At 35.8% G+C, this 72,089-nt stretch overlaps 3 protein-coding genes across 4 annotated transcripts; 1 reads left to right on the top strand and 2 right to left on the bottom strand.

Moving 5' to 3' along the window:
• Positions 1–21,303: 21,303 nt before the first annotated feature.
• On the bottom strand, positions 21,304–23,586 carry LOC136201557 (uncharacterized). Its single transcript, XM_065992246.1, has 5 exons — positions 23,131–23,586; positions 22,902–23,030; positions 22,647–22,811; positions 21,792–22,097; positions 21,304–21,650 (listed from the first exon to the last, which is right to left on the bottom strand). The coding sequence occupies exons 1-5, from the start codon at positions 23,398–23,400 to the stop codon at positions 21,510–21,512; spliced, it is 1,011 nt and encodes a 336-aa protein (XP_065848318.1). The 5' UTR covers positions 23,401–23,586; the 3' UTR covers positions 21,304–21,509.
• A 3,276-nt stretch (positions 23,587–26,862) lies between these two features.
• LOC136200780 (uncharacterized) lies at positions 26,863–31,323 on the bottom strand. Its single transcript, XM_065991221.1, has 7 exons — positions 30,704–31,323; positions 29,383–29,440; positions 28,963–29,043; positions 28,845–28,880; positions 28,435–28,674; positions 28,212–28,353; positions 26,863–27,630 (listed from the first exon to the last, which is right to left on the bottom strand). Exons 1-7 carry the CDS (start codon positions 30,874–30,876, stop codon positions 27,128–27,130), a joined length of 1,233 nt encoding a protein of 410 aa, XP_065847293.1. The 5' UTR covers positions 30,877–31,323; the 3' UTR covers positions 26,863–27,127.
• Positions 31,324–37,690: 6,367 nt separating this feature from the next.
• Positions 37,691–40,034, top strand: LOC136235021 (mitotic-spindle organizing protein 1A-like). 2 transcript variants are annotated; one of them, XM_066024535.1, is made up of 3 exons: positions 37,691–37,859; positions 37,983–38,153; positions 39,417–40,034. In XM_066024535.1, exon 3 carries the CDS (start codon positions 39,418–39,420, stop codon positions 39,622–39,624), a length of 207 nt encoding a protein of 68 aa, XP_065880607.1. In that variant the 5' UTR covers positions 37,691–37,859; positions 37,983–38,153; position 39,417; the 3' UTR covers positions 39,625–40,034. The 2 variants fall into 2 exon arrangements, with proteins under 2 accessions (XP_065880607.1, XP_065880606.1); XM_066024534.1 differs by lacking the exon at positions 37,983–38,153 and having other exon boundaries at positions 37,695–37,859.
• Positions 40,035–72,089: the final 32,055 nt, after the last annotated feature.

The following is a 72,089-nucleotide window of genomic DNA, read 5'->3' on the forward strand; positions in this document are numbered from 1 at the left end:
ATCCAGTATAGGGAACAGAGTTCTCACTCTCCATAATCCTTTTTTGAGAACTTGAGCCCCGCCTCATCCACACCGGGGAAGAGTATCGAACCTTCCGCTCAAAATCGAGTGCCTCGCTCGGCGGATAGTACACATAAGGATGTGGCATTGCCGATATTGCTTTCTGTACCTCCAGCACCCGGGCCGGATCAACGATGTCCTGAAGAGACATCTAGGAAGCAGAATAGTTGAAACAAAAGCAAGATATAACTCAATAAACCAAGATAAAAAGATCGGAAAATCGGCTCCTATTTATAGCAGAAGAAGACAAGACAGGACAAACACATCACAAACAATCTGGTCAAATCAGCATGCAAGGTAAAAATTAACTGCCAAAAGATCACAAAAGAGATCCAAATTGTACGAACAATCATTACATCTTTGAAGATAACAAAAAAGATAAGCAAAGGCCATCCCTATCAACTACTGTTTCTTCTTGAAACGACCGCAGAATTCAACAACTTTCGCCTGTGCAGGTTTGTCGTACACATCCGGAGAGAATATGACCTCCGGGGGAACCTCGTAGCCAACAAAGTGAGCAGCAGCGATGAGCATCATGCGATCCATTTTTACCAGCTTCTCCTCGCGTTGTCCCGCAAAGGCTCAAAGGTCGGCAGCCTCCTTTCGAGCCACCTCTAGCTCTCGTCAAGCTTTTTGGTCTCTACGGACAGCAGGTCGCCTTGCCTGGTTTTTTCATTAAGTTTCTCTTTCACCCGACGAATCCACAGGATGGCCATCTTAAGCAGAACCTTGTGAGAACGGACCTCCTCGGCATCACGAGCCACCCTCTTCGACAGCTCCACTCGACCTCCCATCTCCACTTTCAGCTGCTCGATCAGCACGGTGATCTCGCCCTCACGGCGCTCCAACAACTCTCCAGCAGTAGCTAACTTCCCAGTCGCCACTTCCAGCTCCTTCACCGTATTCCGCAACCCTTGCTCCATGTCCCGAAAAAAGCATGTCGAATACCGTGTTAGCATTTTGAATGGCCTACATCAGAATGCACGAGTCAAGACACGATCATTAGAAGCAAAACTGAACGAGAATGTCAAGAGAACTTACCACACCAAGCGCCGACAAAGTTTCCACACCAAGGTTCATTTTGGACACACCGTCCATTCGGATAACTTCTCCGGGCACCTTGGCAACACGAGCCATCGCCCGCGCAAGGTCCGACGTCGCCATGTCTGAGTGCACCGACAACCCCATCACGTATTCCCGGAACTTGGCTATCTTGATATCCATTCTTTTCATCATCTCTGGGTGATCACCTACCCGGTCCATCATATCCGCAGACAGCTCGGCTCCGCCATCGGTACACGCCCGTTTGGAACCCTCGCTTGCCCTGACAACTTCGTCACCGGTAGTTATTTCCCCACCCTCAGCTCCAGCAACTGACTTCCCCTTATCTTTCTTATGCTTTCGGGTGAGCACCCCCTGATTTTGGTTCTCGATCTCTTCTTCTTCAACCTTCATGTGTAGCGAGCACTCCGCCCATGCTCTGAACCACTTGGTTCTCGAGAGAGGAGAACGAAGCCAAGGAACCCGAAGCACCACCAAATGCCTCATCCACAGTATCTAGGCCAACACCAAACTCGTTTGGATCAAAATCCATGCTGACGCGGGGATCTCCTGGACCTGCACAGCAAGAAGAAAGAGCAGAAAATTTAAACCACGCGTAAAATATATAATAACAACAATATATAGGGTGAAATAAACAAAATCTACAACCCCGACCCCTCACCTACAACAGCGACGTTCACGAAGATCGCATCTAGTTCCGCCAACTCTCCAGCTTTGAAGTTGTACCCACATTTCCACTTCTCGAAGTCCGCTGCCGACCAGTCGGACAGCTGAGCCATTCGCCATTGGTTCCAGATATAGTACCCGGTGGCCAGGAAGTGACCCACAAGCTCATCCACGTCTTGCTTACGTTCTTTATCTGATGGAAGCCCCTTTAAGTACTTCACGAGCTGCTCCTCAAAAGGCAACATTTTTCACGATTTTAGCCAACGACTGGAGTCCATGGGATCCTCGTTTCCACACTACTCGAAAAGGGAAGTCGCCATCTAGCTTCCGCACCAAGAGATAGCGATGCCTATATTCATGAACCTTGTCTTTCAACCCGCCAATCACCTTGAACTTTTGATGCGAGAAGGTCACATGTTGTGATTGGGGTCCTTTGTTTGGCCGAAAGAACTCACGGAATACCAACCCAGTTGCCCGATATCCAGCTGATCGACACAGCGAGTAGAATGCCACCATCATCCTCCATCCATTCGGATGGATCTGACCAGGGCACAGGTCATACTCCTTTAAAACCTCCATAAAAAAGGGAAGCAGGGGCAACCGCATCCCCGATTCCAACTGCTCCTCGTAGACCACAAGCTCGTTCGCACCACCCGCATGATGAGCACAGACTTCTTTTCCAAGCGTAACTAACTCATATGGCTTCCCAAGTCGATATACCGTGGAGATAGCAGCTAAATCCGCGGAGACAATGATACTGTGCGCGTCATCCACCAAAAAAGATTCTGGTCTCTTTGGTCGTTCTGCTCCCTCAAACCGCCTACCATCAACACTAGAGACCCCCGGGGACCGCGTCCATACCCTCTTACGCATCTCCTCGTAAATTGAGGCCAGGGGACGCTTTTTCGTAATCAAACCCTCCGGTACTACAACGACTACCTCAAGCATGCCGGCAGCAACTCCTCCTACCGACTGCTCGACACTAGGCGGTGCACGCTCTACGATTTTATTTTTCTTTCTCGTCTCTCCAGCAGCAGCAATACTCCCCCCTTCCGTCTTCGCCCGCCTTTTTCGTTTTACGTTCCGCGTTCGCGAAGCGTAAAGTCACCCGGTATCACTGGCGGCAGTCTTTTTAAGGCTCCCCGTGAAGAACCCTCTGACATACTCCCCCTCCCCAAAAAAACTAAACAAAAGAACTAAAGACAGGAAAAATAAGAGGTACGACTGACCTCAAAAATGTTACGACAACTGTCGTAGAGGATCTTCACCAAAACGCCGTCAACCGATATGCCCGGTGCCTAGCAAGCGCGAGCGAACGACAGAACACCGACGGAAAGATAGGCAGAAAACAGAGGCTCCAAAGGGAAAATGAAATGGCCAAAGCACACCAGGAGAAGAAATTTTGACGAAATAAGACGAAAATGGAGCCTCCCCCCGCATTTTATATCAAAAAACGGAGGCACCGGCAACGCACGACATTCAATGTCTTTTTACGGCGCGTGCAGGAGCATTAATGAAAGGGCAATTAATTGCGCGCTGAAACCCAAAAGCGCATGCAGCGATCTGAAGGGTCTTTCTGAGTAAAGCGAGCACCTTTCATACAGTTGTCCACCACTCGCTAGGTAGAGCACGAACTGCTGAAATTCTCGTCAGCTCGCATGAAATACTCGGTATACCTAGTCGGGGGGGGGACTACATGATTCGGAATATCACTTAGGCCCAAGAGGCCCAACAGAGCCCGACCAGCGAGAGGGCCAGGGTAACAGAAGGCCCACAGGCCCAAGACAATTCACTATAAATATACCAATCAAGGGAGGAAAGAGGATCGAGTAACTACTTTCTACCTCACTCTCATTTAATTAGAATATACTCTCGAACTACTAACTATCTTGACCGTCGGAGTATCCGCAGGGACCGTTCCCCGCGCAGAGACGACGCCCGAGGAAGCCAGACCTCCCCGACGAGGGTCCAGATCACTGTTCCGCTTTCCCTAATTAGTACTTATGATATAGATATAATAAAAACTCATTAACTCATTTATTTTTATTTTTTATAAGAAAAACTCAATTATTCTTTTTACTCCTATGATGCCAACTAAGCCAAAAAAGACTCTAAAACACTTCTTCTAAATTCTCTCTGCTTCCGTAATTATATATAGTATAGATTAAAAATTTATAGTTTGTTTAGTTCAATCCTTATACGTCATTTTTAGCTGCTTACTACTACTATAATTAAAAAAAAAACAAAACAAAAAGAGAAATGATAATAAAATGATGTGAAGGCGGTCATTACACTATAAATTAGCTGTGATTAAGTTATTAATTAGTTATAAGAATGTGGACAAAATTCGACGTTATTGTTAATGTCACGTACACGACGGAACTCTGTCTTTGTGGGCCCCCCATTGTCTTCTTACAACCTAATCCCTTGACTTCCACTTGGAACTCCCCCGAAACTCTCGGCGCCATTTTTCTCTATACAATTACAATATCAACTTTTACTGCTAGCTTCTGAATTTTTTTTTTTTTTTTTTACCGTTTGGAACTTTCAATTTATATTTTTTATCTAGGTCTAATGCTCCATCAGTTATCTTAATTTATCTAAATTAGTTATTTTATCCTTCAATTCATCAAATATCCTATTTACCCCCTTAATTCTATAAAAATAGTATTTCTCACTCCATCGACTTTCATTTACTCCCCCAACTCATTAAATGTCCTATTTACCTCATTAACACTACAAAAGTGGTATTTCTCACCCATTGCAATCTGTTATTGAGGCCTGAATTGATAAACGTTAAATTTATATCGGTGCTATTTTATACGTGGAATCTAAATTGATACTTTCCCAAAAACCATAGAGCTATTTACTTTCCCAAAATATTATTGTAATAAACAGATGAATGATCAATATAATTATTAAATTAAAACAAAATAAAAAAATTGATATTAAAAAAATATATTTTCAAACTCATTTGAATAAGTCTTATTACTTTTGCACTATAAAAGGGTAAGAAATACTATTTTTATGGAGTTATTGGGCTAAATAGGATCATAAGAGTTGAGAAATACCAATTTTATGGAGTTAAAGAGGTAAATAAGACATTCGATGAGTTGGAGAGGGGTAAAATGACCGATTTGGACATGTTAAGGGGATGAAAAATACCATTTTTATGGAGTTAAGGGGGTAAATAGAAAATTCGATTAGTTGAAATGATAAAATGACCAATTTAGACAAGTTAAGGGGACCGGAAGAGCATTAGGTCTCATATATAAGAATTTCTTAATTTTAGAACTTAGAGACTCTTATTTATTGATTTAGCATCAATAATTAAAAAACATTAACAGATTTGAAATTTGATAAATAATCAAATAAAGATGTTGAATGTCGGATCTGACCCTAGAAGGAAATAGGGTGGCAGATTCCTTAGCTAACCATAGTCGAACTGCTTCTTCGTTGATTTCATGGAATTCCTCATCTCCATTCTGCTCTCATCTTGTGTCTGATGATTTGGCGGGACTGCCCCAGTTTCGATTCCGCTAGTTTGTTTGTATTTTATTTCGCTTTTTTATTTGTCCTTTATTATTTATTTTGTACAGATCTTCTTTTCTCTTTTAATAATATTTTGGGTTCGGCTCCATTTGATTCGAAGTGTGCTAATCTTGTTAGAATGCTTTGGTTATTTTGGATCGACCTCCAAACTTTCAATTAAAAAAAATTGACATTCACGTATGTAATAGATCCAAGTAAATACAAGATCAAACGAAAAATGTTAGTTATAAGTTTAGTTGTATATACCTAAAAAAATTTTGTTGTATAATTATGTATCAAGATGTTACTTTTAATGTCCAAATAGGATAAATTGATGGTAGGATTAATTAAAATAAAAAAAACGTTGTGATTACTCTGATTTGTAAATAAAAGATGGTGAGGTTTTTTTAATTGTCAAAACGGAGAATTATGTTTGTCAATATTTATAAATTTGATAACTTGATATTGCCAATTTTTCTATAATGACATTACATATCTAAAAATGTTATCAAACATTAAAAAAAATATATATAAATTTGGAATGTATATGCGATGAATAACATTTTGTTAACCCAATTTTATATTGATGAGTATAAAATTTATCTTATCTGTTGCCTTTAAATCATTATATAATATAATCATGTTAAATTCACTATTTTGTTTGTCAGAATGTGAAAGTTGTGTGGTATAATACTATATTATTATTTCTTTTAGTATTTAAATAGTTTGTAATAAAGAATTGATGGGTCATAAATGATGGTATAAAATTGATGATTGAACAGTGTATTATAATTATATTCTCATAATTTGTGTTAAAAAAGGTGGTTATAAACACCGCGTGAAGGAAGAGGAATATTACTTTGCTGCCAACTACAAATATTAATATTAATATGTAGATATCCATTCCCACATTTATTTTCAACAAGTCAAAACACTTCTAATACACAAAACTCTAACCTCAACTCTCTCAACCACTCTATCTTGCACTTTATTGCTTTCTCAAATTTATATACATATATAGCAAAGGCCTAAATTAATGTACGGATACGTGGGGGCACTTTCCCCTCAACTTCTAAAAATATTTAAAAGAAAAGAATAAACATTTCTCACTCAACGAAGAAGAAAGGGAGGGATAAACATCAGTTATGAATTTTCCTTAATAGGAATTTATAATTAGAAACAATAAGGTTTAATATAGAAGTCACATTCTTTTAATTGTTGATAGTATTGAATAGAAATTAAGAATCTGATTCAGACATTTAGTCGATTAGATGAAAAAAGACGAGTGGTGGAAGAAGCTGTATTAAATGGGCAACACATTAACGCAAATGAAAGCCCATTATACTGAAAATTGACCCCACAAATTGTGTGAGTAATCTCACATGATGCGTAAGATTTAAAGCTCACATCAAGAGCTTCAGTACCAAGCTCACACGCTGTGTGGACTTGGAAATTCAGAGTCTTATTTCATTTATGAAGTCATACGCTGTGTGGACTTGGAAATTAAGCAGTCATATTTCGTTTATGAAGCCACACGCCGTGTGGCTATCCCCACACGCTGTGTGAGTTTCTAAAATGCTGTAAATGATCAATTTTGTCTCTCACTCCAACTTTCCTATAATTACAACTCATGTCACTCCTTATTATACCTGCCCACGGATCCGGGTACCCGTCCGGTCCGTCCAGGCTTGTGTCCCTTTGGTCAGGTTTGGACAGTGAAAATTGATATTAGGTCCAGCCCAAGCCCACTAAAGTCCGCCTATTTTTTGGACGGGCTTAGGATTAATAAAAATAGCACGGGACGGCCCAGCCTGGCCCATCTATTAATATTAATTAATAAATTTATATATTTACATATTAAATATTTGATTTTAAGTATAAATTTTATTTTTTATAATTTATATATATATATATATATATATATATATTAGGTGGGTTTATATGGGTTGGGCTTGAGATTTGATTTTTAAACCCGAGGCCAGCCCGAGCCTACCTAAATTAATAGCGGGCTGGGCTGGGCTTGGACTAAGCAATTTTACATAAAAACCCGATTGGTCCGGCCCGAGCCCGGCCCATGGACATATCTACTCCTTATTTACAATCATACCACCTATTTACCCTTTCCCCATTTTACCCTTTAAGCTTTATCTAATTAGTTTATGTATTTTGAGCTTTTCATCTCTTTCATTTGTAATGTTTAACTTTTCATTAATCAAAATTATAATCTTCTCTTTGAAGCTTTTGTCTTTTGTTAAAGTTTATGCCTACAACAATGTGGATTTCACCATTCCTACGGATATAATCCATGAAACCTCAAGATTAGCTCATTCTAGTTTAGCTAGAGACGAAACCTCTTTGTTGATTTAAACTTAAAATCAACTCGTTTAATATTAATCTGTATCAAAATCTGATTGCACAATGACATTTTGAAAGTCATTATCCTTCAACCAGCGCAAAGCTTCCCGGATATTGAAGCCCTAAGCGATAAGCACATTAAACATAAAAGGCATAGTACCATTTCGAGCGTGAATAAAACTAGCAGAGTCTCTTAACACAAAACCATAATTAACTCGCTGAGACACAAAATTTACTAGCATAAGAACTGACCGGAGATTACCCAGTCCCCGACAGTTCCAACTTAAAGTACTCATGGTGTTTAGCGGGGTTGAAAACCAAAACCCACCAATATCCCATTTTTTGAACCGTCGTTCTTTGAATTACCTACTTGTCCATCACAATCCATTGTGTCGCTGCTACTAGTTCCAAGCCCATCCAGCGTCTGACTCAACCCTTCATCTTAACGTCCTATTTTTGTCTCATTTATTACCAGCCCCTCTTCAACTACATTTAACATTCCGACATTTGAATTAATCCATCCAGACACCTGATTTGTTTCCGTCTCTGAAGAGATAGACTTTCTTTTCTCACCTCTCCTTCAACTCCCTTAAACTGCGATCCAAAAATAGGGATTGATATTTGTTGCAGATTTCCACCATTGAATACATATTATTTTACAGTTTAGTGAAATTTGAATATTTAGCTTCAACTTTGAGATAACTATTACTATAATTACTGTTTTTTAATTACTCTTTATAAAATTTCTCAAATCTCTTATACTTTTAGTAAATTCCTAATTCATATCATCAAAACAAAAAAATATGAAAAACGGAAAAACAAGAAAAATGTGAAAGCGGTAAAAACATGGAAAATTGTAAAAACATGAAAAGGTAAAAATGTGAAAAATGAAAAAAACGTGAAAAAAAAGAGAAAACGTGAAAAAACGCAAAAATGTGAATACAATAATAACGAAAACATGAAAAATGAAAAAATGAGAAAAACGGTAAAACGTGAAAGACGTGTGTTTCATTCCTTTTTTGGCTAAAGGCAATTTGCGAGCGTGCCATTTTTTTCTAACATAATAACAAACGTGTGGAAATTGATTATAAGAATGTATTTTCAAATTTTGTTTTTGTTGAAAAAACAAAGGTTAGCAATAACTGGAAATTTGATTATAGGAATGCATTTCAAATGAAAATGTGCAGTAAAAGTCGAAAATTAATAGTTGGAATTCCAATTGAATTGCACACCATCTTGACTTCCAATCAAATGATTGTGAATGTCGAAAGGATGAAAATAACATAAAGTTCGTAATTAATCTCATTTTGAAATAATATTTAATTAGAAACTGGTTATAGACGTTGAAATAAAAACATTGTATTGATAAAAATATAAATACTTACAAAGTACCAACTGAGAGTTAATTTCGAAAATACATGTAAGTCAAGTAAGATCAAAGATGTACTAAAAGAATAACTATTTGGAGCTGAACAATGTAGGATTGATGTTGAAGCACAATAAAGAATAACTATTTGGAGCTGAACAAACATTACAAATCTTTGGATCTGTTTAGAATTTAAAGATTTTTGGTTTGTAATTTGGTTGTAGACTCGATTGGTTGGTTTACTAGGGTTATAAAATGATGTTATAATTGATAGCTCTCTGTTTATAAACTTGGAAAAAAAAACTCAATTGCTGAAAATCCTACATGCTTTTTCTCTGTTACTTCTCGTAAATTGTAACTTCTCGTCATTATAACTTCTCCTCTCCACCACCTTTAACTTCTCTTTAGTGCTAGAACATTCTAACGTCCACCTTTAACTTCTCATTATAAAGAGGTTCAACTCGTTGGGTGGTGTAGGCCGAAGGATGAGGTGGTTAAGTTGAACACGGATGGCTCCTGTCTCAACAATGGAAAGATCGCGGCTGGAGGCGTGTTCAGGGACGCGGGAGGTGCCTGGTTGTCTGGATTCACCCATAACCTGGGTTTGGGCTCATCCTTTTCAGCGGAACTTTGGGGTATTCTTTCTGGAGTCAAGCTTGCCAGAAATCTGGGTATTAAAAGGCTTGCTGTGGAGTCTGATAATATGGAGGCTATTAGTATGATCTCTAATAATCATGCTTTTTGTCTTAGTAGCCAGAACCTTATCAAAACAATAAGAAGTCTTGACTCCTCCTTTGAGTCCTTAGAGTTCAGCCACATCTACAGAGAACAAAATCAAATTGCGGATCGCTTGGCGGCGGCTGGGCATGAGGGGATGTTAGGTGTTTCCACCCTTTCTGATCCTCCTATCTATTTTTCTTCTCTCATTTTAGAGGACAGAGTTGGGGTTAGCTTTCCTAGGTTGATCCTAGGTTAGCTTTTGTCTCGGTGTTGGTTTGTTTTCTTTCCTGTTTCTACCAAAAAAAAAATTTTCCACATTAAAATTATAAGTATAAAGGAAATCATAGATATCGTTTATACATAAATAAAAATTACTACATAATTATCCTTTGATTAACCCGAGCTCCGAACTTTACCCAACAAACCTTACCTAAATAAAAACAAAATATGTTGTAAACAAATCCCTCTCATATGAACTAATGAATATTTTTCAAATCAAAGCTCTTATTCTCTATCATTTGTTTTCGTATTGATGTATCATTTTCTAAATTTGGTTTGCATGTCTCTCTATTCTCTTTGTCATTTGGAATATGCATTTCATTTCTTTCAATTCCTTTAATTTATTTCTTATGTTTTTTTGGCATCGGTTTCTTATGTCTGGCTAAGATTAAATGATTGAATCAGGAATTTGCTAGAAAGTTTTTGTCAGTAATTGATAGAAAGTTTTATAATTTGATAGAAAGTTTTTCTCAGTAATTTGATTAAAAGTAGGGAAAATTACAAAAATGGGTCAAATGTGAGGTCCATTTATATATTTAACCCATTTACTCAACCTACTACATATCTAGACTGTTTTTGTGTGACTTTCCCATAATACCCTCAATATTTACGGAGCGGCTATCTCCCTCCCGTCTGACTTCGCAGATTCTAGCATATGCAAAGTCTGCGAAACTAATATTTGGTTTAGTTGATGATTTTAATTAGCATATGCGAAGTTTGGTTGTGTTTTTAACAAAATTTGCTAAGCGGTATATAACAAAAAATGCCAAACAATAACGGATTCTAACATTAAAATCATAACATTATCAAAATTTACAACAAGATTGCCACAATAAACTCCTAACAAATCACTTCAAAGTTAACCTAACTAATATGGACGAAAATTTCTCCCTCCACAGGAAGTCCAGACCTTTTGGGATGGACGTATCCCATGGTTATAAGTATTATGGGAAAGTCATACAAAAACAGTCTACATATATGTAGTAGGTTGAGTAAATAGGTTAAATATGTAAATGAGCCTCCCATTTGACCCATTTTTGTAATTTTCCCTTAAAAAGTAAGGCTTCAATTCTACCTCCATCATTTGCTCAATTTATTATTTTCAACAATTTATTAATAGTTATTTAAATATATTAAAATTCTTTAAAAAAAGTGTTGATTTTTTTGTCTAAAAATAAATAAATTTTGATCATGCTATATATTAAGAATATAATATTTTCTATAAAAAAAATTTAGAATTCCTTTTTCTTAATCAAGTAGTTTACCATTTTATTTCTTTTAAAAATGTAATTTATTATCTAGTAATTTTGTTTTAGATATATTAATTATTTTTTCAGAAAAATATGCATTTGCATTAAAAAGAATTCAGGCTACACTTGGATTGCGAGTGTTTTCCAGCTTTAAAACTTTCATACAATAAAGAAAAATCAGCAAAAATACAAATTTCTGTAGAATTGGAGGAAGTGCAAAAGTCAGAAGGAAATTCTGGAGCTGGAAAAAGGAAATACGCAAGTTTGGTTCAACTTTTATAGCGCTTTGCTAGAGAATGGGTGTGACGTCACCTTCAATGAACGACCTTTAGTGATAGCGCTCCTTGAAACTTACAATTCATTTTTTCCCTTTTTCATCTAGGTTAAGCTCTTAAGGGTACACATAGCACATTCCATATGATTAAATGACGATGGGAATGATGCCTACAAGGAAGACTACACGCCTACTAGCGATGACGTCATCTTGAGGCAACCGCAACCTGACATCCCACCTACTCAAAAGGTAAAAAGATGAAATATGACACATCAGAATTTTGAACCCTTACAAAAGGGATGTCTAGGTGATCAAGCATCTACATAATGTTGAACCATTCCTTAAGAATTGCAATAAGGCCCCACAAAGACATACAAAAATTGAATTCCTAAAGAGCTTCAAGAACTAAAGAAGGACATTTGATATCGTAAGAATCATATCAGATACATATGTCCTCATTTTAAGCCAGCATGGACAAATGGAGCGAGGATTTGAATCCGAGTATATTGAAATTAAATACCTTTGGGACATGTGGATCAGAACCCCCCGATTCAATGTAATTTCAGATATATTACTAACTATTTAAAATACGTCCATAGTCCAAAGTCAACACATTTCTTCAAAAGAAACTATAGTGAATATCTTCGCCGACTACCAGATTCTTCCCTGACACCTTATAAATAGAATGCGACTAAGATACGTACACATATCTATTGCAATTTACTCTCAATTGCTTAGTACTCTTATACTAAATTCAGCTAACTCAAGCATCATAGTGATTGTCGGTCAATGATTCACACTAATCCTTTTTATCTTACCCCAAATATAAAATGAGTTTTCATTGTTGATGAGTAGGATCACACAAATACGATTGTATCAAAAAGTAATATAATCGTAATCATTTAAATTTAGGGATAATTACAAATCTAGTCCAATTAAGAGGGGCCTTTACATATCTAACCCACTTTGCTTCCATCTTACCGAATTAGACACTTTCAACCATTTTGGACAAAATTACCCTTAGTTCTATTCAATCATCGATCTACTTCTTCTTCTTCTTCTTCTTCTTCTTCTTCGTTTCAACTTCTTCTTCAGTTCATCTTCTTCAATTTCTGATACCAATCATTAGAGATTTTTGAGATTATTGACGTATTATGTTCAATTTCCCGTAGAAATTGTATGTTTTTAGCTTATACGCTTGCTTTTCTCGTTGGTCTTGCCTCTTTCTTCATCTGTAATGGTATCGTTTCAATTTCCTCTATTTTTCATAATTTTTCTCAATTTTCCTCCATTGCTGTCGTATTTGTGACGAAATTTGTCGCATTTCGTCACAAATGGGACAAGAGTTGTCGTAGTTCGTCACAAAGAATTTCGTATAAGCAAGACCAACAAGAAAAAGGCAAATACCACTACAGATGAAGAAAGAGGCAAGACCAACAAGAAAAGCAAGCGTATAAGCTAAAAACATACCATTTCTACGGGAAATTGAATATAATACGTCAATAATCTCAAAAATCGCTAATGATTGGTATCATAAATTGAAGAAGATGAACCGAAGAAGAAGTTGAAATGAAGAAGAAGAAGAAGAAGCGGAAGAAGTAGATCGATGATTGAATAGAACTAAGAGTAATTTTGTTCAAAATGGTTGAAAGTGTCTAATTTGGTAAGATGGAAGCAAAGTGGGTTAGATATGTAAAAGACCCCTCTTAATTGGGCTAGATTTGTAATTAGCCCTTAAATTTATCCGGGAAAATTACAAATCTGGGTCAAATGGGAAGCTCATTTACATATTAAACCCATTTACTAATTCTATTACATATCTAGACTGATTTTGTGTGACTTTCCAAAAATACCCTCAATATTTACGCGGAGCTCGCCCCATCCCGTCTGACTTCGCATATTCACCCATATGCGAAGCCTGCGAAGTTAATGTTTTGATTTACTTAATGAATTTAGTTCGCATATGCGAAGCCTGCGAAGCTGAAGTTTGTTTTGCTTGATGAATTTAGTTCGCATATGCGAATGCTGGATATGATTTGAAGCTAATACGCGAAGTGGTATATAACAAAAATTGGCAAACAACAACAGATTCGAACATTAAAATCATAACATTATCAAAATTTACATCAAGATTGCCACAATAACAACATTCAAATCATAACATTATCAAAATTTACAACAAGATTGCCACAATGAACTCTACTAACTAATCATTTCAAAGTGAAACTAACTAATCCGGTACCAAGATTACGCATCCGCTTCAAAATTGGCACCGGATTAAGTTAGGTCCACTTTGAAGATTGGCACCATGTGATGGACGTGTCCCATGGTGCACCCCGAGATTGACACAACCTCTCCTAACGAATCATTTCAGGAGTGAATGTGTCAATCTTGGGAAAGTTCATCCCTATACAGGAAGGAAAATCATCTTCCCTGCAGCCCAGTACGCCGCCTTCCAGAAAGGGATGTTACGTATTCAACCATCTACAGAAAAAATTAACCGTGTTAGTTATGAAAAAGGACGATTTTGGATTCGCGAAATGAAAATTAGCGAAGCATGCGAATGTAAATGTGCAGGGGAAGAGGTGATTTTACTTCGCATATCGATTTTTTCGCGAAGTCTGCGAGGTCTGAAATGTGACTATCTACGTCGCATATCGATGCTTTCGCGAAGTCTGCGAGGTCTGAAACGTGAGGATCTATTCGCAGACTTCGCGAACTAATCGATTCGCGAGGTAGATCCATACGTTCCAGACTTTTTCTCTTCGCAGATCTTCACGAAATCATCAATTCACGAAGTAGATCATCACTTTCCAGGCTCGTTCTCTTCGCAAAGCTTAGCGAAACCATCGATTGCGAAGTGAATTCATGAAAAAACGCAGAAAAAAAACAGATACTTACATTTTTCGCCCCTTTCACCCCCAAAAGCGACAATAACAATATGATAACATGGGAATAACGAAGGAAATAACGTAGAAAAACCATTTCTTTGATGGTAACAAGAAGAAAGAAACCAAGCAACGAACAGGAAGATGAAAAACCATGGCTTCGTTTTCTAGGGTTCGGAAGTTGCAGAATCAAGAGATGAAAAGAGGAAAACGAGAAATTCATTGTGATTTTGACGAAATGGTGCAGATTTCGTGCAATTTAAAGGAAGAAAGGAAGATCAAAAGTCTTGAAATCATTAATGCAGGAGCAACTTTTCGCATAACCAAGGAGATAGGGGGAAGCGGTGATTCGCGGAGATAGGGGGGAAGTGGGAAGGTCAGGGGTATTTTTGGAAAGTCACACAAAATCAGTCTAAATATGTAGTAGAATTAGTAAATGGTTTTAATATGTAAATAGGCTTCCCATTTGACCCAGATTTGTAATTTTCCCAATTTATCCTAAATTAAAAATTAAATAATGAATTTTAATATAGTGAAAATAACAAAAAATGTGTAGCAGAAAAGGAAACAGAGAAGTAGATCCGTACATGTAATCCTAAAAAAACAGTAAAGTGAAAATTGAAATAAGACAATGTCAAAGTCCCTAATTTCAGGGCATTTAGGAGTTGACGTTTATTAAGATTGAAAAGAATGCAAGCTGGAGTGGGGTCCACCTGCCCAATCATCTGTTACTATCGACAGCTAACAAGAAAACTTTTCAATCTCTTACTCATCACACCTCCAACCCACGTACTCGCTAAATTCATCGCAAACCAACACATCCAATATATGGTTTCTTACTATCTTTTAAAAACCGGATCCACGATGGTGTCAATATGGCAACGGGTAGTATACCTGCGGGTACCCGATACTACCCGATCCTAATAGGACTATCCGTACCTTATATAAAAGAGTATGAGACGGGTATAGGATCAAAACCATTACCCGTTAGGGTAATGGGACGGGTATGGGAATACCCTCTAGGGTACCCGGTACCCGTTACCCGTCATAAAATTTATATATATTAATAAATATAATTGTTTTTTAGATGTAAGACGTGAGATTTGAACTCCAATATTTTATTTTTTAACCATTGAGTGATACCACTAAACTATTTTATTCTTATTAACTAAGATTCAAGTTGTTCAATTTTTAGATAGATGATTTATTAAATTTATAATATTTTTATTTTATTTATTGATTTTTAACGGGTAAGGATACCCGCGGGTACCCGCGAATTAAATGGGAAGGGTATGAGATGCAAAAAGTATACCCGTTAGGGTAATGGGATGGGTACGGGTAATTAAAAATTAAAAGGGTAAGAGTTTGGGATTGACATTATCCGCGGGTACCCTACCCGTTGCCATCCCTAGTCAATATGGATCATGATCCGCTAACACGACCCGTATAACCTGCAAGTTAAACGAATTAGGGTTGAGTGATAAACGGGTCGAATGGATCGACTCACTTAACTCATTTATGAAACAGGTCGGGTTGCGGATTGACCTGCGAATTAATTGCAACCCGGGTAGTTTTAAGCGTGTTGGTGGGTCATGTCGACCCAACCGAGAATCCATTTAACCCAACCCATATAACTCGCTTAACCCGTATATACTTGTAAATATTATATATTATTATGGACAAGAATACAATTTAACTTTATTTTAAGACTTTTTTTTACTTGTGTTTGAGTTTATTTTGATATTTGTTGAATATTATATATTTTAATTAACATTTTGTGTTTATTTATTGGATTTTTGTTATAATGGGTTAATGGGTTGACGAGTCATACAACCCATTTAATAAATTTTGATATATAACATGTTAATGAGTCAAATGAGTTATGTTAATTTTTTAGTCATATTTTATTAGTTTACGTAAACGAGTTATCTAGGTCAACCCGTTTAATAAACGGGTCGTGTCGTGTCAATCTGTTTATTAAACGGATCGTGTTAGGGTTGACCTAAACAGATCACTTGAATAGGTCGACACGATCCGTTTATGATCCGCGAACCCATATTGATACTCCTAATGACTGGGTCAATAGCTATGGTTCAATAGTTGAACTGTAACGATATAATACAAAAATTCAAATAAAAAATAATTTTTAGTTTAACATAATATAAATATTTAAGTTAAAGTGTATTAACATAAACTAGTCATGCTTTAGAATTTATCACATTATAAAAATTAAATTTAAAGTTAATTAACATAAAGGATTCCTATATATAATTTAGCATTTAAATTTTAATTTTTTTATCATCAAATCCATTTTTAGTTTTTTCCTTTTAAAAAACGGGATCAATTTAGTTCACCGATATGATGTCGGTTGAACCGTTTTAGCTTACCACTTTTAGCTAAACAAGTTTGGCGTCTCCTTTCCAATCCAAGTTCTCTTGTTGTAAAAGTGTATAAGGTGAGACATTATCCTAATACTGATTTTCTTGGGGCTGAATTGAAGAGTAATTCGAGTTTTTTTATGGCATAGTATTTTGACAGCTCAAGATCTTGTCCATAAAGGTGCTAGATTCTTAGTTGGTAATGACACTGATATTCAAGTGTGGGGAGATCGTTGGCTCTTGGATCCTGATATTCCTTGTATCGAAAGTCATATCCCTCCCCTCAAGAAGATCTTTACGATTTCTGATCTTTTTATAGCTCGAGTCTCTCTTGGGATGATGTGAAATTACAAAGCTTTTTTCTTAATGGGATGCTGATCTTATCCATCAAATTCCTTTGAGTAGAGGTGCCTCTATTGATGGTTGGTGTTGTCTTGGTGAAAGGAGAGGATGATATACGATGAAGGGAGGATACAAAATCCTCTCTACCGAAGCTCATAATCAACAAGGTGGTAATTCAGGTTCCAGTCTTGGAGGTTTTCCCTCTATGTGGTCTCTTTGATGAAAATGTTTATCATGTTCTTATTGCGTCTACAACTGTAAAACAGGTTTGGAGTTTCTATAATACTAGGGATATCAACTACGCTTTTACCAATTCAGCTGATTTTTGGGCGTATTTTTTTTGCTAATAAATCTATCTTGGACTCTACTGTTGTGGCGATTATTTGTTGGGTTCTATGACAGAATCGAAATTAGCTTGTTTGGAGTGACTCTTCTTCGCTGGCGAGAGTAATTTTTAGCGCAGCCACCGTTCTTTTTATCTTGACGGAACCAATGTCATACCCATCAACCTATTGCTTCTACTGCCCCTAGCTCGATAGCTCGTTGGTTACCCCCTATCCATATTTAGCTTATTTGTAATGTCGATGTTGTTGTGTTTTCATTGTCTCAACGTGTTGGATATGGTTTCATCTTGAGAAACTAAGTTGGTTTTGTATTTGTTGGAAATGGTAGGTTGCCTTACACTTCTAGTGTGTTGATTGTCGAAGGTCTTAGTGTGAGGGAAGTTGTAAGCTGATTAAAGGCAAATGAGTTTTAAGATGTCACGCTCAATTAGATTATCAACTTTTAGTTCTAGCTATCAATGATCAGGAGGATTAATTCGATCTCTATATTTGGTTTAATTGTTAATGACTGTAAAGCTCTTGTAAGAATTATCCATAATTGATGTGTTCAATAAATCAATGTGTCACATCATCGAAGACTAACATCATTAGTTAAATTTTTTGTTTTGCTAACTATGTAAAGCACTTGCTCTTTTTTAAAAGAAAAGATCACATTCGTGTGTTCTACTTTTTTCAATAATTTATTAATCATTGTGTTAGTACAAATTATACTAGTTAGTCCATTTGTTTTAAAAAATACACGAAAGTGTTTTAACAAAGTTATCTATTTAATCATTTCATCCACAATTCTATTAATTAATTTGTTAATTTTGTACAAAATGATGAATTTACCTTCTATTATCCTTAATTATTTACATATATTTTCTTTAAAATCTACAATATGAAAAATAATATTGATGCATAATGCATGACCTAACTTTGTCCTATCACGTCTCGCCCATGGTTGGCGCGTGCACATCACACACCGCTTTCCTGATCTTTATTGATCCTAAAATTTGTTTCCCTAAGTTTTTGGTATTGTTGGTCACATTTGTGAAATTTATTTGTTCGTACGATGAATATAAATTAGGGTTTGAAAGATACACACTTGGCTTTCGAGATTAGGATTTGCTTAATTCCGAATCAGAACACCCCAAATAAAAAAAATATAGTTTGTTTAAGCAATTCCAGTGTAAAAACACTGAAAAATAGTCCTGAAAACACATAATCATGCCCGGTATTCACAGATTTAATACATATATTAATTATAGCATTGCCAAAAAAGCACATTTTTCTTCGTATCCACGAATCAAAATGACAGAACACGGAATCAAATAGCTTTGATACATATGTTGGGATACATACAGATACAAATTAGATATAATAGCAAGTTCTTGAATAACCTCGTGTAGCACAGAAATAATTGATTTGATTATATCGAAAAAACAAACCAAAATTATGTATCACCGGTTAGATACAAAGATGATGATTCACGAATTAAGAACGAAAGACTGTGAGAGAGAAAGAAAAAGGAGGAATCAACGACTTCTAAGGGAGAGGAAGAGCAATATTTAATATTTTATTTCTAGGTTAATCAATTGATTATCTTTAGGATTAAAGGTTAAGTAAAATCATATAATGATATCCGACTTGTATCTAATGCGAACGGACTATTTGGGCGATGCCAAATTTCTAACGTTTTTAACATTTTTGTGTGTGTGTGTGTGTGTGTGTGTGATATATGTATATGTGCAAGTTAATTTGTATATTGATGGAAGGATAAAAGTTTATGGCAATTTCCCCACGGCTGATAAATAGGAGTTTAGGTCGTAAAAGAAAGGCATCGGCCCCCTAATCCTGTCAAGTAAGATAAGAACTTAACAAGATTCAATATCATATGAGAACATAAGCTGTGATATTTCATTAGTGATCCTTACAGGTCATTGGCTTGTCACATGAGTCTGAATTTTTAGCATGTATAAAATGATAAACACATGGGCTATTAGAAGTTTTGGCCCCCTTAGGAATGTTCATACTTGTTCTGTTCCATGGGGCAGTAGACACCCCTCCTCCCCCTCCCTAGCTAGAAACAATTATGAGCCTTAATGCTCACTTTTTACCAAACAAAACAAACCATGTGCCTTAATGCCACAAAGAAGATGAGACTCATGCACTCATGCCTACAAATGTAAAAACAATTCTCTCCAAAAAAATGTAAAAGAAATTTTCTCAATTTGAAAACCCTCTGTGGACAAATTTTTATTATACATTTAATCCGTGATGTTATTATAATTAATCTCTAAAAACCCACATTTTATGGTAGAAAGAATGTGACTTAATTTATCATACCAAAATGACATGTATTATGAAATAAAAAAAATCTCTAAAAAGACATGTAATATGAAATGGATGGAGTATCATTTTAAATTTTAATTTATTTATTATTTACATTATATTAAATTAAATTATTAATTTGACGATGAATAATGTAATACACAAACAATTAGTAAAATCTCTCTATTTTTTAAGGCATCCGAATTTGGAAATTAATAGAGCTCATGACCACCTTAATCCATCCATAGTGATGATCCTCAACACTTAGTATTAACCATGACCACCTTAACAAAATCCTTTTTATATTGTTTTTCATATTTCAATTTTCTTAAATCTTTAAAATTAAATTTTTTTTTTGTGTCAATTAGAGGCTTGAAATACTATTTAGCATGTGATCTATATAAAATTTTATTATTTGACTTTTAATCGTATAGGTATAGGTATAGGTATGATGAATTAATGAGTTAGAGTGAAGGTCATATATATTTATGCAAGTGGACCATGTAGCAACAACAATGTCAAATGTCAATAGAGTAAGAGACAAGTTGGATACTCGAACTGGTTCCTGGAAAATGTCCTTGTCCATTGCAAACCCCCTTTTAGGACAACATGTTACTCAACAAGTAATTAATTTTCACTATAACAAGAGGAAATTGTACTATACTACATATTACCAAAATGTAGGAGACATACATACATGCTTTCTATTTCATGATTCATTATTGTACCTGCAACTAAATTACTTATGAATCCACCCTCACCTATCATATGACTTAATTTTATGCATGTTTTATTCCACTTTGCATTTATTTATTATATGACTTAATTTTATGCATGTTTTATTCCACTTTGCATTTATTTATTTATTTACCAAACTTTAGTATTGACGAGCGTTTGGTATTCTTATTCTAAGGATAAGGATAAAAGTTGGAATATAAATAAAGATAAATGGTTCAGATAATGATAAAAATATGATAGTCGAGAATAATTATATATTCCATGTTTGGTATGTGGGATAAGGATAGAGATAAAATAATACATTTTATTATTTTAACCTTATTTAAACAAAAGTTGTTTACTATTGGAATATTTTTTAATAAAAGTTCTCAAGAGTGATGTTGGTGATTAAATTAATAAATATTATATTTTATTATGATGTATTAAGTTTTGACACTTTTAAAGCAACCTCTGTTGGACATGCTCTAACTGATGCATTGCATCTCGGAAGTGTCAGGATCATCAGGCACTGGCTTCTATATTTGATAATGCATATTTCTGTGTTTGAGAAATTGATTCAGAACCCTTTTTTATTTAGTGATTGATCTGTAATGAACATATTATCCTGTCTGTTCTGTTCTGTTATCATATCAAGCAATCAACCAATTCTGCTCAGATGGCAGATGGGAGTAGTAGCCGGACTCCGAAACATTTCATGAACCAAATGACAGTAAATTAATCATTTCCATCCAGTACTCTAGTAAAAACAAAACATTCAATCAGCTAATATGGTTAAGGCACATGAAACATCTAATTCATGAAATAGTTATACATTTCTCCTTTTTTGTATTGGTAACAAAATACTCAACTTCAAACAGATTTTTACCAATTTGTCTTTCAAGAGATGTGTAAAGGCCATACAATGTGAATACTTACTATTACCTTCAAGAACATAATTCTTAGGTCAATATTTTATCACCCCTAAGTTTTTCAACCATGGAAGCACCTCTTTTAGTCCTTCCTGCAAGCCTCGAGGATTATAATCCAGCTCTGCTTTGGCCTTCTCACAAGAATATGCCCACTGGTGTCTCAGAACATGCACTGTCTGCTCAAACAAGATCAAATATAAATAAAGCGTTTTAGTGCAAAAAGACAGTTTGTACAGAAATGAAAGTAAAAATCATGTTCCAATCAAATGATTGGGTCAGCTCAGAACAGAGTGGTTGCAGTTATTTGGTTGGCATACCGGCGGGCTGATAAGAGGAAGCTTCCCCGTAATTCGACAGAATAGCACCGATAACCATCCATAACCTTCAATGGCCCATAAAGGAATGCTAAATCTGGGCTTGTTCGTCTCAGTAATGATAGCAGCTATATCGAAGATGTACGTAAATGAAGCATTTTCTCCAGTGAGTAGATACCTTTCACCAGGTCGACCTTTGTTCATTGCTTCTATATGTCCTTCTACTACATCATCAACATGACTGAAGGAAAACCTATCATTTCCACATCCTATATATCCAGGTAATCGTCCTTGGAATCTTTCAATCAGCTGAAACCCAATTTGTGAAATATCAAATTTAACTGTTTCTTAAAGCTTAAACAAGAATGAAACTTTAGAAACCCGTGAAAGACTAATTTCTATTTCTTTACCCTAAGTAATGTAAATAGTAAATCATCCCCATGCGATGGACAACAAGCTTTCTTAACTAACTAAGACTAAGTCATGAACGATTCTATTTCATATTTAATACACAGATAAGCCGAACATATGCTACACATTTACCCCTTCCATTGCATGATTAGAAAGGGAATCAAATGTAAATGGTGATTCAAACGGTCAAACAAGCTGACCTTGCAACTGAAAGAGAAAATTGAATGCCTGTGGACACTATACAAGTTTCATACACCTTATTCACACATCTGTAACGAAAGGCATTGACAGCAAAGACAATAAATCAGTATCCAGCTTTGTTATCATTGATCAACCAAAAGAGAGGCACTAGCATTGACTAAAAAGAAAAGTACCTAAACTTGTAAGTAGAAATTTCATAATGAAGAATCACTTTGAAATTGAAACGAACTAAGAAATCAATCTTACCAATTGAGCCACAATATTACCCGTAGTAAGCTTGCCTGGACCATAAATGACACCAGGATAAACCACTACTATTGGCATCCCATCAGCTGCAGCCTGTAACGCAATTTTATCAGCAGTAGCTTTGGATCTCTCATACTCAGAACAGAAAACCTTCTCCGGATGCACCTGTTACATTACATACAGACAGATTAAAAGTGTCAATTTCACAATTTGTGAGAACCTAAACTTCAAACGAGTTAAATTCATTGCTGCTACTTGTTTCTCATCGGCGACGTAACCATCGGTTGTTCCAAGAGCGAAAAACGAGGATGTATAGACAATCTTCTCAACTGTCTTCGTCTCTCTCGCGGCTTGCAACACGTTCTTCAGTCCCCCGACGTTGACCTACAATACAAAGCAGTCTCCCCCCTTATCAGTTCAGAGATTTGAAGTTACATACAAACAGAATCTGAATCAAACATAACAGGGGGGACAGCGTGCTTACAGAGACAAATTTTGAAGGATCCGGCAGCCACGGCTCTACAAGGGCGGCGGCGTGGAAGATGACGTGGCAACCGGATAAGGAATCAAGGAGGGAACGGTAATCGGTAACATCACCATAGGCAAGCTCGAATGCATCGTTGGAGGAAGAAGGAAGGCCGGAGAGATCGCTGGTATGGCGGACCAATGCGCGGACGAAGTGGCCTTGATTGAGCAATAAATGGCACAATCTCCCACCTAAGTAACCGGAAGCGCCAGTGACTAGCACTTTCATAGTCGGCACAGTTGAATTGACATGAACAAATTGCAAAATATGTCAATTTGGGGTCTTGGAGAGATTCTTCTAAGCGGAAATTTATGAAGTAGCGAAATATTAGTTGACACTTCTGTAGTAGTAGTTCATATTCTCATTTTAGCTAAACATTTGCTGTTGCTATTTATTTATGTTTTGACCAGTTGGATTTGTTGCATTTCTTTTCCCATTCTTTTACCATTTTTCTGCATTAAATGATTGTTTGTTGTGTGTTTTTTTTATGGTTTCTTCTAATATCGGCACTTTATATGGTAATCTGTCTATTGAGGATGAAAATGATGGGATTTCACGATTTTATGAAAGATTCAGAGAGCAACAATCTAGATCTTCGCTGGTGTTTAGTAGGGAGTTTTCTCATTAATAAAATAGAAGATTTTGAGGGTATTAATGATTTTTTGGCGACTCTTTGGAAACCATGTAAAGGTATTCAGTCTCTAAATAACAAAAAAAAAATTCCAATTATTTCATGAGATTGATATTAGAAGAATCATAGACAATGATTTGTGGTCTTTTGATAACAAAATGCTCATTGTCGAGTGTTTGGGACATGCTGATATTCTTGTAGAAGTTCCTTTATTTCATATTGATGTTTGAGTTGTGGATCGTAATCTTCCAAGTGGCTTTATGTCAGAAAGAACGTCATTTGTTATTGGTAATCATATGGGAATCTTTGTCTCGTCTAATCCAAACAAATTCCAAGGTGTTTGACGGGGGTATATGTGTATGTGTATTTCCATTGATTCAAGGAAACCGTTAATGAGGTTTTGCTTTGTGGTCTTCTTGATCATTCTGAGTTTTCTTGTCTAAAGGTGTACGAGTTTCGTGAAGGGAAAATTGTAAAGCGTTATAGCCTAGGGTGCTAGCATAGACCGGTCGGAAGCTTCATAGTAGGAGCAAGATGGTTAATGATAGAAGCATATATTTGTAGTGACGGTGGCTTGTCTGATGTTAATTAAGTCATAAGGAGAATAGAGTAATGGAAATACGGAGGGTGGTGAAAAGTTGGGGAAAGTTTGGTAGATTTTCAAATGTGAACATTCGATTCCCATGGACCATGCATCTAGAATTAGGTTAGATAATATATTCACCTTTCACCATATAATGAGAGATGTTATCGTTACTTGAGCTTTCCCTGATTTGAGATTAGGAGTTGAAGAGTGAACTTCCTCTACGATCACACTAACAAAACGAGACTGGATGAAGGTTGCAATCACCAAAATAAAATCTCCCTGAGCTCGAACCAATCTTTGCTGAAACAGTCTACAAGGACAACAACTTCTCTCTAACTTTCTCAGTGTTCTTATTTTCTCAAACAAGAATATGGAAGCTTGCTAATTGTGTTGGGGTTAACAAAGTGTAAAATTCAGTATCTTTATGTTACATTTTGAACCTCAGAATCTAATAATATCTTTTTTCCGAGGACGACTTTCTTACATCGCCCTGCGACCGTGCGACCGCACAATAGAAACGTTAGAACAACTCATCATCATATCGCCCCATGAATGCCAAACACGGACACACTATCATCCCTCCTCATGACCGGTCACCTATGCATATTGTCATGGACACAGCCTCCCAAATATCTATCAACCGTGAGGCACTAGTAAATTCTCCCCGATTACTAGTTCAGCCTTAACCTCGATTGCTTAGCTCGAACGCTAGGCAAAATATGGCAGCGGAAAAACAGGATCTTGCACAAAGTCTAAGTGAAGCAAATACACTCTTTATTAAGAAAGAATGCTTTACAAAGCTATACTCTCAAAGGCACTCCCTTGCTAAGTTTTTTTTTTGCAAATGAGGCCTACACTCCTATTTATAGCCTCCCTAAGAAGATTCTAGAAATATTTACACTTAAAATCCTAGAAAATTCTAGAGAAAGAACAAGAAGAGTGGGGACATTTCTAAGTTGTCCCTAGAAGTTTCCCGGGCCTTTCTAGGCCGTTTCAACACATGTCGAGCTATTCCGACACATTCCAGTACATTTCGGCACGCCCTGGACAAATATGACACGTTCCGGACGAAACTGGCCTGTTCTGGCACGCTCCGAGCCCTCTGGAATTTTCTGGGCCCGTAGCTCAACAACCTGAGGTTTGGTAGGCAGAGTTTCTAGCAGCTCCTGACAGCCTCTGGGCCTGCTGCTCAATTGCCCCGCACGAACAGAGCTTAACGTTGCCTGCTGCCTCGCACACGAGCCTGTTGGCTCTGTCGCGGGCCCGTAACTTTCTGCCATGATAATTTTTGCCATACTTAATATTTTTCCCGCACTTTCCTAAGATCATAGGTCCATATTGACCCTAAGGATATACATACCAAATATGAAGACGTTTGGAATCCTCTAACACTCATTGTGGAAGGCGAGTGTTCAATGGAACATGGTAATGTCCATTGTCCTTGGGCCTAAAGTTGGTATAAGCCACAGTATAGGGGGGCATTCTCTTGGCCAAATTGGCCCCCGGCAGGCACGGGCCCGTTGCCCGACTGTCTTGTGCACGACTGCACATATAATTGGCCCGATGTCCACCGGCATGTCCCGCACCGTCCCGATGAACAGTAAAATGACAATTTTGCCCCTGGACCCTTTCTCTAGTGCTTTGGGCATTTGACTCAGGTGTTTCCTCGAATGATTTTAGGCGGGCCGTGACAATATTCTCCAAGCAACCCTACCGTTAGAGCATAGCAATACATCTGCAGCCTCACGACATGTTACATGAGAACATCTCACATTAAATGGTTACACCTAAGTACAATAATGGGAGGGGAGACTACTTGATGAGGAATATATTTCAACCCCACTATGCACAACCACATAATGAGGAATATATTTCAACCCCACTATGTACAACCACATAACCCCACAAGGGAATGGCCTAGGAAGCTACAAGCTATGTAGGCTTACAGCCAACCAGAACACTCTATAAAAGGAGCTCGCATTCCCCAATAGAACGGTCTATCAACTTATCTCTCTACATTAAGACTATGTCTCTCTTAAGGAAAATATTAATTTGTGCGTCGGAATGTTCCCATGGACCGTTACAGATACTTCCCGGACACTAAAGATATCTCAAATCCCCACATCTCCATTATATTCTAACGGAGATAATCTTATTTCAAACATAATTAGAATCCAATTTCCTCACTCATCTCTATTATTGTGTTTTAGTCAAAATCAAATTTAAAATCTCTTTCTACAAAATCTAACATCTCTTTCTACAAACTATGTTTGTATTATCAGCTATACTACAGTTTGTAGATAAACTTCTGATTTTATAAAAACTGAAAATAAATTAAAATTTAATTTAATTTTCTACATTAGCTCTTGCGGTTTGTGTTTGTGTCCACAACATAAATAATTTAATTTTCACCTCAACTGCTTGCAGTTTGCAAAGGAGATTGCAGATTAGGATAGACCAAGGACAATTTCCATAACCTGAACTCAACTGTACATTTTTTTTAGAAGAGAGATCACAAGCTCAAGCAATAGCATCATCCATACATCCTTATTCTCCTACAAAACAGGAATTATTAAAGATTCCACATCTCAAGAATCTCTGGCAACTACAATGTTTGTTCTGTCAGGAATTCCATATCAGCTTAACAAAGCATTGCCTCTTTGAGTTCCTCCAAACCAAATACACTTCCCTCATATTCACATCTTTATTATTAGCTAGGCTTGATAAGTTAAGAGACTTTATAATCTTGAACGTCGTATGCATTTGATGGGATTGAACGGAGCATGTCTCCGTGTAGAATTGAACGGTTGTCTACTCAAGGTTGCTGACTTTATATCCCAGTCTTCGACGTTCTTCGGAACACAGACATCAAATAGTATTTGACCAAGAACACCGTGGGCATTAATGGTTAGAGGAGTAGTAGGTAAATGAATCAGTCCTTCTTTCTGTTCGCTTTGCAATGACCCAACGTCGTCTCTACCCTCGTAATAACCCACTGAGTTTGGCATGTAAAAGTGGTCACTTGGTTGGATAGTTACTCCTCTGAAGCTCTGGTTTGGACTTACAGCTGCTTTTTTCAGGTCATACATTGATTCAGATATCTCATCATGTGTGTGTGTTCCCTCCACACCCATTCCTTCCCCTTCAAGTCGTCGAATTCTTTGTGAGTAAACCGTCGCTGCCTTACCAAGGAGCTCAGTTACAGCAGCCTTGTAGTCGTTTGGATAGATCCTAAAATGACCTGTGACAATGAGAGGATTTTGATTTGTCAACATATAGTTATCAAGAAGCATAAATGACCCATAATGTATAAAACATCAAGTTTCAAAACAACAAATGTTTCTTTTTTGATTTGGCTATAGGACTTCCGTATTAACTCCAGTAGCTCAATTTTCAATTAAAAGTCGGCTATCGAACTTCCTTTTTCATTCTATACTAAAAAAAAAAAAAAAAAGGGCGGCCCGGTCGCACTACGCGTCCCCGCTGAGCGAGGGTCCGGGGAGGGGTCCCACCACAAGGGTGTACTGGGGGGCAAGCTTCCCCTGCCAATTTATTTGGCAAGAGGCCGCTCCTAAGACTCGAACCCGTGACCTCTTGGTCACACGACAACAACGTTTACCGTTGCGGCAAGGCTCGCCCTCCAATTAGGAAAACAACTAGAACAAGTTTTGAAAGAAAACAAAAAAGTTGATGATTTTACTGATACAAATCAAACTTCAGCAACCATGCAATATATCAGGAATAAATTTAATAACCTTGCAAGAAATGAAATTATCTAAAAATTGAAGTCATGATTAAAAAGACTATTGAATATTGACGGACCTACATGAGGAGAGCCATTCATCGTCACAAGTTTTATGTCACCGCCAAGTTCTCGAATTCTTTGAGCAAAATTGCAAATAACTTGATATGAAGCAAGTTCATCACTTTCTGAACATAAAATGAGATATGGCGCTCCCATGCTCTGCAATAGAACGACACTATTTTCAAGTACGAAAAAGAAAAGCAGTAAAAGCATTGTACAGCAATGCACGATGATACTCACAACAGAAGCGTACAAAGTCTGCCAATACTCAGCACGTTGTGATTCAAACCTGTTGAGGAAGAGAGCATCAAGACCATTGCTAATTCCATTTGCCATCCATGACAGTAATCTCGGTGGATGACACATTTTAAGAACAGATGGATCAACCACAAATCGTCGCCCCAGATCACTAGTAAAATCAACTGGACTAGAATCGTATATATGTCCCGAAATACAGTCCTTCAGCATTCGGCAATCATCCTTTACATTGAAAAAATAATTCAAAGAAAAATAGCATTAAGTGCGCAAGTCAAACACAGTAGCAACAAAAAAAAAAAAAAAAGTAAGGCATCATTTTAATGTCACATACAAAAAGATGTTATCTTCAAAAAAATAAAAATTGACTATTTCAATGTAAAGAAGTGACATACCAAATTCAGTTGTGATTCACACTTTCCCTCTATGATCTGCAATGAGGAAATTAATTCAGTAAGATATTCATAGAGATCGCAGCATTGACATTTAAGCATGGATTTTGAGGTAGTTTACCTGAAGAACCTTGTACATACAGGCTTTTGGACCTCCAGAAAAGGATGCGAGAACTAGAGGGCAAGGCCTCATCTTTAGCTCCTAAACATTTTAAAGATGCAATTTATTAGACAACCAAGCCACAAGCTTCAATAAATGACATGTAAAAGGATCTTAGGAGTTCAGGTAATTTATTGTACATACAAAATCTCATAGGTAAGTGTTTGAACAAAATAGTCGTTTGATAAAAATGTTGATTGATTAAGCCACATGTGTATTTGTGTGGATGCGCATGTGTAAAGTTAGGAGAAACAGAAAACCTCAGTTAAAGAGTTGCCAAAAGTTGCATAAAGCGAGGCAAGGGAGACGCTGTAAATTTCCACAAAGGTAATGCGCATGTAAAAATATACAAACATGGAAAAAAGTAAAAATTGAGCTAACCTCATTAAGTTCATTAAGAATATCAAATGCCAAATTTTCAGCCTTCTCAGGAAAGAACCTGTGCAGATTAACAAACATTAGGCTCCAATACCAAAATTAGTGTCTTCTCATTATACTGTAGAAGATAGCTTTTGTGAACAGCTTTATTTATCAAGCACACAATTTATAAAAATATTAAACTATATGATGTTATTCGAGTAAAAGCTACATTCAATAGTTTAATTTCTGAATGGATTAAATGAAATTGTTTCACTTTTGAAAATAGTAGATGACAACAAATTGGCAAAAGTGAACAAGGAATTGCATATGAGCAATGCATAAGCAATCCAAATGTAATCTCAGCATGTTACAGAAAGAAGATACTATTAGATTCTGAGATTCAATTGTGGATGGTCCTATACCGATTGAAGATTTTTCATTAACTAAAAATATAATGTGATATGAATTGTAGCTTGTATCTAAAATGTAAAAATTCTTGAACCAGGCAAACATATCCAAAAGTATAGCATAAGATATCTCTCATCATTCATCAGGCAATCAACTAACCCAAATTCCATTACTTTTGAATGGTTAAGCAGAAATATCTCAATAAACACAATATCTTAAAATGTTTTTGCATCAAATTCCATTATATGGAAATCTCATCCCTAAAACCCAGAAGCCTATTTCTAAAAATATAGTTAGAATTTAAAATGGAACCCTAATGCAATTTTTGCATCAAATTCCATATCTTAAAATGTATTCCAGCACAGAAAACCACAGGTTGTTATTCAAAACATGTTTCCAGCACCAAATCCAATTACAGTGATTTTAAGTACAGTTGTTGCACTTTGAGGAAACATTACAGAAGAAAAAGAAAAAGTATTGACTATTGACCATTGTTAATATCACCAAATTACAATGACCCTTTCCGACGAATAGCGGTTAGCTGATAATGTAAACTTGTTGTTCGATAAAACTTAACTGATGGTTAAAAGGATAAATAAGGACACGATAAAGCTTTTATTTTGGATTAAAGTATAGGGATTAGGGGTAAAAATCCCTAGTAAAAAGTGATAAAGTGATCCAACCTCTAATTTTACCCCGATAAGTTATTTACCAAACAAGGTCAATATCTAGCTACCCTATCAAACTAATTTCTATGATTTCCAACTAATCAAGCAAAAACGTATCTTTTTCGCACCCAAAACCCAATCTTGCAAATTCAGTCAATCCAAACCAAACCAAACCCAGAATTAATATCATCAGAAACAACAGAACCACCGATTGCCAGCAATAAGGAAACACAATAATCAAAAAGTAAAGCAAAATTAGAACTTACATATTGAGGAATTGAGAGTGACAAACAAGGGAATTCCAACCGAGAGATGAGTAGAGCTCGACATAGTTATTGACGTGTCTCTCTTGGCTCGACATCCAAGCAAAAACCACTACTATTCCTTCTCTTCTCGTCTCCCTTCTTCCCCAATAACACCTTCCTCCAAAACCCCACATTTTGCTTCCTCTATTCCAACTCCAACGTGAAAACAAAACACAGCTGGTCAATTCTCTGCAACACGATTCCGATTAACTAACAACTTGGAGGGAATTCAATTTGATTCATAAATCGAAACCAAATTTCAAACCAGAATTGAAGGAGATGCTAGAATCGACTTTTATCTCTCCACTGTTTTTTTTATTTTAATTAAATCCGAATTTCGTATGCTGGACAAAGATAGATTGGAATGGAAAACTTTGGGGGCATTAGATCGTGTGCAAAACATCTCAAATAATTAGTCTGTGCAACTGCCAGCTGGCACAATAAAAATGGAGAGATTGGACGATAAAATGAATGATTCGGTGATGTTAGTTTTTGATTGGTGGTAAGATGAGATAGGTGGCTGTGACTGAAGGGTAAATGACAGTCGAATCGTATACGCAATGTGAAGCGGCCGAACGAGCTGAAAATAGTGTGTGTTTTGAATTATTAGAAAGAAGAAGAAAAAGGAAAAGAGTGGAGAACATTGCCTTTTTTTTATATTGACGTGACCATCTCATATAATCCCCACAACCAACCAATCTTCTCACACGTACCATCCAACAATTTCAATATGGGGTTTTAATGTTATTTTTGTTATGTTTTAGTTGAATTTTATTTTGTTGAGTTAGTCGAAATTTTAATTTTCTATAAATTGGTCGGAAGATCAACTCAGTTCTAGAAGTATAATACACGCACATCTTTCTGTAATTTGAGTTATATCCCTGATTTTTATTATATATCGATTAAGACCTCCTCTTTCCTTAAGTCATTTTTCAAGAAAATTCACTTGTTCAAATTCATCATTTTACCTCTCAAACTCATTAAATATCCTATTTACCCATTAACTTCATAGAAATGGTATTTTCCACCTCATTAACTTGTTTAAATTAGTTATTTTATCCATTTTCAATCATCGAATGTCCTACTTACCACCTTAACTCTGTAAAAGTGGCATTTCTCACCCCTTATTATCATATTTACCCCCTTAACTCCATAAAAGTGGTATTTCTTACTCTTTTATAGTGCAAAATTAATAGCACTTATTCAAATGAGTTTGAAAATATATATTTTTAATATCAACCTTTTATTTTGTTTTAATTTGATAATTATATCGATCATTCACGTGTTTATTATAATAATATTGTATTACAATAATTAATAATCAAAATTTAACTAGCAAAAAAAGTTGAAAATGGAAAGAATGAATAAAATATACAAATAACAAGAACATTTTTTTTGTTTTTTTTAATAAAAAAACAAGAACATTAATATAAACCAGTTAAAGACATTATATGTAGGGAAAATATACCAAAATAGGCCTATGATTTTGAGAAAGTATCAATTTAGGTTCCACGTACAAAATAACACCAATATAGGTTTAACGTTTAAAAAATGTATCAATTTAGGCATCGATGGCGGATTCTAAGGGGTGAGAAATACCACTTTTATGGAGTTAAGGGGGTAAATAGGACATTCTATGAGTTGGAAAATGGGTAAATGGACAAGTTAAGGGGTGAGAAATACCACTTTTAAGAAATTAAGGGGGGATAAATAGGATATTCTATGAGTTGGGGGGATAAATGGACAAGTTGAGGGGGTGAGAAATACCACTTTTATGGAGTTAAGGGGGTAAATAGGACATAAGATAAGTTGATGGGGTAAAATGACCAATTTGGACAAGTTAAGGGGGCTGGATGAGTATTAGGCCTTTTTTTCTTTTTATAGCAAAAAGCATCATGAGATCCTTGATCTTTCATTGTTTGGTGCATTAAGTTCTCAATCTTTTATTTAGACACATTGAGCCATTGATCTTTCATTGTTTGGTGCATTAAGTTCTCAATCTTTTATTTAGATACATTGAGCCCTTGATCTTTCATTGTTTGGTGCATTAAGCCCTCGATCTTTCATTTAGACACATTGAGCCCTTCATCTTTAATATATGGGTGTATTAGGCCATTCCGTAAATCAATTCATAAATGGGTGTATTAAGAGCCTGTTTGGTTAGGTTTATATAACCGCAACGTTTAACATTTTCTCTGGACACTGCAGCATTTTGGAGCTTTTCATAAACAATTATTTGTAGTTACTTGTTATTGACAAAATTATCATTCATATTTCCACAAAATGTCTTTCCTTTTTAAACATTATTTTTATTTTTAGAACATAATTATCAAAAAACAAGGTTTTGTTGTGTTCAATAAATTTTTTATTTAAATTATTTTTATTAATTTGTATAATTTATTTAAAACATGTCCATATTAGATATTTTAAATACTAACAGCAACAGTTCAGTATAATTTTACCTAACACTAATAATTAAACAATTAATAACAAACAGTCAACAACAACAACAAACAGCTAACATCAACAGCAAAATCTATTAGCTAACAGTTGAATCAAATAGCCCTTTAATACACTCATACATGAATTGATTTACGGAAGAGTTAATACACCCAATATGAAAGATCAAGAGTTCAATGTGTCTAAATGAAAGATCGATGGCTTAATACACCAAACAATAAAAGATTAAAGGCTCAATGTATCTAAATAAAAAATCGAGAAATTAATGCACCAAACTATAAAAGATCAGAATTCTCGTAATACTTTTTGCCTTCTTTTTTAAACCCACCAAACATGTTCACAACTTGCCCATCCATTTCTCAATGGAAATGGATCGTAGGTGTATGATATGTCATACAAAGGTGATTCGAGGTATTGTATGTATGAGGAAAAAACTCCACAACAAACATCATGATGGGTAGACTCAAATTCGGAAAACGGTTCTATCCACGTTGCACAAGAAGTTTTCTTTTCTTTTTTTTTTATCTTTAAGCCTTATTTGTTTGGGGGAAAAATATTATGTTAAGAAAAATTTTATACAGAAAAAATATTATATAGTAAAATAAAATATTTTCTGTGTTTGCCAATAACACTGGAAAATATTTTCCGGTGTTTGGCTACAATACTGGAAAATATTTTCCAACCACTAAATATAGATTTTCTGTATTTTTATTTATTTTCGATTATATATATATAACACAAAAAAATAGATTCAAATGTATTAAGCATCAAAAACACACATAAACTCTTAAGTGTCGTTTGGTTCGCGGAATAGAATGAAATGAAATGAAATGGAATAGAATTGATATTCCAAAGGAATAGAATAGCAAGGAATGGAATAAAAATTCATTTGGAAAAAAAGTGGAAAAACATGAAAATGTGAAAAAATAATAATGTTAAAAACACGAAAAACGTTTTTTCATATTTTTGGCATTTTCTGTACGTTTCTCGTGTTATTAACGTTATTGTGTTTTTTTACATTTTTTCTACATTTTTCGTGTTTTCACGTTTAGTTTTTCAGGTTTTTCCTTTTTCATGTCTTCTTTTTTTGGTGTTTTTTATTTTTCACATTTTGTTACTTTTTCGTGTTATTCACGTTTTTTTCATGTTTTTCGTATTTTCATGTTTTCGTGTTTTGTTTGCATTTTTCGTCTTTTTATATTTATCACGTTTTTGATGCATTGTCACGTTTTTGTGTTTTAGCATTTTTCATGTTTTCGTGTTTTTTGTATTTTTTCACGTTTTCTTGTTTTTTTTTTTTGTATTTTTCATGTTTTTGTATATATCATGTTTTGTCACTTTTTCGCGTTGTTCATGTTTTTTGCTTTTTCAAGTGTTTGCTTTTTTTTTTTGCGTTTTTGTGTTTTTCGCATTTGTTCACCTTATCATGTTTTTTTGCGGGTTTTTTTTTCATATTCTCGTGTTTTGTAACGTTTTAACATTATTCATGTTTTTTCGTGTTTCATATTTTTCGTATTTTTACATTTTTAACGTTTTTTCCATTTTTATCTGAACGCGTATGTTTTGGGAAAAGGGTAAAACATTTTCTCTTATTTCTTCTTTCCTTTTCTATTGACTTACCACTTATTTTCCTTTGACTTATTTTCCTGCCCAAACAAATACTGGAAAATTGAAAAAATATTTTCCTGCAGAATATTTCTCCCCAAACAAACAGGGCCTTATTTACTTGTTATTTTATATATTCATCAATTTATAATTTGGTGGTTTACATAGTTTTTATCCTTTTTGCGGTATCAAAAGTGTAATTAGTTTGAATCACATGATGAACTCGTCACTGATAGGGCACAAGAATCAAATTAAGGGTTTAATATGTGAAGTTCATAAGCTCGGGGATAAAGTTCTTACATTCAGAGAGTTCGGGCATGAACAAAATACTACGCAGTTTATTGGAATGAAAATAGAAATAGACTGTTTGAAATTGACAGAGTTTCTCGCAATCAATACCGTACTTGCATACAACGGCATCATAGGAAGACATCTACTATCAGAGTTGGCACGAGCCCTATCCATTGCCACTTGGCATGACAAATTCCTAAGGAAGGATGAATGACAATAACTCAAGAGAACCAGATAACCTCAAGGAAACTTACATGTCCGCACTTGAAATGAAGCCTAGTGACATGGAGGTATGTGAGGAATAAAGGGAGCAGGTAGAGCCCGTAGGAGAAATGGAGACGATATGATTAGCCGAAGGAAAGTCTGCTAAAGTCATAATAGAGACGGTGATAGAAGATGTGGTGGAAATCCTGAAAAGAAACATTTCGGCTTTTGCATGGTGCCTGAAGGATGTCACGAAAATATCGTCGAAGGTCATGATACATATTCTAGACATGTGTCCTAAGCGCAACTGGTAGTAAGATAAAAGAAAAGAAACTATGTGCCCGAGAAGCAAAAGACCATCAATACACAGGTGGACAAACTATTTAGCTTCGGTCACATTCAAGCAGTACACTACGCTGTTTATAAAAACATCAAAAATTGTCAACCTGTATTAATTGTAATTTATTAAAAGGGGAAATGAAAATGAAAATTTATTAAAGAATATATATTAGTACGAGCGTACTTGAACTTGAGCTGAACCTAGAATTCAGGTTTTTTTAATGTAGCCCAATTGGTTCGAGCATGATGCATATTTAGTATGGATTGGGTTGGACCTGAGTACGTGTTTTCGATGTTGCATGGTTCGAGCTTGATTCGTCCAGCCCATGAACATGTCTACATAGAGGTAACTTTTTTTTTTTACTTAATGCATCATTCGCCACAGACTTTGTCTAGAAAACTTGATTTGTCCTCTGAACTTTTAAAATGTCCTAACAGCTCCATCAACTTGCTTAAAATGTCTTGATAACTCCCCCAACTTGCTTTAAAATGTAGTCAATTAATCATTTAGTTGTAAAAAAGTAGGTTGTATGTGAAATGTATGTTGCATGCGCCTTGAAACAGTCAAATGATCAACATCGAAGTATAAGGATTTAATATTAGAGAGAACATGTCTTACAATTTAACATGCAAAAATTTTATTTTAATATATTATGTGAATTATATAATAACATTCTAAGTCGTATATAACATGTTTTCTACATACAGCTTAATCCTTTACATCCGAGTAATTAATTAATTATATTTTAACTAAATTGATGGGTTATCGTGGCATTATATCATACCAATCAAGACAATGTATTAAGTTTTTTTGAAGTGTGTTCATATTCATTTGGTCTTTGAATGTCCGTGAAATCTTGCTCTAGAAAAGGGCAAGAAATCGCGTAGAAAAGAGTTCATTTAATAAACGAAGGCCTAATGCATATCCAGTCCCCTAAAGTTGTCCGTTTTGTTATTTAACCCCCTCACCTTACGGGACAATCCTTTAATCTCCTAAACTCCAAAAAAACGCTGCTTTTAACCCCATATCGTCCGACGTGGTATTGACCTAGTCAACGTTTGTGTCTCAAACACAAGAGGCGCGTGGGAAGATTTTGTTCTTGCCTCCAACGGTAAAAAAATGAATACCCAACCCCCTAAAGTTGTCCATTTTGTTCATTTAACCCCCTCACCTCACGGGACAACCCTTTAACCTCCTAAACTCCAAAAAAACTCCTAGTTCCAACTCAAGTACGGGCATTGGAGATAAAGAAGATTTAATTGGTGTCTTTTTAATTTTTAATTGGTGCTTTTTTTGGTCTCAATCCACGTTGGAATTGTAAAAAATGCTTTAACTTTGTATGAATTATGACCACAATGTATATAGATACAATGGAAGGCAATACAAAGGAAGAGTTAAAATCTGATTTGACATGAAGTATAGAATACAGTGAAAGAGAAGTGATGACTAAATGATATTTATAGCAAATTTTCAATATTAAGGACTTTCCCATATGGGGTTAAAAGTAGCGTTTTTTTAGAGTTTAGGGGGTTAAAGGGTTGTCTCGTAAGGTGAGGGGGTTAAATGAACAAAACGGACAACTTTAGGGGGTTGGGTAATGCGGGATACACACGTGTCACGCGCGTGACACACACGGACAACATTATATCTCGGCAGTTTAAAATATGGGGTTAAAAGTAGCGTTTTTTTGGAGTTTAGGGGGTTAAAGGGTTGTCCCGTAAGGTGAGGGGGTTAAATGAACAAAACGGACAGCTTTAGGGGGCTAGGTATGCATTAGGCCATAAACGAATGATCATTTGTTGGTTGAAAACTAAAAAGCTTCGGCTTTCACCTTTCTTCGATATTTGTCAGAGTTGCATTTCGGGCTTGATTGGATGAGAGGTTTAGAGGGGTTAATAAGGAAAGGGTTAGTAAGGGTTGATAGAAACCCTTGTTTGGGAGAGGGAAGGGTTAGTAAGGGTTTTTACAAACCCATGTTTGGAAAAAAAAAAAAAAAAGAAAGAAGAGTAAGGGTAATGATGTGTTTTGAAGGGTTTTTTTAAAAAAAATTTCATACTTTACCACTCCTTTCCTTCCCGTTCAGATATCAAGCACTTTACCATTCCTTCCCGTTCAGATATCAAGCACTTGAGGTCGCCACTCATCGGATTACACCACCTATACATACCGATCAAGCATCACATTCTTTCCTTCTCCGCATCTCATATCCTCTCTTTGGTGAGTACTGATTAACACACTTAATTTCCTCAGTTTAGTGAAATTTTAGTTCTTGTCGACGAATTAGGGTTTTGTTTTTCATCATAATCAGCGAATACTCACAGTCTTGCTTTTCTTTTTAAGTGGCAATAAAAGAAATTGGATCTCAAATTCTGTACGGATAAAGCAACCAACAAACCCCCAATTTAATCATAGAAACGACATGGAAAGACTAAGGTTTTAGCAAATACCATTGGCGTATACATGACCTGCTTGTGCCTTTAGTGAAGATGTGCAATAATGTGCTTTTAGATGGTATGCTATATATTTTTATTTCATCTCATGATCCATTTTGCTGGTTTCTGCTAATAAATAAATTTAATTAGCTAGTCTTGAAGTATTGTCTGATTTGGTATTCCTAGAATTTAAGCCTTTAACTAAATTCTGGAATGACTGATTAAAGTGAATTCTACTTAGTACTTATGGGCAATCTCTCAAGATATGTCTGGTTCATCAATTCATAGTGTTATTAGGCTTATATATGTACTTTCTTTCTTTTTTTACTCAACATGTATTAGTTGAACTTGAAGATGACTTTTTTTCTTCTCATACATATTTTGTTCCTTGAACATATTAGCTTTATATGTATGTCTGTAGAGTCATTCACAAATCACATGATAAATGTGGCTAGAAAACTTCAGCTTCATCTCCATTTGCATCAGAAATGGTATTATTGTTGCATCTATGACTTGCTGAATTACATTCATTCAATAATGCTGATTGTTATCTAGCTGTTACTTACTGATACTTTTTAATGAAATTCAAAACATCCTTCCTTTTGCATATTTTGGTAGATTCCTAGGGTATTTTATGGTATGGAAGGCTTAGGGAAATGAAAGCAACAGACTTTATCCGACTGCTAATTTTTATTCTTACTTTTAAATAATTACATGTGCTTTTGTGAAATGACTGAGAGCTTAGATTAATGAATGCAATTCATGTGCATCAGAAGGTGGTTTCATCAAGTAGTGTTTGCACATCTTGAATTTCAGTTATGTTTTATTTTAAAATTAGATGAGATTAATGGTTTAGATAAAAATATCTGTGTGTATCTGAATTGAAATTGAATCCCTACATTGCAAATTTTCCATATTAATTGACTTGAATATCCGAGGGCGAGCCTTGGCGCAACGGTAAACGTTGTTGTTGTCGTGTGACCAAGAGGTCATGGGTTCGAATCTTCGGAGCGGCCTCTTGCCAAATAAATTGGCAGGGGAAGGCTTTCCCCCAGTACACCCTTGTGGTGGGACCCCTCTCCGGACCCTCGCTCAGCGGGGACGCGTAGTGCACCGGGCCGCCCTTAATTGACTTGAATATCCATGCTATATTCTTCTGAGCAAAGTCTTTCAACTGGGTGTTTCGATCCTAAATCTCTGTGCTATTGAAAAGATCAATAGCAATGAGCTAAAGCAGAATGGTCCAAGGCTTGACTTGAACTTGCCCTTTGTTTGCTTTAATTCTGTAATGTTGTACACTTTTTCAATGCCTGATAACTCTGTTTTCTCTTTCTTGATGAAGGATGTTCGACATGGATGAAGAAGCTGCCCGTAACTCTCTGGATTTGGCATTTTACATGTCGAACATTCTCGAAACAGGGCTAGACAGGCACACACTCTCTTTGCTCGTTGCTTTGTGTGAGTTGGGTCTTAACCCAGAGGCATTAGCGGCTCTTGTAAAAGAAGTCCGAAGAGAAAACACTTCCTCTCTACCAACTCCTAATGTTTGATCACACAATTTCTCTTTCTTCCTGAATTATGTGGGATAAGCCCTGTAGTTATTATGGAGAACAAATTTAGACTCAACGTTGATGTTAATATTATACAATTCTATACGCTGAGTCCAATTTATTACGTGCGAGCCTTGGCGCAACGGTAAACGTTGTTGTCGTGTGACCAAGAGGTCACGGGTTCGAGTCTTAGGAGCGGCCTCTTGCCAAATAAATTGACAGGGGAAGGCTTGCCCCCCAGTACATCCTTGTGGTGGGACCCCTCCCCGGACCCTCGCTCAGCGGGGACGCGTAGTGTGACCGGGCCGCCCTTAGTCTAAATTTATCCTTCTCCAATAACTATATGACTAAATTTGTATTTTAGTTAGTGTAGATGTAGAACCAAATTAATGAAAAGTTGATTTTTATTATATTTGTTGTTAATAGAGTTTGAAACTTTTGTTAGGTTCTTTGTTAATAGAGTCTGAAATTACTCTATTTACAAAACGTCAATGTTAACATTGTACCGTGTTATCTATGTTTTCGAAGCTGCTTTCAAATCCTTCCTTGAGATACCTACAAGATACAGTCAGAGAGGGACCAGAGTCCGGCAAACCCGGTCTATTTATAGTGTTTTGAATCCTTCTTCTTTTAGAAATCCATCCTTATTATGAATCTTTTTTATATTAGGAGAAATCTTCCTTTAGGAGGAGTCTTCTTCTAAGAGACGTCTTCGGGACGGTCTCTATTTGTCTGGCAGAAGGGTCTTCCTTTGTGGAAAACGGTTCTTGGAAATCTGTTAGATCCAAAGGCTCTTATTCTTTCACGTGGTTTATTGGATCCTAAGGCTCTCAACATTCCATATGTCGGAGTTTAAATCTTAGACTTTCAAATTATATGTTTATTGTTTTATTCCCTAAAGTGCATGAGATTATTTTTTTATTTTGTAGTATATTCCAGTAGTGTTCTGTCTCAAATATTCCATGAGAAAGGTAAGTAGACATTTGTCTCATGAAACAGTAGAACAATGTCAAAGCAAGGTTTTCATTTTGAAATCATCAAATATGCATTTATGATATGGCACCTATTCAACATTATAGTGCTTAGTATATTTTACAGAAGGAACAATACCTGAAATTAGTTTCCTAAACTACGTAATAAAATCATCAATTAAGCCTTTAATCTATTTAAAAATGAACAATTCTCACCTTCTTATCTAATGATGTTAAGAATTAAATTAAGGGCTAATTACAAATCTAGTTCAATTAAAAGGGTCCATTTACATATCTAACCCACTTTGCTTCAATATCACCAAATTAGACACTTTCATCCACTTTGGATAAGAATACCCATATTTCTATTCGATCCATTCTTCTTCTTCGATCGATTCTTCTTCTTTCTTCTTCGATCGAATCTTCTTCTTCGTTCGATTCTTCTTCGTTCGATTCTTCTTCGATTGGCTCTTCTTCTTCTTCTTCGGTTCATCTTCTTCAATTTCTGATACCAATCGTTAGTGATTATTGAAGTATTATGTTCAATTTCCCGTATAAATGGTATGTTTTTAGCTTATATATATGTTTTTCTTGCTAGTCTTGCCTCTTTCTTCATCTGTAATGGTATTGTTTCAATTTCCTCTATTTTCCACCATTTTCCGTCAATTTCCTCCATTGTTATCGCATTTATGACGAATTTGTCGCATTTCATCACAAATGCGACACCACTTCACAAATGCAACAATCGCTGTTGCATTTTGTCGCAAATGCGACAACAGCTGTCGCATTTCGTCGCAAATGCGACAACTTGCTGTCGCAGATGCGACAAATCTTGTCGCATTTGCGACGAATTCGTCACAAATGCGACATCACAGCAGTTCAATTGTTAGATTTTTTTTCTTTCTTATTTTTTAAGATTTCCTTCCTAATCCTCTTCCGCAGACACTAGTTCTTCAAAGGTTGAACGAAACAAAATCTCTTCTCTCTATAAACCACCGTCTTTTCGCCCGTTTGGAATGACGAGAAAGACGTTCAGAATCTGAGAAAGAAGATGAATTGAAATAAGGGTATTCTTGTCCAAAGTGGATGAAAGTGTCTAATTTGGTGATATTGAAGCAAAGTGGATTAGATATGTAAATGGACCCTTTTATTTGGGCTAGATTTGTAATTAACCCTTAAATTAATCTAATTTAATAATTAGAGACATAATTAATATTGTAGAGGTATGAGATATATTCATCTCAATTTTAAAAAATGATTGAAGATAAAAAAAAAAGTTTCAAAAAGGAAAGGAGAATAGAAGCTTTATTAGGAAGGAATAGATTTTTGACTTTTGCCTAAAATACAGGATGAAGAGAAAAAGTAAAAATGGTAAAATAAAAAATGTTTTAATTGTTGGATTAGGATGAGATTATTATTATGTTGGTTTATAAGAAGATGGTTTGCATCTCTGTAGGTAGGACTGTTGGCCACGAAAATTCTTTTCATTTGTAAAGGTGAGGATCGAACCCTGAACCTTTAGTTAAGGGAGAAGGAGCTTTTATCATTCCACTATAATCCCGTGGTTTAGCTTTATGCCTTTACAAAATGCATATTGCAAGTGGTGTTAGGACATTATAATTCCTTGTTATATTGAAATTGGTAAAGTATTAGTTAGACAACTAGTTTTTGACCCGTGCGATGCATGGATTCATCTTAATATATAAATATTAACAAAAATATCATCTAATAATTACAATTAATGATATAAAGGTGCTATATAAATTAAATATTATTATTTTATTTTCACATTTAATTTGAATAATTTTTTTTATAGATAAATATAATAATATAATTAAAATTAATATATTATATATTATATAATATTTTTTATCAGTAAAAAAGGAGAAAGTGACACTTCAGCTCCATCGTTACTATTTTATATTATATATATATATATATATATATATATATATAGATATGCAGAGAATTAAACAGATTTTAGGGATTAATTTAAATTCTGTAGAACCCTTAGATATAGTACGGATAAAATAATCTTTTTATAGATAAATATAATAATATAATTAAAATTAATATATTTTATATTTTATCAGTAAAAAAAAGAGGAAATGACACCTCAGCTTCATCGTTATTGTTCTATATTAGGGTTAATTACAAAAAACTACCCTGTGGTTTGGACTTTTTGCGATGTGGTACCTGTGGTATTTTTTGTTACAAACACAATCCTGTGGTTGTCACCATTAGACAAATAAAGGAGACGGTCAAAATTCTGTTAAAAAGATGATGTGGCATATGGACAATTTGGGAAATTCGATTTTTTTATTTTTATTTTTTAGTTTTTTCTTTCTCTCTCCTTCTTCATCGTGTTCTTCTTCTTCTTCTCCTCCTTCATCTTCTTCTTCTTCTCCTCCCATTTCTTCTCCTTCTTCCTCCTCTCTTCTTTTCTTCTTCCTATTTTTTTCTTTTTAGTTTTTTCGTTTTTTTCATCTAATTTTTTTTTCTGGAAATTCCAGAAATCTGGAATTTCCCGATTTCTGGAATTTTCAGACGTGAAGAACGTCTTCACGTTCCAGATTTCTGGAATTTCCCGATTCTGGAAATTCCAGATTTCTGGAATTTCCATGAATCTAAAAAAAAATTAGAAGAAAAAGAAGAAAATAGAAAGAAGAAGAAGAAGAAGAAAAAGAAGAAGAAGAAGAAGAAGAAAAAGGAGGAGAAGAAGAAGAAACTAAAAAATAAAATTAAAATAAAAATAAAAAAATCGAATTTCCCAAATTGCCTCTGTGTCACATCATCTTTTTAACAGAATTTTGACCGTCTCCTTTATTTGTCTAACGGTGACAACCACATGGTTGTGTTTGTAACAAAAAATACCACAGGTACCACATCGCAAAAAGTCCAAACCACATGGTAGTTTTTTGTAATTAACCCTTTATATTATATATATTATCAGTAAAAAAGGAGGAAGTGACACCTCAGCTCCATCGTTACTGTTTTATATTATATATATATATATATATATATATATATATATATGCAGAGAATTAGAGAGATTTTAGGGATTAATTTAAATTATGTAGAACTCTTAGATATAGTACGGATAAAATAATCTTTTTATAGATAAATATAATAATATAATTAAAATTAATATATTTTATATTTTATCAGTAAAAAAGGAGGAAGTGACACCTCAGCTTCATCGTTACTGTTTTATATTATATATAGATATGCAGAGAATTATAGAGATTTTAGGGATTAATTTAGATTCTGTAGAACTTTTAGATATAGATATGCAGAGAATTGGAGAGATTTTAGGGATTAATTTAAATTCTGTAGAACTCTTAGATATAGTACGGATAAAATAATCTTTTTATAGATAAATATAATAATATAATTAAAATTTAAATATTATATATTATATTATGTTTTTTATCAGTGAAAAAGGAGGAAGTGACACCTCAGCTCCATCGTTACTGTTTTATATTATATATAGATAGATATGTAGAGAATTAGAGAGATTTTAGGGATTAATTTAAATTATATAGAACTCTTAGATATAGTACCGATAAAATAATATTTTTATAGATACATATAATAATATAATTAAAATTAATATATTATACATTATATTATATTTTTTATCAGTAAAAAGGAGGAAGTGACACATCAGCTACATCGTTACTGTTTTATATTATATATAGATATAGATATGCAGAGAATTAGAGAGATTTTAGGGATTAATTTAGATTCTGTAGAACTTTTAGATATAGATATGCAGGGAATTAGAGAGATTTTAGGGATTAATTTAAATTCTGTAGACTTCTTAGATATAGTACGGTTAAAATAATCTTTTTATAGATAAATATAATAATATAATTAAAACTAAAATATTATATATTTTATCAGTAAAAAAGAAGGAAGTGACACCCCAGCTCCATCGTTACTGTTTTATATTATATAATATATAGATGTTGGAGCCTTTGGGACTTACTAATTACCTGCTGCTCTATGTTTTTGCAACTTATGACTTGTGTTTTTTTTTTTTTGAGTTATTACTGAGTTTTAAAGTAAAATTTGAGATCTTTATTATTATTATTTTATCATCAGTGCAGGCTGGGCGGGGATTCATGAATCTCTAGTATTGGATTGAAATTCGGAGATTAATAAAAGGAAATCTCCAGGATTGGATTGAAAGAATAAATCTCCAGAATTGAATTGCCCCAAAATTTCAGTCCAGTCCAGTTCGGAGATTTGATTTCGGTTCAATCCAATATAATTTTTCGGTGACTCGGATAAATATCTAATAGTTTAAGTCCTAAAAAATAAATTAAAAATTAAATTACAAGATAATAAAATATAAAATTTTATTATCTTATATAGCTTGAAATAAATGATATTTTTTTAAGAAGTAAACAACATTCATTAAAAGTTACAGTAGACAACAAGACTAAAAAAACCCCACAAAATCAAAGTATTAAAAGTTACGGTAGACAACAAGGCTAAAAAACCCCACAAAATCAAAGTTACAAAATAACAAATCCATAAAAACAAACAACCTTTAATTAAAAAAAGGGGTAATTAATTTATTAGTCCCTATATTTTGACAAAACATACTGTTTAGTCCCTATATTTTTAAAAACACATGGTAAGGTCCCTAACCTTTTTCTCAGTGAACTCTTTAGTCCTTCCGTCTGTTTGTTACATTTTTTACCGTTTATGACTTCGGAAATGACTAAATTACCTTTTACTATTTACCTTCAAACTTCAGAAGAGTAATCCAATTTAGAAGAAGAAGCTATTTGCATGGAGAACAATAAAAAGAACAAGAAGCTATTTGCATGGAGAACAATAAAAAGAACAGACTCAACGCTTACGAATTTGAACGATTAAGAAGAAAATTAAGAACAAGAACACTCAAAGTTGATTTCAGATGCATTAGAGTTTAAAGGAAAGCAAAATAAAGGAAAAGAAGAACACAAATCCAAATTGACTAACAGAATCTTCATGAGAGTCTAACGGCAGGGACTAAACAGTTCACCAAGAAAAACATTAGGGACTAAACAGTTCACCGAGAAAAACGTTAGGGACTTTAGTATGTGTTTTTGAAAATACAGGAACTAAACAGTGTGTTTTGTCAAAATATAGGGACTAATAAATTAATTACCCTAAAAAAAGACAACACTTCATTAGCAAAATCTCTCTAATCATCATCCCAATTTGTAATTGAATCTTCTTAACACAACAAATTTCTTGTTTTCCAAAGCAAAGGCAGTAAAAGCCAAACATCAACCTAAACATATAAAATTTACCATATTAGTGAATCAACAGATGTTAAATTAATTAGGGTAATTAATTTATTAGTCCCTATATTTTGACAAAACACACTGTTTAGTCCTTATATTTTCATAAACACATGGTAAGGTCCCTAACTTTTTTTTCAATGAACTGTTTAGTCCTTCCTTCTATTTGTTAGATTTTTTTTACCGTTTATGACTTCGGAAATGACTAAATTACCTTTTACTATTTACCTTCAAACTTTAGAAGAGAAAATCCAATTTAAAAGAAGAAGCTATTTGTATGGAGAACAAGAAAAAAAAAAGACCCAATGCTTACGAATTTGAACGATTAAGAAGAAAATAAAAAAGAAGAACACTGAAAGTTGATTTCAGATGCATTAGAGTTTAAAGGAAAGGAAAAGAAGAACGCAAATCTAAATTGACTAACAAAATCTTCATGAGAGTCTAACGACAGGGACTAAACAGTTCACCAAGAAAAACGTTAGGGACTAAACAGTTCATCGTGAAAAAGGTTAGAGACTTTATCATGTGTTTTTGAAAATACAGGGACTAAACAGTGTGTTTTGTCAAAATATAGAGACTAATAAATTAATTACCCAATTAATTAACTTTCACTTCAATAAAATTAATCAACACACTAGCAAAAAAAAGTAAAAGGAAAAAAAATATGCTTACCAAAGTGCATTTGATTCGGTTAAAAAAACCTTAGATATCCAATTGAAATATGGATAAAAGAGATGATGCAATTTCAGGATCAGAACTAATTTCTACAAATTAAATAACATTTATAGTTAGTATTCATAAACATTTAATTAAAATAAAACTATGAAATATAATTGCTAAGTAAATATTACCTTCTTCAATAGCTTCAAGATCTTCAACTTCTTCTTCATGCTTGAAAGCTTGAATTGAAGTTTTCAACCAATCTTGACAACAAATCAAAACCGCAGCTGTAGCAGGAGTTAAAGAACTCCTAAATTGATCCAAAGTTCTACCACTTGTGCTAAATGTAGATTTAGAAGACACAGTTGAGCATTGAATTGCAAAAACATCTTTTTACAGTTTTGGATAAAGCAGGATATCGCATATCATTAACCTTCCACCACAATAGAAGGTCAAACTCAATTACATATTTTTCAGGTGTCTCATTCACATATCTTTCCCATTCTCCTTCAATTGACATATCTTTATCAATATTCAAAAAATAATCATCAATCTCATCATCAATGTCATCGCCCGCTTCATCCAAATTAGAAGAATGTGCTCCAAGATTCACATCCTCTGCATCCCTTTTCTCCATTCCCATTATTTCAACATAATATAAACACACAAAATGGTATCTCTTATGAGGATTTTTATGATATTTATTGTAATCTCTATTCTTTTCTTCAGTGATATTTCACAATCACGTGAAGAACAAGATGTCATTGACAATTATGAATTCTTAACAAGTGATCAACAATCTTCTTTTAATAGAGAAGTTCTCCACTTTCTAATTATTCATAGAAGATTTCGATTATCAAATTTCTTTGATTATTGGTTATCTGACTAAGGGCGGATGTGGTAGGCAAAGATAGCTGCATTTCTATAGGTTCAATTCATCAATGTCGGTACAGATAGAACCCTAGAAAAAAATCGAAGCAGAGAGAATGGGTAAAAGAAGCACGAGATTCTATTTTATAAAATGTTTAAAAATTTTAATATTTAAAACTTCTAATATTTGTTACTTAATTAAATGGTTAACAAGAAGTAGAATTAGTTTAGATGGTTAAGGCGATTAACAATGTTCCATTTGGTTAGGTGTTCGATTTTCCATGTCTACATTTTAGGTAAATATTTTTTATTTCATTTTATAAACGGGAATTAATTGGGATAATTTTTATGACTATATAATAATATTATACCTTATTAATAAATTATAAATTTATATTATTGTAATTAGTTTACCAAACCTTACAAAATATATAACTATATATTATATAATATTTCTCTTTATATAAAGTTAATGTATGAAATATAAATTTATTATTGCTAAACTTTCGGTTATTTCAATTCGGTCCAATCCAATCCAATCCAATCCGGTTATCGGTCCGGTCCTGGATAAATTTTGGTCCAGTTCGGTCCAGTTCTTTGACGAAAAGTCAACGGTCCAATCCAGTTCGGTTCTCCCAAAAAAGTCAACGGTCCGGTCCAATTCCAGAGTTTTTTCCTCGGATATTCGGTCCGGTCCAGTATCTCCAGGATCCGCGCCCAGCCCTAGTGCAAATAGATGAGATGAATATACTATGTTGAATAGCAAAAACCTTTTATTTTTCCTTTCTTTTATAGTTTAAAAAATATTTAAGAATTTCAATACCATATTACTAAATAAAACTAAAAATTAAAATTAATAGTGTTGTCAATTTTTAATACGATTCACAGAGACAATTTGTTTGACACGATTATTATTTCTATGTAATTTATAGGGAAAAGTACAAAAATAAACCTTGTGGTTACGCCCATTTTCGAACAATACCCATGTGGTTTAAAAGTTTGCAAAGTGGTACCATGTACTTCATTCCGTTAGCAAACACATACCAAATTGACTAACGGTGTTAAAAGTCAAAGGGAAAAGAGTTAGTTTGGTCCTTATATTTTATTTATTTTTTTAAATTGACCTCCTTATTATCTAATTATCACAAACAAACCCCAAAATAAAAAAATAAAATCAAATATACCATCTTCTCCAACTCTCTTTAATTTCTTATTTTTTTTCTTCATTCTCTCTCCTCTCTCTTAATTTCTCTCTTTAAAATTTAATGTGTTGATTATAATAATCTATGATCTTCTAATTAAAAGAAAAACACCATAATTCCCGAATCTCATTTGGTTATTTAACACTTCTAATAGAAACAAAAGCAAATTATATAATAAAAAAAAATTTTGGCAACATCATCAACCACTATAAGATCAGAATCCAAGTATATTATCCTGCCTACATTAGCCGGTAACGACCAGGTAAATTCTTCCGTAATTCAACGGTTGATCCAGCGCTCGCATTATCGACGACGATATCATTCCTTTGACTAAACCGGAGTCGAAATGGTAGAGTTGAAAGCTCAGGTACGGGAAAGTCATTGTGATGGTGCGGCGGAGCTCACGCGGCGGTGCGTGGCGATGAAGTGGAAAACAATATTCTGGACAAGAGGCGTGTTGAAGAACGGATAAAACTCCGGCGACAGAACCACGGAGATAACTGGAGTCCAGAGTCATGGCAATGTGGATACTCGAAAGGGATGACCATTTTGCGTGACTCCCGACCGTTTCGTAAAGTCGGAGCCTCTCTGAACAAAGGTAGAGGTTCGAACGGAGATGCATTGGATACGGCGGCAGCGAGCAGAAGTGAGATATTGAAGATGAAATGCCGGAATTTTGACGACATGGTGAGCGGCGGAAGCGAGTGTTTGTTATTTGCTTTGTTATCTGTCTAGGCGTTCCTTCTTGCTCCGATCCCGGTCGCCCCAAGCTTTGTAAGCAACTAGTTCATTGTGGTTGTCCTTTATGCTTGGTACTGTAACCCAGGAAAACACATGGTAATGATTTTGGGCTGAACTTCATGGTTCTTATGGACCTAACTCATTGAAATTCCATTCGTTTCTATTGTAAGCGTTAAATAACAAAATGGGATTTGGGAACTATGTTGCTTTTCTTTTAATCAGAAAATCATAGATTATTAATCAAAATATTGAATTTTAGAGAGAGAAATTAAGAGAGAGAAGAGAGAATGAAGGGAAAAAAATAAGAAATTAAAGAGGGAGGAAGAAGATGGTATATTTGATTTTTATTTTTTATTTTAGGGTTTGTTTATGATAATTAGATAACAAGGAGGTCAATTTATAAAAATAAATAAATATAAGGACCAAACTAACACTTTTCCCTTTGACTTTTAAACCGTTAGTCAATTTGGTATGTGTTTACTAACGGAATGAAGTACATGGTACCACTTTGCAAACTTTTAAACCACATGGGTGTTGTTTGAAAATGAGCGTAACCACAAGGTTTATTTTTGTACTTTTCCTTAATTTATATCGTATATAATCATATAGAATATGTAGATCAATATAATACGATTATGACGTGATGACAAAGGTAATATATAATATTAATCATAACAATATGATAAAAGTGAATATGTTAGATTTGGATCCAAACTTGGAGATCCAACTTAAATGATCATTAATTAAATCCCCATTGCCAGTGGCGGAACCAGGACTCCGGGCCCGGGGCTCAAACATATCAGTAAAAAAAAATTCAAAACGTTAAAAAAAAAATTCAAAATTAACTGTGCGGTTGATTGTAAATTTTCAAAGTCCATCTCGTTAGGGCTGAGCAAAATTTTTTTAGCCTCCAACACACTAAAACTGTAAAAATGTTATCATTTTTTTTAGAAACTAGCATTGAACTAATAGAAAATTAAACATATTTACTTTTTTTTTAGGAAAAAGTACAAAAATAAACCTTGTGGTTACATCTGTTTTCGATTACATCCCTGTGGTTTAAAAATTTATAAAATGGTACCTTGAGGTTCATTCCGTTAGCAAACACATACCAAATTGACTAACGGTGTTAAAAAATCAAAGGGAAAAGAGTTAATTTGGTCCTTATAATTTTTATTTTATAAATTAACCCCCATTATTATCTAATTATCACAAACAAATCCTAAAATTAAAAAATAAAAATTAAATATACCTTCTTCACCATCTTTCCCTAATTTCTTATTTTTCTTCTTCTTTTCTCTCCTTTCTCTTTAAAATACAAAATCAAATACAACAACCATCATTCTCATCTTCGTATTCATCTTCCATTCTTATCCCCATCGTTGATGCTCAACCGGTCTCTCTCTCTGCCAGCGGCTTCCATATTTTTTCTGTAATTCTGTTTTAATCTCAAGATCTCTATTAATTAACAACTGATTTTAAGATCTCTACTCTACTCATCTTTTCTTTTCTTTTAAAACGTATGGAACCATCCATCCATGGATTCTTCATTCACAGAGGAGGCGCTTAAGAATGAGTGCTGTCAATTGATCTATATGGATGCTCAATTGCGGTGTTTTTATAAAAATATAAAAAAATAAATAAAGCTTTACAAACAGTTTTTTTGAATTTTTCAACATTTTCTACTAATAGAGAAGAAGACGTATTTGATTTTTATTTTTAATTTTGGAGTTTGTTTGTGATAATTAGATAATAATGGGAGTTAATTTATAAAATAAAAAAAATATAAGGACCAAATTAATATAAAATAAAAAAATATAAGGATCAAATTAACTCTTTTTCCTTTGACTTTTAACACCGTTAGTCAATTTGGTATGTGTTTGCTAACGGAATGAACCTCAAGGTACCATTTTGTAAATTTTTAAACCACATGGCTGCAATCGAAAACAGGTATAACCACAAGGTTTATTTTTGTACTTTTCTTTTTTTTTTAATGACAAAGACATATTAAAAATGAATTCAAAAGTGTTATCAAAATAAAAATAAAGAGTCCATTTAAATTAATTAATAATGGTAACATGTTTTTATAATTATTGAAAAATAAAATAAAAATAAATAAAAACTTTAAAAAAAATGGGATTGAAGAGAGTCAAACATAGGACCTCTCAAATAGAAGTAAGCATCATTAACCATCTCATCTACCTTTAAACATTGAAATAATACTACATACAGTCAATATAATTCTTTCCAAAATATTACTAGACACCATTACTAAATTTTTTTTTCTCAATCCTCTGGCCGCCAGCCGGGGCTCGAGTCCCCTAACCCCCCTTGGTTCCGCCTCTGCCCATCGCCTAATAAATTAGATATTCAGGTCATTGTTTTAGCCCTGGGTTAGGAAAACATTATGGCCAGAAAGAGATTTATAAGAAGATTTACATATTGCTCTATCTATGTGGATTATAATAATTTATATATTATTCTACTTATATGATTATAACAACAAACACAGATAAAAGAAAATACTTCAAGAGAAGTTTTTTTAATGGTTGAGTCCACCCTTATATTCACATTATGAAGGGCTAAGAATATCTTTAAAAAAAAAGGTTAATGAGAGCTATTAACCCTTATTTATTGGACTCTACTATAAGGATAGTCTAATAAAATTTAATTGCATCATTGTTGATGCAATGGTAAGAATACCACAACCTCATCCTTTAATTTTTATTATTATTATAAAATTCTAATTAACTATAACAATGATATAAAATTAATTTCAAAGTCAACTTTTCCTAATTAACTATATAATTAAGTTTTTTAGTCAAATAAGTATATTTGATTATATATATATATATATATATATATATATATATATTGTTAAAGAATTGAAAATAAAATTATGATTTAATTATAGATCTCTTGTAATTAAGTGGTTGTAGAGGTTAATCAATGAAATAAAATTTATTATATTATAATATGTTGTTGATGTGACATGCATGATGGTTTAACTATTAAAAATACTCTAATAAAATATAGGATTATTAAGATATCAATCAATTTACTTTCTAAATCTGGCATCGTCAATCTTATTTTACTGTTGCATTACTGGACTGGCTGTGGAGCAAGCTCGAATGTCCTAGCCTCCTCTGTAATATCAAGTGGTCCATGCTCTTTGCGTTTGGCATTTGGTGGCTATGACTATGGTGGAATCAACACGTTTTTTAAGGGACGGCTCGTCCGCCAGATGGTCCAGGTTTTGTTACACGGGTTTGCGCAAAATTCCAACAGGCCCACACTGTCAGCTGAGATAATCACGCTGCGGTCTCTCGTTGCATTTGGGTGCGATGGTAGACCCCGTAAAAGGATTGAGTTAAGGTTAATATAGATGGTGCCTACAAGGAGAATCCAGGACTTGCTTCCGTGGGAGGCTTAATTCGAGATGAAAGGGGAGTTTGGGTGGGAGGCTTTGGGGCTAATATCGGATACTGTACGGTTACTCTGGTTGAAATTTGGAACCTTTACTTTGGTCTTTTCTTAGCCCGGTATAAGGGATTCCGGAAGTTCAAGGTGGAGTTAGACTCAAGGACAGCACTGCAGCTACTGGCTAGTGTAACAGACCTTCACCATCCATACGATTGGTTAATAACTCATTGCCAAGAGCTACGGGATAGAGATTGATCCATTGAGTTTGTGCATAATTGCAGAGAAAGAAATTGCGTTGCTTACTGGTTGACAAATTTCGCAGATTCTTGTCCTTTGGGCCATCATGAATTTGATGTGCCTCCTACAGACTTCTCGGAGATCCTGTCTTCTGACGGTAGAAGATCAATGCTTTAAGCTTAGTAGAGTGGTTCGTTTTCAGTTTCATTTTTTTCTCTTAGCTGTTTTTGAACCGTGAGCCTTCCTTATCTTAAAAAAAAGTTACTTTCTAAGTGGAAAACAAAAAACACTTTCTAAATAAAATTGAATAGAAAACTTGATCAGTTTTACAGGATTTTTTTTTTTTTTTGACAAAAGTTATATAGAATTAAGACTTGGTTAAAAGTAAATAAATTAGATACGTGTGATATTTTAAGGAAAAAAGTTGGATTGGATAGGAACAAATAGTCAATATTGGTTGGTGTAGTTAGTTGTTTCTTTTCCTTTTAACGTCCAAAATCTACTTTTGGCATCAGAACAGAAATTTCCAACTTTTAGTAAATTAAACTTTTTCTAAATTTGTGATGTCAAATTTGTACTCTTATGATATTTCCTCATTCCAAAATTACATGTATTAATAGGGTTGGGGATGTTCTAGTTGAACACTGTCAAAACTTGAATTAAATTTTAGGGAGTTATAAAAAAATCTACTTAAATAACAAAATTCACCTAATTTGATTATGTTATTTATAATATAGCAATAATATAATAAAACTTAACTTCTTCATAAATATTAACCTCAATTAAAGTTTGAATGGTGAAATCTTTTGTTTGGTCCAATTTGTACTAAAAAATACATTGTTTAAGGAGATAATAATAGTAAGGAGGGCCAGGAAGAGGCACACCACGTTGGATAAGGGAAAGACTCGATAGGGGGTTAATTAATGCCGAATGGAAAGAAGCTTTTCCGAACACAAAACTGAGTAATCTTAGCACAACGTGTTCTGATCACACCGCGATTTGCTTGGAAATTAAGACTTAGATCAGGGTAGTGCACTCGCGAAGGTTCAGATTTGAAAATGTTTGGCTCCGAGATGAACAGTGCAGTGAAATTGTATCCCAGGCATGGAATCGTAGGGGCGACTCTTCAATTGAATCGAGAATTGCTGAATGTGCAATCGCACTTCAAGATTGGAGCAAGAATTGTCAAGGCAATTTCAGCAAACGAATAGGGGAGTTGTGCCGTCTTGTCAGTGAACTGAGGAGCAGGACCGATCGAGTGGGGCTAGACCTGTTCAGAAAAGCATCGCTGGACTACAATACCGTTCTAGCACAGCAAGAAGATTTTTGGAGGCAGAGGGCCAAAATCTTCTGGATGAAAGATGGAGACCGTAATACTCGCTATTTTCACGAGTATGCATCAGCCCGGAAAAGAAATAATTCAATTACAGAACTCGAAGATGAGAATGGGGAGAAACGCAGATGGGGAGGAGGACTCGAGGAACTCCTGATCAGTTATTTTAACGACATATTTACAAGCAGGGGCAGCAACGCGGAAAATGTGATCAATTCGGTTAAGTCCACAATCTTAGATAGCGATAACGAGCAGCTGCTGCGTGAGTTCTCGGAAGAAGAGGTGCGTATTGCGTGTTTTTCTATGCACCCGGATAAGAGCCCAGGTCCAGACGAAATGAATCCGGCATTTTTTCAAAGATTCTGGAATATTATTGGGGCCGATGTAGTGGCTACTTGCCTATCATGTCTCAACTCTTCAAGCATTCCGTCGAGCCTGAATGAAACTTTAATTGTCTTAATTCCGAAGAAGAAAGAGGCGACAAAGGTAACAGATCTTCGTCCAATTGCTCTCTGCAATGTCTTGTTCAAGATCATCTCGAAGATATTGGCTAACCGCTTTAAAAAGATTCTACCAAAGGTAATCTCAGATAATCAAAGTGCTTTTCTATCTGGTATAGCAATTTCAGATAATATCATTGTGGCCTTCGAGTGTCTGCACAAATTGAAAGTAGCTAAGGGGTCGGGCTTGGCTGCCCCCAAGTTAGATATGAGCAAAGCATACGACCGAGTAGAATGGGAATTCCTGAAAAGTATGTTAAGGAAGATGGGATTTCAAGATAAATGGATCTCCTGGATGATGATGTGTGTCTGCTCGGTTTCATATAAAATCCTCCACAACGGACAAACCAGTAGCGTGATAAAACCATCAAGAGGTCTCAGGCAGGGAGACCCACTCTCTCCGTTCTTATTTCTGATATGTGCAGAAGGACTATCGGCTCTTTTACAGGCTAAGGAAAGGGCGGGACTGATCCATAGCTGCGCAGTAGCTCGATCGGCACCACGGGTATCTCATCTTTTCTTCGCGGACGATAGTTTCCTCTTCTTCAAAGCAAAGCCTCAGGAGGCCGACACTATCTTGGGCTGTCTAAAGGATTACGAAGCTGCTTCAGGACAACTAATTAATTACCAAAAGTCATCCATGGTTTTTAGCAAAGGGGTCAATCTAGTCACTAAGCAGCTAATTGTATCACGGTTGGGGGTTGAGGAGGTATCAGAATTGGGTATGTACCTAGGGGCCCCAATCACAATCGGGAGGAGTAAAGTGAAAGCGTTTGGCCATATTAAGGAAAGGATTTGGAACCGTATAAATAATTGGAAAGAAAGGTTTCTTTCTCGCGCCGGTAAGGAAGTACTCATCAAAGCGGTACTACAATCCATCCTGACTTTTATCATGAGTGTGTTTCAAATGACAGAGTAGTTTTATGATGATGTCAGTAAAATGTTGAATCAGTTCTGGTGGAGAAATTCAGGTGGGAATAATTCAGGTATTCATTGGCAACAGTGGTCAGTATTGTGCAAACCAAAAAATTTAGGAGGAATGGGTTTCCGGGACATTAAACATTTCAATTTAGCGCTACTGGCGAAGCAAGGGTGGAGAATTATACAGGAACCAGAGTCACTCATAGCTAGAGTTCTGAAAGCTAAATATTTCCCTCATCTCTCTTTTCAGGAAGCTAGTCTGGGCCACAATCCGTCATTTGTCTGGAGAAGCTTGCTATCAGGGCATGACCTGCTGTTAAAAGGCTTAAGGAATAAGGTCGGAAGTGGCATATCGATCCTAATTTGGGATAGTGCATGGTTACCTGATCGCTATAATCCCAAACCAACCAGCCCGAGGGACTTTAGTCTCCCCACAGGTACTATTCATGATCTAATTGGTGGAGATGGGAGATGGGATAAGAGTCTATTAGAACGGATATTCAACCAACGGGATCGGAGACTCATTCTGGCTATCCCAAGAAGTCGACTAACACAAGAAGATGGATGGTTTTGGGGTCTGGAGGTGCGAGGAAACTATACAGTTCGCAGCGGCTACATGTTAAGTATAGGAGAGCTCACTGATGATAGCCCAGGTCTGCAAAACTTTTGGAAACATGTTTGGCGGCTGAATGTTGCACCTAAAATTAAGAACTGTGTTTGGAGATTAGTGTCGAAAACACTGCCCACTATGCATAATCTGGCATTAAGACACAGCAGCTTATTGAACATCTGTCCGGTATGTGGAGTGGAAGACGAAACCGAGCAGCACCTCGCGGTTGAATGTGACTTCACTAAAAGGGTATGGGTACTCTTATTTGGAGACGAGAGGATGTCGTCAATTACGGACTTTGTGGACTGGTTCAAGGCTTTTCTCACAAACAGCAGGTGTGAGGCGACACGGGAAGTTGCAGTGGGTGTCTGGGAAATTTGGAAGCACAGAAACGAAGTAGTTTGGACTCCTGACAGGTGCAGCGCTAGAGGAGTAATGCTGCGGATCCGTAATGAACTGCGAGAATGGTTGATAGCCAAGGAAGCATAGAATACTCAGCAGCAGCAGATTACAACGACAACTCCAACTAATTGGCTCCATCCGGATGAAGGATTCCTAGCGTGTAATGTCGATGCAGGCTCATTCGAGGAGGCAGGTTACAGCTCCATTGGATTCATTGTACGTGACTCTGCAGGGAGATGCATCTATGCATTCCATGGAGCTTTAGAGAGTCTATATGAACCAGTATTGGCAGAGGCACTTGCACTGAAGGAAGCGCTCTCATGGATAAAAGAAAGCAATCTCCGAAACATTGATATTCGTACGGATTGCCTTTCTATCGTTCAAGCTCTTCAGAGTCAGCAATTTCATAACTCTTATCTTTCGGATATTCTTTCATTTATTTTTGCTTTATTACAAGAGATAGGTTCAGTTACAATCTCTTTTGTAAAACGTTCAGCAAACATAGCGGCCCATAGTTTAGCTCGAGCGGTTGTGTCGGTGTCTGTTCGTAAGGAGTGGGCATGCCCACCTCCTTTTTTGACCGATGTTCTTTTGGCTGATTTGGCCCATTAATTTAATTGATTCTTTCAAAAAAAATAGTAAGGAGAATAAAGTAACAAAAGAAGAAATAGCTTAATTAGTTAAAACAACCATATGAAAAAAGAATTGAGAGTAGAGTTTTAATCAAAGGAGGGTAATAGCATTGATGCGTATAAAATGTATACGTGCTTTTTAGAGCAAGTGCACTCTATCGTACCAAGTAATACAGTATACTTACGTATAAAGATCGATCCCACAGAGATTCCGCACCATCATTAACTATCCACAGGTTTTTGAAGTCTAAACGATTGAATTAAAGAGGTTTGGGTTGTTTATAGCTATGAAAACTTTTGTTGTTAAAGCAATGGAGTAAAACACTAGGGAACCAGGTTCACTTCCTAAGTTTGAGCCAATGAAATCGATTGAAATAAGACACTAAGGAGAAGTTCGTGATTCTAAAGATGGTGATTTCTAAAAGAAACTCAGTGCTAAGACCTTAGACCACCTCGTTCTATTTCTTCACTCCTATTCACTTAACCGGGCCAATGGTTACTTAAATACGACAAGAAATCCTAGCAATGTAATGCTAGAAACCACATCGATTTGCTATCGAGTCTAAGAATGTAGTTTTCCATTAACCTCTTGTTACTATGGTGAGTAAAAAGCGATTAACTGAAATATGGATTAAGCTTACGTTCTTAGTTCTTTTAAATAGAATTCCTTCCGCGTGTTTATCTAATAGACTTCTAACTTAACTCAAAACATTAGAAAGATTCCCTGCATCCCTAGTAGGGAAGAATTAGTTCATGGTCATTGGGGAAACAAAACTTGAAATAAAGTGAAATAAAGTGAAACTCATTGAAAGTGGAAGATGAAAAAATGAAAAATGAATCAAAACTTTTGATTAAATGTGAAACCAACTTACAAGACTAAAAGGAAATGATTTTGAAATGAGAAATTGTACTTAAGAACTACAAAAAGTAACTAAAACAAGAGTAATGACAAATGCCCAAAGCTTGGCTACAACAACAACAACGGAGTTTCTAAGCAAAAAGATGTAAAAGGTGTAGCTTCTTCTCCAAGCTCTCTTTTAATTATAGGCTAAATTTTGCTCCAATAAAGATGAAATTCTGATTTTGATGATTGGTAGCCTCTAAGGCCCCGTTTGTTTGGGGGAAAATATTGTGTTCTGGAAAATATTATGCAGGGAAAATATTAAAAACATGGAAAAAAAGTTGAAAAATACAAAAATGTGAAAAAAATAAATATAAAAACACGAAAATATTTTTTCACATTTTTGGTATTTTTTGTATGTTTTCTCATGTTATCAACGCTATTATGTTTTTTTGCACTTTTTCTTTTTTTTTTGTGTTTTCACGTTTAGCTTTTCGGTTTTTTCCTTTTTCACGTTTCCTTTTTTTGCGTTTTTTATTTTTTGTATTTTGTTACTTTTTCGTGTTATTCACGTTTTTTCATGTTTTTTGTATTTTTAACGTTTTTATGTTTTTTATGTTTTCGTGTTTTGTTTGCATTTTTCGTCTTTTCATGTTTATCGTGTTTTTCACGTATTGTCAAGTTTTTGTGTTTTAGCATTTTTTGCGTTTTCGTGTTTTTCGTATTTTTTCACGTTTTTGTGTTTTTCATGTTTTTGTATTTGTCGTATTTTGTCACTTTTTCGTGTTCATGTTTTGTGCCTTTTCAAGTGTTTTTTTTTGCGTTTTTGTATTTTTCGCATTTGTTCACATTTTCATGTTTTTTGCGAGTTTTTTTTTGTCATATTTTCGTGTTTTGTAACATTTTCATATTATTTATATTTTTCGTGTTTCATATTTTCACATTTTTTAACGTTTTCTGAACGCGTATGTTTTGGGGAAAATGTTTTACCCTTTTGAAAAGGGTAAAACATTTTCCCTTATTTCTTCCTTGCTTTTTCATTGACTTGCAACTTATTTTCCTTTGACTTATTTTCCTGCCCAAACAAACACTGGAAAATTGGGAAAATATTTTCCTACAGAATATTTTCCCCCAAACAAACGGGGTCTAAAACACTGAAATTGTGCATTAAATGGCCTTGAGAAATCAAATGGAAGAGAGGTATGGGCTTGTATAGAGAAGAGGAGCCGCCCGGTGCAAGTTGCGGAAGAAAACAGGTCTCGCCGAAACCTGCCCCTGAAATTGGCCTTATTGGGCCAATTTCAAGAGGTCTTGCCGACATCTACCTCTGGGCAGATTTCAGCCTTCTTCTCCAGCATATTGCAACGCTTCTGTGCGAATCTCTTGCATTAATCCCCAATTGTCCAAAAACCACCATTTTGTCATCTTTTCACATAACGTTCTGATAGAGGTCAAAAACCCTTATCTTTGGGTACGGTTTTAGGATGGGTTTTAGCATTATTTCATGAATAAGCGAGCAATTCTCGCATTTATATGCTTTTGTGTGAGTTAGTTAGAAATTGGATATGTTCTGTTTACTTTTCGTTGTTTAGGCTCGTTTTCTGGTTATTTTAGGCAAATATGGCCAAATTGGCATATACGTTAAATTTCCATTATCTTTGATAGCTAATTGATCCGCCAAAAGTCGCACCAAACGGAGTGTTTACTCAAAATGAGCGATTGGCGGGTCAATTTAGCCTCGGAACTAATGTTGTTTGGAGTTTTCGTGCATGTGTAGGCTAAAACAGGAACGAGTTCGGGTGAAAGTTGCGTTTCGGGACATCCAGCAGTCGCACAAGGCGTTTCGGGCAATCCTGCTCGTCGAATTGGCCTTTTTGGGGCCGGATCGGTGAGCTGCCCTGTGGGAATCAGTCAAAAGACTGATTCCCGATCCCACGAAGCCACGATTGACTCCACGACTTCCCACCTGCAAAAGGATACGAATTAGGTCAGAAAGAGGGCCTGAACCGCGTCTATAAATAGGAATTTCCAATTGTAAAATAGATATCTTTCATTATTGTAATTTTCTTAGCTTTTCCCCCTTGAATAAATCCTCTCCATCTCCTTCAACCTCCATTGAAGAACTTCCGAAGCTCCATCCACCGAGGATTATTCGAGGTCCGTCCTTAAGTCCTAGGAAGTCGGCTGCAGGGTAAATAGGTTCCCTGAAAGGGATTTTCTATCTCCTTTCATCTAATTATGTTTGTACCCTTTGATACAGTCTATGAATCCTAGGCTAATTGTATCCCGTGACAATGTTCTTCACCTTTAATAATATTTTAGCTCTTGTTTTGTTCAATGATTTATTTATTTAATCTTTGTCTTACGCTTTATTCAATTGGCTTAACTCATTCAAAAGCCCCAAAATTTAGTAGGCACATATTGTGAGCTAAATCTGACCTAGTCAGAGCCTAGGAGATTGACGACCTCTTAGTTGATTAAGCCCAAATTGCTGAGCCTTAGACCTAGTTTCGGCCTTACAAGGGAATCACGCACTAGGGACTTCAGGAGGGTAAGTAGGGTTAATCGCCTTGAATACAAGTGACTTAGATTAGGTTTTTAATCAATTGACCTAATAACCTATCTTCATTATTATCGTTCATACCATGTTCCTTCGGGGAGTTGCATTAGTGAAAGATCACCTAGGAGTAGTTTAACTTAATTAGGAGTAGAATAACTTAATTAGAATTAGAATAACTTAGCTAGGAGTAGCATAATTCAACTAGGAGTAGATTAACTTAAACAAAACCAACTCAAAACCCATACAGCCTAGATAACACCTGAGACCAAGTAGCTCGATACTTGCAGGAATAAATCTTATGGATTCGATACCTGGACTTTCCAGATTTTATTACTTGATAACGATGGGGTACACTTATCCCTTAGTGAGCCTTCTTAACGGAGGCGCATCTAGTTTTTGGCGTCATTGCCGGGGATTTATTTCTTCTGCAATATCGAACCAAAGGTCGATTTGTTAGTTTAGGCATTTGTTTGTGAATACCCTTGTTTATATATCATCTATACTTGTCGATATTTTATACTTATCTATACTTGTTAATATATTGTCATATAATCATTTCATACGACCTGTAGTATTACACTTCTTATATATTTGTAAAAATCTCTTTTTCAGCAATTATGGACAACAGAACTCTAGAACCGTCCATGGCTGACCTCAACAAGAAAATGGATTTCCTTGTGGCCTCCTTTGGCCGTAACAACCAAACAAGGACACCATTTTGTGCACAATATGGCCAGAATCACCCCGGTGAGGTATGCCATGTCAACCACCATGCACCTAGAGGTGAGAATGTAAGTTATTTGGGTAATCGTCAAAGGTATAACTCTGAACCCCCAACTTACAACTTTTATGATCGGGAACATACACGATCTCCGCCAGGGCCATACGCGGCACCCGTGGGTAATCTTCCCTGTCCCCCTTCTAATTCTGATTTTTATGACAGGCAGACATGGCACTCAGAAGGAATAATGGTTTTCTTAAGGGAAATATCCATCCGACTCGCAGCCAACGAGGAGGTATGAAGAACCCTGAGCAAACAACTCACTACGATCAGACAAGAGGAAATGGTTCAAGCCATTGCCTTGAGAAGTGGAAAGGAAGTGGACACACTCGTGCCACCCCAATCACAAACACAACCATCACCTCAGGTAAGTAAGGAGCCGGAAGTGGTAAGCAACCCCAGTCCCGTGTCTGAAACTTCAGCTCCTGGAGTAGCTATAGAGAAAATAGTTAGGCCTTATGCACCAAAATTACCATTTCCCCAGAAACAGAAAAAGGCCAACTTAGATAAGAAATTTGCTAGATTTTCGGAAATCCTTAGTAGATTAGAAATCAATATTCCATTAATGGAAGCACTAGAGGAAATGCCAAACTATGCAAAGTTTCTTAAAGACATGTTGTCGAAAAAGAAAAAGTTTGGGGAGAATGAGATAGTGGCCCTGACAGAACAATGTTCGACCATAATCACTCATAAATTGCCCCCCAAGCTTAAAGATCAAGGGAGCTTTACCATCCCGTGTAGGATAGGCAACATGCACATAGATAGGACATTATGCGATTTAGGAGCAAGTATTAATCTAATGCCTTTATCTATTTTCAGGAAATTAGGACTCGGAGAACCCAAACCAACAAATATGACATTACAGCTAGCGAATAGGTCAATCGCACGGCCTAAGGGCGTAGTTGAAGATGTATTGGTAAAGGTGGATAAACTGATCTTCCCGGTCGACTTCGTAGTCCTCGACATGGAAGAAGATGACTCTGTCCCCATTCTCCTCGGGAGACCGTTCCTTGCAACCGGTAGGACATTGATAGATGTTCATGGAGGTAAATTGGTCCTAAGGGTGCAAGACAAAGAGGTAACATTTAATGTTTATGAATCTATGAAATTTCCTCAAGAGCGTTCCAAAAGCTGTAATTTTGTAGACGCGTTAATAGACGAATGTGTTGAGGAAGTTAACCATAGCATGAGAGATGCCTCTTTGGAACTTAATTTAGGTAGTGAGGAATGTGAGAACTTAAATGAACCATTCGAAGACCTCCCACCTGAAAAATGTTATTGGGTAAAGGGTAGAAAAGAGGACCTTGATCGTGAGATCAAGCCTAAACCCAAAACCTCACTGGAGGAACCTCCAGAACTGGAGCTTAAGCCCTTACCCAGTAATCTAAAATATGTTTTTCTTCAGCCTCCCATAGATTTACCCGTTATTATTTCTTCTTTGTTGACAGTTGAACAGGAAGAAAGATTGGTGGAGGTGCTGAAAAAACATAAAGGAGCCTTTGGGTGGTCAATCCATGACATCAAAGGTATCGACCCCAAAATCTGCACACATAGGATCTTTCTTGAGGAAGAGATCAAGCCATCTGCTCAACCTCAACGACGGCTCAACCCTAATATGAAAGAGGTGGTAAAAGTCGAGGTTATAAAACTCCTCGACGCAGGTATCATCTTTCCAATTTCTAAGTTACGGGTTGGCGTATATGTATTGACTATAGGAAATTGAATGAAGCCACCCGTAAAGACCACTTTCTTTTACCATTTATTGATCAAATGTTGGAACGTTTGTCAGGGCATGAATTTTTCTGCACTCTAGACGGGTTGTCCGGCTATATGCAAATCCCTGTTGACCCTTTGGACCAAGAGAAAACCACATTTACTTATCCCTATGGAACTTTTGCATATAGGCGGATGCCTTTCGGATTATGTAATGCTCCTGCCACATTCCAACGCTGCATGATGGCTATGTTTTCTGACATGGTTGAAGAGTTCCTAGAGATCTTTATGGATGATTTTAATGTTGTAGGACCTACTTTTGACCAATGTCTTGAAAATCTGGACCGAGTCTTAGAACGTTGTGAAGATAAAAACTTGGCACTCAATTGGGAAAAGTGCTAGTTTATGGTCCAGAATTGTATAGTGTTAGGACACAAGGTGTCAGGAAAAGGGATTGAGGTCGATCCGACAAAAATTGAGGTGATTGAAAAACTGCCTCCTCCCACCAATGTTAAATTGGTTAGGAGCTTTTTAGGACATGCGGGGTTTTATAGGCGATTCATAAAGGATTTTTCGAAAATCACTAAACCCCTCACTCAATTATTACTAAAGGATGTTGATTTTAATTTCAATGAAGAATGTATGTCTGCTTTTAAATTATTGAAAAAGAAATTAATTGAGGCACATGTTATGGTAAGCCCGGATTGGTCCCTTCCATTTGAATTAATGTGTGATGCCAGCGATCTAGCTGTAGGAGCCTGTCTTGGGCAGAGGGTGGATAAACTTTTTCGCCCAATCTTCTATGCTAGCAAAACCTTAAATGATGCACAACAGAATTATTCAATAACTGAAAAGGAGTTGCTAGCTGTAGTTTTTGCCTTTGACAAATTTAGATCTTATTTGGTGCTATCTAAGGTAATTGTTTTTACTGACCATGCAACTTTAAGATATTTGATGAGTAAGCAAGACGCAAAACCTAGGCTGGTCCGCTGGATTTTACTACTCCAGGTATTTGACATCGAGATCAAAGATAAGAAAGGAGTGGAAAATGTGATAGCAGATCACCTATACAGGTTAGAGTCAGATCAGCAACCCTTAGAGCATGAGGAAATCAAGGAGGTATTTCCGAACGAAACATTATATTCGGTAAAAACTCTCCCCTGGTTTGCAGACATCGCGAACTACAAAGTCGGTAACATTCTTCCTCCTAATTTAGATACAAGAAAAAAACGTAAGTTTATGTTTGAGAACAAACAATATTTTTGGGAAGAACCGTATTTATTTCGATTCTGCACTGATGGCATGATTAGGAGATGTATACCTGAAGAGGAGGTAGAATCGGTGATTAATATGTGTCATTCTAGAGAACCAGGTGGCCACAAATGCATAATGATGTCAGTAGCTATATTAAATATTGTGATGCATGTCAGAGAGTAGGGAATATCTCTAGGAGAAATGAGATGCTTCAACAAGGCATACTCGTATGTGAGCTATTTGATGTTTGGGGCATAGATTTTATGGGACCCTTCCCCATGTCACACAATAACCAATACATTCTTGTAGCGGTTGACTATGTCTCCAAATGGGTAGAAGCTGAAGCTCTACCCACAAATGATGCTCGAGTGGTGATGAGATTTCTGAAAAAGAATATTTTTACCAGATTCAGCACCCCCCGAACCATCATCAGTTATGGGGGATCCTATTTCTGCAATAAGCAATTTGACATGTTGCTCCAAAAGTATGGCGTAGCTCATAGGGTTGCAACACCTTACCACCCTCAGACTAGTGGTCAGGTGGAAGTGTCAAATAGAGAGCTGAAACGTATTCTTGAGAAAACAGTAGGGAATGCTAGAAAAGATTGGAGTCTTAAGCTGGAGGATGCTCTTTGGGCATATCGGACAGCTTTCAAGACTCCCATAGGAATGTCCCCCTATCGTTTAGTTTTCGGGAAATCTTGCCACTTACCTGTTGAACTAGAACATAAGGCCTATTGGGCACTGAAATATTTAAATTTTGATCTTAAACTTTCAGGTGACCTACGGTTAACTCAGCTGCACGAACTGGATGAGCTCCGGTACAATTCTTACGAGAATGCCAAGTTATACAAAGAATGAACCAAAAGGGTGCATGATAGGAAAGTACAAAAGAAAACCTTCCAGATAGGTGATCAAGTACTGCTATACAACTCCCGATTGAAATTCTTCCCTGGCAAACTCAAAAGTAGATGGTATGGACCATTTGCAGCTATCAATGCACACCCCTCCGGAATGGTCGAAATCGAGGGAAAAGATGGGACCACCCAAAAAGTAAACGGGCACCGCCTCAAGCTTTATCTTGGCAAGGATAATTCGGATGTGCAAGTTCTGCACCTGCAGACAACTACAGAATGGGGGGCTGATCAGTAAGTTGTCTTCTCCACCCTAACTTTTTACACTCGTGTTTTATGGTTTTAGATGCAATGTTGGAACTTATTACATATTTTAAGTGTGAGGAGGAGGGGTAGACAAACTTACAAAAATTGTATAAATTTTTAATTTTTGTTGCGTCGTGTCTAGTTTAGTTTATCGTTTTCGGGTTTTATTTATGTTTTTGCATGTTTAGGACCTAAAACCGTGAACCTCCTTCGAATCTAAACTTCGTTATTTGTCCTTGAGGGTTGAGAACCGAATCTAAGATTGCATGACAACTAGTTTAGGTGTAGGACACAATCCTTGTATCTGTAAAAGCATGAGCTAAAGTTTGCATTTAGACCCTACTTTTGAAGAAATGCTAAAATCATTACTTAGGTAGATAACTTAAGAATTGAAGGCATGTGATATTAAACTTGAGTTTGGGGAGAACTAGTGAGCACAAATTTGAAACCCAAGAACTGTGAGTTGAATTTGAGCCCAAGAGCGAACATCAAAAAGCTCTTTTTCTTGGCATTTTTGTGTGAATGCTTTGACTTGTGGAAAGATTACAGGTTTTGCACCTAATACTGAGTTGAACCTACATGCGATTATTTGAGATGTTAAACGATGAATCAGCCTCATTAGAATTAACCTTTTCTTTACCTTATTTTCTCTTTTTCATCTACTCTAGGAAGCCCATTTGAGCCTGTATTTTTGTATTTTGTAGATTTTTCTTTCGTTCTAACCCAATTTTTGCAAACCATCAATTGGTTTGTTACTTAACCCGAGTTTTTGCAAAGCTCACATTGAGCATTTGTTTTCTTCTAGCGCTTTATCTTTGTTTATGGCACCATAGTAGCAAACCAAAAGGCTACGAAGTGAATGAGCAATACTATCCAAAAGAAAAAAAAAAGAGAAAAAGAAAAACAGAAAAGGAAAAGAAAAGAGACAAACAAAAGAAGGAGAGCCCTATCTCCCAGTTCTTAAAATTAGAACGTCTCAGAAAAAAATATGTGAATAAAAAGCTCAATCACTTCGTAATTTGCTAAAGCCATTCTAAACTTTGTTTTTCTAGCGCTAGAACTCCTAATCTTCTTTGTACCTTTAACCCCCTAACCACATTACAACCCTAATTCGAGGCTGTTTTTGATATCATCAGAGTCATATAGCATAGTAGAGGAACTCGGATGAACGTGCAAAATCAACGAAATCCTAAGCAAGAACATAAGCCGAGAGTAAACACTTTAGCCACCAAAATTGTGTGAATTCAGTGAACTACCTATGGTGAGGTGTTTTACTTAGCTATCCCCTTAAGCTCGTTTAATTGAACATGTGTCCTTTTTCTTAAACATATGACTTGTGATAATTGAAATGCGGCTTTTGGATATCGTGTCTCTACTTTGTAATTCCGAATGCATGTAATTACAGATGCTCGAAATTGTGTCAAGCACCTAGTCAAACCAGGAGGTTTTCTAGCTTGCTTGTGATTGCGGGTTTAGTTTTTTAGTTTACTTGGGGACAAGTAAAGTTTTAAGTGCGAGGAGGATTGATAGGCGTCAAAAACCCCTATCTTTGGGTACGGTTTTAGGACGGTTTTTAGCGTTATTTCATGAATAAGCGAGCAATTCTAGCATTTATATGCTTTTGTGTGAGTTAGTTAGAAATTGGATATGTTCTGTTTATTTTCATTGTTTAGGCTCGTTTTCTGGTTATTTTAGGCAAATATGGCCAAATTGGCATGTACGTTAAATTTCCATTATCTTTGATAGCTAATTGATCCACCAAAAGTCGCACCAAACAGAGTGTTTACTCAAAATGAGCGATTGGCGGGTCAATTTAGCCTCGGAACTAATGTTGTTTGGAGTTTTCGTGCATGTGCATGCTAAAACAGGAACGAGTTCGGGTGAAAGTTGCGTTTCGGGACATCCAGCAGTCGCGCAAGGCGTTTCGGGCAATCCTGCTCGTCGAATTGGCCTTTTTGGGGCCGGATCGGTGAGCTGGCACTGCGAGCCTGTCGAGCAGGCCTCTAAGGGGCCAACTCGCGTCAAGCTGGCCTTCATAGGCCAGCTCGGCGAGCTGCCCTGTGGGAATCAGTCAAAAGACTGATTCCCGGTCCCACGAAGCCACGATTGACTCCACGACTTTCCACCTGCAAAAGGATACGAATTAGGCCAGAAAGAGGGCCCGAACCGCGTCTATAAATAGGAATTTCTAATTGTAAAATAGATATCTTTCATTATTGTAATATTCTTAGCTTTTCCCCCTTGAATAAATCCTCTCGACCTCCTCCATCTCCTTCAACCTCCATTGAAGAACTTCTGAAGCTCCATCCACCGAGGATTATTCGAGGTCCGTCCTTAAGTCCTAGGAAGCTGGCTGCAGGGTAGACAGGTTCCCTGAAAGGGATTTTCTATCTCCTTTCATCTAATTATGTTTGTACCCTTTGATACAGTCTATGAATCCTAGGCTAATTGTATCCCGTGACAATGTTCTTCGCCTTTAATAATATTTTAGCTCTTGTTTTGTTCAATGATTTATTTATTTAATCTTTGTCTTACGCTTTATTCAATTGGTTTAACTCATTCAAAAGCCCCAAAATTTAGTAGGCACATATTATGAGCTGAATCTGACCTAGTCAGAGCCTAGGAGATTGACGACCTCTTAGTTGATTAAGCCCAAATTGCTGAGCCTTAGACCTAGTTTCGGCCTTACAAGGGAATCACGCACTAGGGACTTCAGGAGGGTAAGTAGGGTTAATCGCCTTGAATACAAGTGACTTAGATTAGGTTTTTAATCAATTGACCTAATAACCTATCTTCATTATTATCGTCCATACCATGTTCCTTCGGGGAGTTGCATTAGTGAAAGATCACCTAGGAGTAGTTTAACTTAATTAGGAGTAGAATAACTTAATTAGAATTAGAATAACTTAGCTAGGAGTAGCATAATTCAACTAGGAGTAGATTAACTTAAACAAAACCAACTCAAAACCCACACAGCCTAGATAACACCTGAGACCAAGTAGCTCGATACTTGCAGGAATAAATCTTGTGGATTCGATACCTGGACTTTCCAGATTTTATTACTTGATAACGACGGGGTACACTTATCCCTTAGTGAGCCTTCTTAACGGAGGCGGATCACGTTCCATCGTTCTTGCCCTGTAACTCACTTGGGTAAATTTTCAATCTCGTGAGGGTGTAAAAATTAATTAAAAACTCGTGAATTAAATCAAAATTACGTGACGGTGTGTGAAATTGGGAATTAAAGTGAATTCTAACACAAATTAACACTAAACTGATAATAAAGACAACAAAATGGACGAAATTATGACTCGATTTTACTATGAAAACGGGCGGCAACAAGCATCTCTAAAAGGGAGTATTTGGAAGAGTGTTTAATGACGTACATGGTGTTTAGAAGAGTGTTTTGCATTGAAAAGACGAAAATTGTTTGCTTCTGTACGGTAATTTTTTTACTTTTTGACAACATTGTTATCTCTTTTTTTAATAAAAAAACTATATAATTGAACATTAAAATATTCTATTATTTAATGTGATAATATTTATAATTAAAATAAATCATATATAAAATAATAATAATTTGTGGGACTATAGTGGCAACTTTTGAAGATGCTTGTTTTCACTCTAATACAAATACTCATTATAATTATTTGTACATATTTTGGTTTATCTGTATCTCTTTAGGATAGACTTTGATAGTCTTTCAATAGGGTTAAATTATCTCTGTATATAAATTAAACATACTATAACCCTAATCAATATATATAATACTTATCAATTCATTATTCAGTTTCTACATGGTATTAGAGACTATGGTCAATCCCATCCTTTGATTAAACACATCGGCCACCACTTCCCCACCCTCTGCTTCTGCTTCTGCGTCGGCCATGATGTCTGCCTTTTCCGAACAGTCCGACTCCAATTTCAGGGACTCGGGTTACACCATGGTGACTACTATTGTCTCACCCATTCATTTGGCCATGCCCACTCTAGTCCAGACTCAAGTCCCGTTATCGGTAGCCACTCCTCCTATTGCTGAAAACCTTCATCAAAACTTACACCATCAATACTTAAACCTACATCAAAAGTCTGCCTCACACAATCTCATTAACCACTCCTCGTTGTTCTCTCCCTGGAATTTTTCTACTTCCACTAACCCGTTACCTTCAGGTTCGGTTCTTCTGCAGCAACCATTCTCAGTCGTCTCTCAATCACATGTTCAATTCGGTGGTACTCAACCACAAAATTGGTTCGCAACCCTCTCTTTTCTCAAATAGTTCGAAGCACCCTCCCCGTCCTTATATGTTTATTTCCCCTGCTGCACAATTCTCAGATGCTATACAAACTCAGTACCCCATTCTCCCTACAAACACACATATCCCTCAACTATCAGTAAAACTTACACCTTCTAATTATCATGTCTGGAGGACTTATGTTGTTGCAACCCTTCAGGCAATGCGGGTTTTTGATGAACATTACAATGGAGCTACACCACCCCCTGCCAAATATGTGCCATATGCTGTGGGGCTTCACCTCAATATTTCTGACAACTTCATCTATAATCTGACTTATTACCAGTGGGACCAGCGAGATCACCTTACTAGAGCCACCATCTTGACATCGCTTTCTGAAGACATTATTCCCACTGTTATGAACCTTGATACTACTCAATCTGTTTAGTTTGCTTTGGAGCGAACATATGGCACTGTCTCTGAAAATAGGCGCATTCAGTTAACCCTAGAACTCAATGCTTTTAAAAAGAATGATCTGTCTATAGTTCAGTACCTTCAAAAACTCAAAATTATTGTTGATGATCTCACTACTGTTGGCACTCCTGCAAGTATCACTTAACTCATTGCCACCATGTTTAAACATTTGGGTCCTGAATATCATGGTGTCCTCACTACTCTCAATATTCATTGTGGGTCTCCTATTGAATGGTTTGAGATTTATGATGAGTTAATACGTCATGAACTGCTACTTCAAAGTGTTGATCCTGTCCCAATGGCTAATTTATCCACCAAATCCGATCCTGATGTCCCATCTTAACCACAAGTAAAGAAGAAGAAACAAAGCAGTTGTTATCTCTGTGGTGATATCAGGCACTGGGCTGACTGATGTCCTTCCAAAAGACAATTAATACCAGGGTCAGTCGTCCACACAATCTGGAAATTCCCATCCAACTTCAGAATGGAGGCGCAACAATAGTGGGTTTCGCCCTCATGCTTACATGACTTGGACCAATGGACCCAGTGATGGGTTAATTATATACATTGGTGTACAACTTTTACCTATTTTCACACTTTGGTGTACAACCTTCAATTTTGCACACTAAAATATACAACCTTCTGGTGACATCCCACTAAAGTGTACAACCGGTAATTGTGACCGGTCAATCTAAAGTCAACTCGCCACCTCATCATTTTTTTATCATACACATTTAAAAAAGTGGGACCCACTCATTATTTAATTACTAAAATGCCCTTATCTTTATAAAATTACTAAAATACCATTGTCTTCCTCCCTGCTTCATAATTTTCTGCAACTTCTCTCCCTTTCACTTTCTCTCTCTAAATCCTCTCTCTCTAAAAATACTTCACAACATTAGATGTCGATTAGCCTCACATAATCACATCATTTAAGAGGAATTACCCATTTGTTCATGAAAATTATATTAATTGCAAACACAAAAATCAGGCTTGTATTCTAACAAATGGGTAATGAACAAAGATAGAGGACATCCTTATAAGTAAATAAACATCTATAAAGACCCATTAAAGTAAATCAGGAAGTTTAATTATAGTGTTAAGAAGACTTTGTTTTCATCGCCACTGTAACAGTCTCCAGAACTCCCAAAACTTGAAAGAAAACCAAACTAAAATTCATTTTTCTTTTATAAATCCCATTTCTTTGCCTCTATGGCTACTTATGTCTTCCGATTCTCTTCTTCTTCCCCTTCTTCAATTCTTTTGAGACTCTCCATGGCTGCTTCCATTGTTGGATCGAACATCGTTGCCTTCAAATCTTTTTGAATCTCGTCCAATTTTGGAAGTTCTAGTGATAGTAGAATATGCCAGTTCTGACAATTGTCTTCAATTTCTACTCGAGTCGGTTGATGCTCGCAAAATATATGGCAGTTAATAGGACAAGTGTATCCTATCGCAACAAGTAGTAATGTGCTAAGCACGAGATCGAACCACAAAGACTATTTGTTATAATTAGTAAATCTACCTAGAGTGATCTAATTATTTAGAAGGTTGAATAAGAATTGGTGTTTGTTTAATTAACTAATTGACTTGAAAGCAATAAAGTGAACAATTAACAGGGTAGAAGGTGGATTAACGGATGGCACAAT

Source organism: Euphorbia lathyris, chromosome 7 (genome assembly GCF_963576675.1).
Source record: "Euphorbia lathyris chromosome 7, ddEupLath1.1, whole genome shotgun sequence".
NCBI classification, from domain to species: Eukaryota; Viridiplantae; Streptophyta; class Magnoliopsida; order Malpighiales; family Euphorbiaceae; genus Euphorbia; species Euphorbia lathyris.

Coding starts and splice junctions, on each gene's coding strand:
- LOC136201557 (XM_065992246.1), bottom strand. CDS start 23,400: ATGAAAGTGCTAGTCACTGGCGCTTCCGGTTACTTAGGTGGGAGATTG. Junction 23,031..23,130: donor ATCCTTCAAAATTTGTCTCT/GTAAGCACGCTG, acceptor TTTGTATTGTAG/GTCAACGTCGGGGGACTGAA. Junction 22,098..22,646: donor GTAATATTGTGGCTCAATTG/GTAAGATTGATT, acceptor ATTGGGTTTCAG/CTGATTGAAAGATTCCAAGG.
- LOC136200780 (XM_065991221.1), bottom strand. CDS start 30,876: ATGTGGGGTTTTGGAGGAAGGTGTTATTGGGGAAGAAGGGAGACGAGA. Junction 28,675..28,844: donor GTGAATCACAACTGAATTTG/GTATGTCACTTC, acceptor TTCAATGTAAAG/GATGATTGCCGAATGCTGAA. Junction 27,631..28,211: donor GAATGGCTCTCCTCATGTAG/GTCCGTCAATAT, acceptor TCATTGTCACAG/GTCATTTTAGGATCTATCCA.
- LOC136235021 (XM_066024535.1), top strand. CDS start 39,418: ATGTTCGACATGGATGAAGAAGCTGCCCGTAACTCTCTGGATTTGGCA.